General features: G+C 34.6%; 5 protein-coding genes and 2 long non-coding RNA genes across 8 annotated transcripts; 4 read left to right on the forward strand and 3 right to left on the reverse strand.

The window, feature by feature from the left end:
- Positions 1-7,619: 7,619 nt before the first annotated feature.
- Positions 7,620-10,717, forward strand: LOC106407941. The gene is given in 8 exon segments (XM_013848784.3): positions 7,620-7,645; positions 7,848-7,930; positions 7,933-8,139; positions 8,229-8,351; positions 8,459-9,986; positions 10,062-10,177; positions 10,244-10,362; positions 10,516-10,717. Coding segments are annotated over 8 exon segments (2,325 nt in total). The 3' UTR covers positions 10,639-10,717.
- Positions 10,718-23,850: 13,133 nt separating this feature from the next.
- On the forward strand, positions 23,851-26,727 carry LOC111207560. Its single transcript, XR_002659820.2, has 2 exons — positions 23,851-25,601; positions 25,729-26,727. It is a non-coding gene; the product is annotated as an uncharacterized LOC111207560 (long non-coding RNA).
- A 223-nt stretch (positions 26,728-26,950) lies between these two features.
- Positions 26,951-31,005, reverse strand: LOC106407720 (transcription factor bHLH92). Of its 2 annotated transcripts, none has more exons than XM_013848593.3 (3): positions 30,587-31,005; positions 29,851-30,138; positions 26,951-27,224 (listed from the first exon to the last, which is right to left on the reverse strand). In XM_013848593.3, exons 1-3 carry the CDS (start codon positions 30,938-30,940, stop codon positions 27,126-27,128), a joined length of 741 nt encoding a protein of 246 aa, XP_013704047.1. In that variant the 5' UTR covers positions 30,941-31,005; the 3' UTR covers positions 26,951-27,125. The 2 variants fall into 2 exon arrangements, with proteins under 2 accessions (XP_013704047.1, XP_048618505.1); XM_048762548.1 differs by lacking the exon at positions 26,951-27,224 and adding an exon at positions 27,252-29,671.
- A 7,955-nt stretch (positions 31,006-38,960) lies between these two features.
- LOC106411116 (protein transport protein SEC23) lies at positions 38,961-41,908 on the reverse strand. Its single transcript, XM_013851806.3, has 2 exons — positions 41,179-41,908; positions 38,961-40,791 (listed from the first exon to the last, which is right to left on the reverse strand). The coding sequence occupies exons 1-2, from the start codon at positions 41,770-41,772 to the stop codon at positions 39,127-39,129; spliced, it is 2,259 nt and encodes a 752-aa protein (XP_013707260.2). The 5' UTR covers positions 41,773-41,908; the 3' UTR covers positions 38,961-39,126.
- A 4,214-nt stretch (positions 41,909-46,122) lies between these two features.
- BNAC07G17270D lies at positions 46,123-47,870 on the forward strand. The gene is made up of 7 exons (XM_013847979.3): positions 46,123-46,307; positions 46,383-46,504; positions 46,573-46,711; positions 46,790-46,848; positions 46,945-47,113; positions 47,243-47,353; positions 47,520-47,870. The coding sequence occupies exons 1-7, from the start codon at positions 46,247-46,249 to the stop codon at positions 47,552-47,554; spliced, it is 696 nt and encodes a 231-aa protein (XP_013703433.1). The 5' UTR covers positions 46,123-46,246; the 3' UTR covers positions 47,555-47,870.
- Positions 47,871-50,601: 2,731 nt separating this feature from the next.
- LOC125589890 lies at positions 50,602-53,230 on the forward strand. Its single transcript, XR_007326077.1, has 2 exons — positions 50,602-50,663; positions 51,581-53,230. It is a non-coding gene; the product is annotated as an uncharacterized LOC125589890 (long non-coding RNA).
- A 1,806-nt stretch (positions 53,231-55,036) lies between these two features.
- Positions 55,037-57,491, reverse strand: LOC106411274 (rRNA-processing protein EFG1). Its single transcript, XM_013852002.3, has 8 exons — positions 57,209-57,491; positions 56,791-56,920; positions 56,592-56,719; positions 56,303-56,441; positions 56,084-56,198; positions 55,957-56,011; positions 55,438-55,782; positions 55,037-55,313 (listed from the first exon to the last, which is right to left on the reverse strand). Exons 1-8 carry the CDS (start codon positions 57,362-57,364, stop codon positions 55,308-55,310), a joined length of 1,074 nt encoding a protein of 357 aa, XP_013707456.1. The 5' UTR covers positions 57,365-57,491; the 3' UTR covers positions 55,037-55,307.
- Between the last annotated feature and the right edge of the window lie 14,598 nt (positions 57,492-72,089).

Genomic DNA, 72,089 nt, shown 5'->3' on the forward strand with positions numbered 1-72,089 from the left:
GGTGGAAAATTAATTAAGCTGACGCTGCGATTATTTTCGCGAAGATTTCCAGTGTCGTTTGTGACGTTGTTAAAAGTAGCGACAGTTAGATAGTCGCTGCGATTATCTTTGATAGACAAGAGCACCGGCGGTGGTGTTGCTCTCCAGATCCCTGAACAAAAAAATGGTTATACATTTGATCACAAACCGCTGACGCAGCGTCTTGTAAAAGAACAGAGCTATTATAAAAAAAACTTGAAATACCCTGAAATATATTATGTAGCAATCAAACCTAGGTCTAGGTCTGGTTGACCAATGTGACGACAAAACTACTTGAGCCACCACTTTTCTTTATATTTAGAATGCAAATACTTTTTATATACATATATATACATAAATGATGAAAAACTAATCCCTGATTAATTTTTGATTAATCTCTGATTTTTTGTTAACTCACTAATTTCCAAACAAGGGATCTATTGAATTGTTTATGAGAAAGAAAAACTGGCCAAACAAAGTTGTTTTTTAAGGACTGGAAGCATGAGCTTCAATGGCTTCTATCCAAGGCTGGGCCCTGCATATTTTTGGCGAATAGTTCATAATTCATACTTTAGACGAAAGCTTTATGTGTAATTTTTTCTACTTTTTATTTTCGTGGAGTAGGGGAATTAAATGCACATATCAAAAGTATGTTTGTAGGTTTCTATTCTATTAAAACTGAAGTACAAAATAATATTTACTTATTTTAAAGTGATTTGTTACATCTTCTTCGTTCGTTTTAACTAATTTTAACCATTTCATTTGTTTTCTTTTCTAAATAATTTTAAATCGTTTATTACAGAAGTACAAAACAAAACTTACTTATTTTTAAGTGTTTTATTACATCTTTTACATTCTTTTTTCACTCTCCTAAACTACTTTATTAATTGTTTTTATCACAATAGTCCGGCGCCATTTATTTTACGTGTTAACCGTAATAATTTCACAAGTTTAAATGAAATTGTTGTATTAGTGATAAGAATCCAAACCAGTTAACAAAGAATTTTGTATTTGTTTTCATAATCAGTTAGACATTGGAATTTAAGTACACGTTGGTATACATATTGTTTTTTTCAGTATCGAATTTGTTGAATTTTAAAATTAAACTATATTCAGTATTATAAATTTACGGATAGGGTTCGAATCGGATTCTTCCGAATCCGGGTAGGATCGTTGGAACCTAAAAATATCTAAATACTCTATATATATGTTTAAAAATGTCACTAGACCATTTATAAAAATGTAAAATACCAACTTTGTGCAGACGCGCGGATAGAAGTCTAGTATGTAGTTAAGAGAGTTAATCTTCAAAATTCACATAACAAAAGGATGCTTAACTGTGGATATAATTTGAGAAACAATATTTGCAAAACATTTTGGGGGTTGTTTGTTTCACCATCTGTCATCTCTATACATCAGATCAATTTATATGATCCATCTAGATAATCCATCCAAATTTCATGAGACTGTTTGTTTGTCCATCCAAATATTTCATCTAGATGAATCATCTAAATGGATCTTATGTTTGTTTCTTTATCTTTATTTCCATCCAGATGAGTTTAGTAAACAAATTACTAAAATACAAATACAATTGTTTTGATTTAATCATATGTTTGATGTTAATTTAAACTATATTAAGTTTTATTATTTAGTCTAAAATATATTTACACTGAAATTATTTTAAAATTAGCATTTTGACATTCATAAATTATTACTACATATAAATTTATAAATTTTTATTTTGATTTGTATTAAAAGTTTACTACAATAATAACTTCTAATAGACAAAAGGTTTGATAAACATATACATAAAAAACTTTAAAGTTTCTATCTAAAAAGAGTATTAAAAATAAACTGATTATAATATTCAAATAAATATATCTAAAACTAGTTTTACATTTTTTTGGATAACACGATTTTTGTTTTTGACGGAAATTGCGATTTATGTTTTTGGTCAGTAAAACATGATTTCCGGTGACGGGTGGAAAACACGATATCCAGTTTCGGCGGGAAACCACAACTTTCGATTCTAACGGAAAAATGTGATTTTTTTTTTTGGCGGGAAAATGAGATTTTCCAGTTTTGACAGCAAATGAAATTTTTGGTTTTAACAGAAAACACAATTTTGATTTTGGAGGGAAAATCAATTTTCTAGTTTTGGGAGGAAAACAAGATTTTTCGGGATTGGCGGGAAAATGAGATTATTTTGGTTTTGGCGGGTAAACAAGATTTCTGATTTTGGTGGGAAAATATGATTTTCGGTTTTTGCGGAAAAACGAAATTTTTGGTTTTGGCGAGAAAATGAAATTTTTGGTTTTTTGCGGGAAAACACGTTTTTGGTTTTTGTGGGAAGGAGATTTTCCGGTTTTGGCGGAAAAACAAGATTTTCCAGTTTTGGTGGAAAAATATGTTTTGCGGTTTTGGAGGAAAAATGTGTTTTTGCTGTGTTGACGGGAAAATTCGTTTTTGGCGGCAAAGTGTATTTTGTGATTTTGATGGAAAATTGCATTTTTGGCAAGAAAATGTATTTTTTGCGGGAAAATGCATTTTGACGGGAAAATGCATTTTTTACGTTTTGGCGGGAAAAAGTGTTTTTGGCGGGAAAGTGGTTTTTTGCCATTTTGGTCGAAAAACATGTTGGAAAATGTGTTTTACGTTTTTGCTGGGAAAATGTTTTTTTTGCAGTTTTAACGAAAAAATGCGTTTTTGGCGAACAATGCATTTTGGAGTTTTGGCGAGAAAATGCATTTTGGAGTTTTGGCGAGAAAATGCATTTTTATATTTTCGGCGGGAAAATGCGTTTTTGTGTTGGTGGGAAAATGCGTTTATGCTGTTTTGGTGGGAAAATGTGGGTTTTGCGGTCTTGCCGGAAAAGTGTGTTTTTGCTATTTTGGCGGGAATGAATTTTTACGATTTTGGCGGGAAAATGTGTTTTTGTGGTTTTGATGGGAAAATGCGTTTTTGTTGTTTTGTCATTTTTCTTGAGTGACAAAATTATATTTAGGTTTGTTATTTGTAAATTATATTAGAGGTATAAGAGACATTATACTATTTTAACAGAACAATCTCCATCCAAATGCTTAAATTTGAATCAGCCAGCTGATTTTTAAAATGTAGCCTAAATTTTGAAAACTCATCCAGATGATCCTTCTAGATGACTTGTACTTTTAATGCTAAACAAACAAAATTCTCATATACATCCAGATGACTCATATGGATGGTGAAACAAACGTACCCTTGTTAAAAATCAAGATGAAACTAGTCCGCAGCATCTTTATGCTTACTCAATTCTTTGTTTCATGTTCAAGACATGCATATTGCGTCAATATTAATTTTCTAGAAATGATAAATATTACAAAATTTATTCAAATAACAATTTGAAACATATTTAAACGTAAATTTTCTCCAAGTCATTGCTTGAAAACTAAAAGCACCTGAGAAGATATGTCATCTTATGTGGCAGCTGATAACAGAACATGTGGTTGTAACGAGAAATCTGAACCGCCATAATATGAGATGCGATAATTATTGCCCAAAATGTGGGGAACCAGAAGAAACTATTACTCATGTCATATTTGAATGCCCTCCAGCTCTGCAAGTATGGTCCCTATCAACAACACCATCTAACCCTGACATTTTTCTGTTGCCAAGTATTTATGCCAATATGGATTACCTCTTCTGGAAAAAGAATAACATTGTTGAACCGAAACTAGATTATCTGGTATATCTGGAATGCTCGGAATGGTAAACTCTTTAGGAGAATTGACAGAGATCCTTTGGAGCTAGTCCGATATGCAGAAAATGAATGCCAAGCCTGGTTTAATGCCAATGAGATGGTCACTCCTGCATAGTAGCGAGGAACTTCAGGTCATAAGCTTGGATAATATTTGCATGGTGGATGGTTCATGAACTTCCACGGCAGAGTTCCACGGCAGAGTTCAGTGGTTGTCGCTGGGTTTGGAAGGATAGTTTTCGAAAGATTCAGCTCATGGGAACGCGAAACTTAAGGAGGTGAGAGTATGCTACAACATTCGTCATGTCAGCGCTTTGGAACAGATTGCAAGGATCTGATCTCGATGTTAAAGGAGCTTTAATTTTGGCTAAGTTTTGCAACAGAATTGGAGGCTATAAAGCACTGCATATATGTTTTCCAGACTTCAAGATATCTCATATCGCAAGGGCACATAATGGAATTTTAGATTTTTTAGCTAAGAGTGCAAGATCTTTCCATAGAGAGCTTTGTTACATTGATTATTTTATTCATGTCTGGTACCTAGACCACCTCAAGTTTGAATAATAGAATAGCCGTTGATTGTTAAAAAAATGCAAATTTTAAAACTTTTTAAAATATTAGACTAGTCATCTAAAATTGTAATTTTAAATCTACCATTAGTGGATATTTGTTAGACCATGCATTTAGTATAATTAATGATTTTGAGTATGTATTTAGCTAAAAATACAAAGATCAAATCCCTATTTTTGGAGATTGCAGAAAAATTAAAAAAAAAATACTAACAATTTTATCAAAAAATAATATTTTTTTCTCAAATTCAAGATTGCCTTCACTCCTTAACATGAATTGAACTCCTTTAAATAAGTTTCAACAAAACGAGAGAACAGAGCTCGAGAAAATAAAAGTATGAACATTATAACCTAACTGTTGGAGATGGATTGCATCTAACGGACAAGGTTCATCGAGAAAATATAATTGGGTCCAAATAAGTGAGGCAGCAATAGCTTACGCCGACTTAGAGACAAAAATAGAAACAAAATAAGTATATAAAGAGAAAAACGAAGATTGAAAAACACATTTACAAACACACACTTCTCCGCACAAGAGATAATGTTTATTATTTTCCTCTTTTTCTTGTTGAGCTGATCATCTATTCAATTAAACATGTCTTTTCACTTATAATTTGTTTCTTGATTAATCAATAAACGTCTTTAACTCATCTTCTAATTTGTGTACACAACCAGTATGTACTGAACTCAAATTCAACAACATAATTTGACACTGTTTGTGGGGAACTAGAAATTAACGCCAAGAAAGATTATGACTGGAGGTAATTTTATTGGATGAGTTCGAGATGAATACAAGGGGTGCTTGATAAAAATGGAAATTATATGTAATGAGAGTATAGTTTAGCTTTGAAGAATTCGGATCCCTTGTCTTTGGCCCTTCCTTCTTCATTTTATAGATCTTTCCGGTGGATCATGGTGGCGTGATCACCGGAGTATATTAGACGCTTTGATGATGGCTTTTAATACTTTTTATTCCTTTACGTTTTGCATTGACTCTTCCATGCTCGTCGTGTTTGACTTTTTGAACCGGGGGTGGGCTTTGACTTTAGTGGGCCTATATATGTCTTCTTCTTGGATCTCAATGGTGACTGATTTTAGGAAGGTAAAAGCACCTTAGTGGGGCTATGTCTTCTTCTCCAAGCCTTTACTTGGAAGGTAAAAGCACCTCAGAAGATATATTATCTTATATGGAAAATGATAAGAGGACAAGTGGTTGTAACGAGAAATCTGAATCGTCGGAATATGAGATACGAAAACTATTGCTCGAGATGTGAGGAACCAAAAGAAATTGTTATTCATGCCATATTCGAATGTCTTCCAGCTTTGCAAGTATGGTCTCCATCAACAAAACCATATAGTCCTAACATCTTTTCGCTACCGAGTATTTATGCCAATATGAATTACCTCTTCTAGAGGAAGAATATCATTGTTGAACAAGAACTCGATAGAGATCCTTACACATGGATAATCTGGAAGGCTCAGAATGATAAACTATTTAGGGGGATACACAAGGATCCCTTGGAGCTAGTCCGATATGCGGAAAGTGAATGCCAGGCTTGGTTTAATGCAAATGAGATGGTACCACTCAACCCACATGAGCATAGTAGTGAGGAATCCCAAGTCATAAGTTTGGATAATCTCTGTATGGTGGATGGTTCATGGACTTCCACAACACAATTCAATGGTTGTGGTTGGTTTTGGAAGGATATTATGGGAAAATCCAATTTATGGGGACGCGAAACTTAAGAAGGCGAGAGACTGCTTTACACTCGGAAGTGGAAGCCCTGCGATGGGAAATGGAGAGCATGCTACAACATTTTTCATGTCAGAGTTTTGGGACAGATTGCAATGATCAAATTGCGATGATAAATGAACCTCAAGATTGGCCATGTTTTGCAACAGAATTAGAGACAATACAGACGATGCATATATGTTTTCTGGAGTTTAAGAGATCTCATATTCCAAGAGCACAAAATAAAATTTCGGACTCTTTAACTAAGATTGTAGGATCTTTTCATAAGGAACTTTGTTACATTAGTTGTTCTATTCCGGTTTGGTTACCTACACCACTTTAAGTTTGAGTAATAATATAGCCGTTCGCTGTAAAAAGAAAAATTCAATCATAAAGTTTAATCAAAAATAGATTGGAATTACACCAAAAAAAAATAGATTAGCCAAACTAGCCCAAAAATAGAAATCTGATATAGAAAGTTTTAGATAGATATATAGTGGAAAATGAGATACAAAAACATGAAAGACAGAATTGAATTCTACAAAAATAAGTAGACCGATATGTCCATATATATTTGTTTCTTAAAAATGAATGGACATAAACTACGTACGACACTACATGAGTTATACAAATATACGAGCGATAACAATGACAAAAAAAAAAGAAAAAAAAAATACTAAACATGTGGCCTTTATACCTCTTGGGCGTATAGCTTACGTAAGATTAATATATGCATGTATACGTCAATGTTATACTATACAAAACTGGAGCTTTTAAGGGAATTTACATATATATATCATTTTTCTTTTTCTTCTTCTTCATATAGAAGAGTAAAACTCAAAGCCGCCATACAATTACAAAAGTAGACCAGAACTCGACAGCGGAAGAGGACATCACCGTGCCTTTTTTGTTTATCGAACAAATTATATATGTCCATATTTCTCATATTTTTCTGATTTAAGCCTATAAAACGACATAAATAATATTCTTTTACTACATTTTGTTTCATAGGCCAAAAATCAGAAAAATTGAACTTTTTTTTTTTTAAGTTTGGAAGAGTGAAATGTATGGAGAAGAAAGTGGACACGTGGCGGCCTGGGGGCCTTGTAATGACATGAAAAAGCAAGTTTCAAATCACATCGTTAGGCCCATAGCCGCTTGGCGCTGTCGTCTTCGTCTTCGTCTTCTTCGTCTTCTCTCTCTCTCTCTCTCTCTTCCACTTCCTTTCATTTGTTACTCCTTTTGTTAGTGGAGAATTCTCTGGAAGTAGAATATATCGATTCTTCGTTGGAGGTAACTCGAGCTCGATGGTATAATAATTCTCTGACGTTTTATTCCTTTGATAATTGTTCCTGGGTTTTGAAGAAGTCTATTTCTCTGGATTTCTAGGTCTATGGTTTCAGTTATTGAAATATTGCTTTGTAATTTATTTGCTTGATTCCCCATGTGTATCTTTGCGACTCGATGGAGGTAACTCGAGCTCGATTCAGCTCCTTTGGGAACAGTAGTTAATATTTGTTCTTATATCGACGATGCATAATAATATATTTAATATTTAAAATCTAATATGAGGTCCATATCCATTGTCATGCGGTAATTTTTAATTTTAATACAAGTTTAAGATGCCGACAATCTTTATTTTCTTCTATCCATCTCCACATATCTCTCTTTCCTTATCTTCTTCCCTACTCTTTCTTCTCCGTAGATCTGTCAAAGAGAGGATATCAACGGCATAAAGTGACATCTTCACGAACGAGCTTGTTCGAGGATCATCACGGGTTTCGTATGTGTGAAGTGAAAATGCTGAAGCGAGGAAGAAGTTTGCTTCCGTGGATGCTTTATCAGAGTTAGTGTGGTCTCCTCGTAACGGTCTTAGAATGTGCTGATTTTTAGTTTCACGGGTAAAAAAGCGAAACTACCCTCTCCTAGCGTCTTTGATGATATAGCACTAACCAACAACAACAACATGGAGTCTCATTCCAAAAGCAATAGTATCCAACACCAAGAAGAAGAAGCTGGTTACTGTGTAGATAGAACTGATGACCAAGTCAACCAAGCGTGTAGCGAAAAGAACAGACCATTGCCAGGTTGCTCAATGATCATTTTCGCGTGTTTGTGGAATTGTCTTTTAATATGAGACTCCATGTTGTTGTGTTTTTTTTTTTTTTTTTGGCAGGGATTGGTGGTTCTGTTGAGAATACCAAACCTGAAAGAGAAGAGATGGGTGAGGATAAGGTTGAAACCAATGATGATTCTGAAGAAGCAGAGACAAGAGTAGGAGCTTCCAAAAGATCTTTAGGTGAAAATGAATAAATAAAGTTCATTGTCTTCTTAATTAGTTTCCATTATTACGTGTTTATTGTTATTTTTTTTTTTAATTTATGGATATGTCTCAACGTCGAGTAGATAGTCCAAGAGGAGAAACGGAAGCTTTGTTGGCAAATGAAGAGTTGAGATTGGAAAGAGCTGGATCTCAAGAGGAACCAACTAACCTTGGGGACAATAGAGCTGACCGTGTAGAAGCAACGGATGAGAACGACCTCCCAAGTCCTGCTAGTAAGGCATGTGAGCGTCTTGCCAAAGCAAAAGGGAAAGAAAAAGCTTTATACGATGGAAACTTTAATGATGATGAGAGTTTTGGGAGTGTAGAAAGTTGCAACAGTGCTGGTTTGGTCTCAAGGGGAAGAAAGAAAAGAGCAGGGTTCGAGGAGCAGGGGCTGATCCTCGGAAGCAAACGCCTCAAAACTCTTAGCCAAGAATGTTTGGAGTCAACTTCGAAGCTCAAGCACGATAGTTCCTTTATGAATTGGATATCAAACATGACTAAAGGAATCTGGAAAGGTAATGAAGAAGACAATTCTCCTCTTGTACCTCTTACCACCACCACATCAGATGCTAATGGTCAAGTCAATGCCATCGTTGATCAGCCAGAAATGAGCGGATGCAGAAACACCGGTTTCCAGTCTTTTTTCCAGTCTATATATTGTCAGAAGAAAAGTGACCAAGACGCTGTCGAGGTGGGCAATGCTAATGTAGCTTCTTTACAGGAACTTCCTGAACGATGCCTCATCACTAGAGGAGATCACGTGTCTTCATCTGGCAATGGGGTTGCTCCAGTGTCCGAACCCGACATTTCATCTGGAAAAGTTGGAATTAACCAGACAAGTGAAACGTTCTCTTCAGAGAAGAAACAGGACGACAAAGAGACAAACATCTCTTTGTTGCCTCTTAGTAAGTCCAAGCAGAGTGAAAAGCAAAAGACCTGCTGTGAAGGAGATGAAAAAGATGTTCAATGTTTAACCAACAAGAACTCTGGTCTCCAGAGTTTGTGGATAAGCCGGTTTTCTTCTAAAAGTTCTCTCCCTCAGAAACAAGATCTCCGTGAGAGAATCATCACTAAGGAGGCCAATGATTCATCCTCAGATGCGGTTAAAATCGGTGATCCACCGCAGAACAACGCTATTCTTCCCATAGTATCTTCACTGAGAGTAGAGTCTTCGGAAGCAATGGCTTCTTTGTTTGCAAGAAGATTAGAAGCAATGAAACACATGCTGCCTACATGTTCTTTAGCTGAGAACACAGAGGGAAGAGATGGGATTCTAATCTGTTTCTACTGCGGTAAAAAGGGTCATTGGTTACAGGAATGTTTGGAAGTAACTGACACTGAGCTCAGAGATCTAGTCCGGAACATAAGTGCTCGGAACGGAAGAGAAGAAGCTTCAACTCTATGCATTAGATGTTTTCAGCTAAGTCACTGGGCTGCAACATGCCCAAATGCTCCACCGTACAGTTCAGCACCTGAAGATAGATCGGTGAAGCACTATTTAGCTTCTACCTCCGGGCCGAAACTGCCTTTCAGAGGTTTCACAGACGTGCCAAAGGCGGTCTTTGAAGCTGTTCAAGTGCTTCGGCTAACCCGCACAGACGTTCTCAAGTAAGCTTCAAGTTCATAAAGAATGTTTCTCCTGTCGCATTGTGATAATACTTTCGAGTATCGTTTTGATTTCAGATGGATAAACAGTAAGAAGTCTGTATCGGGTCTTGAAGGGTTCTTCTTGCGGCTAAGGCTCGGGAAATGGGCAGAAGGGCTTGGGGGAACCGGGTATCACGTAGCCCGTATAGAAGGTATTACCAGAATCACGTCGTACTCAATTGTGACTCATTGTTGGTTCTAACTACATACATATCCAGGTGCTACAGAGGGACAAAGCTCAAAGGAACATCCAGTGAACAGCTCAGTCTCGGTCAAAGTTGGAGGGATGACTTGCTTTGTTGAATCTCAGTTTATCTCAAACCACGACTTTGTTGAGGTTAATTATTCACAGTTGTTTGTTAGTCATAAGAATGTTAATTTTTTTTTTCTATTTTTAGTCAGACGATGGTGTGAATAGTTTAATTTGTTGTGTCTGTATGATTTATAGAGTTTTCATTTCTGAATATTTGGTATTCGCTTACCTGAGCAGGAGGAGTTGCTGGCATGGTGGCGGAGCGCTGCAAAACGTGCCGGAAAAAGTGGAGTTGACGATACCCTGATGGCAGAGGAACTTAGTCGGAAAATTCAGCAGAGAAAGATGTTAGGCTTTTAGATATTTGTTAAACAGATAATACAGTACTTGTTTTGGGGAAAACCTGTGTATTTATTTATTTAAATAGGTTTTACATCTATCTATACGTTTATCTTTTGGGTTGGTGGAGGAATGTGAGAGTATAACCTTTCGGCCGACAGCGACCAGGACGCATTAAGCATCTGGCACAAATCATGAAATAAATATAGTTCTCGTTTCGGCTGTTTTGTTCGAGTCGTCTATGTATTCCAAACCTATTTTCCGTTTTGGGACGATTAATATGTAAATTTTTTTTGTTTTTTAAAGTAGTTCTCGTTGATGGTAACGGAACCATACGTGAATTCCCTATTGATGAAAAATCTCGCCTTCTAACCGAGACAGGAAGACTGCCCTGCATTTAGGACCAGTTCAACATTGGGTTGTAAAAAAAATTCAAATCATTTTAAAAAAGTGATTGATGAATGAGTATTTACGGTGTACACACAAAGTTTATGTCTTATTTAGGTAAATACCCATTTGGAGTTTTCAACAATTTCTTCAAAATTTGTTGGACGATTATACCCCTACATCTTTTTACACCGGTTAATATGAAGATATTGTAAGGAAATCTTCTTTTTTTGATAATTCAAAACAACACGAAACTTCTGATGCCTGACAAATTGATATTTTTTAATAATTTAAATATTTATCCCTCTGATTGATGAAACAATCAAAGACTCTGTCATTTTGTGTTCCTTTCAATACCTGTAAAGTTTTTGGTACTTTATAATGTTTAACTTGTATCAACATTATCTTATTGTTGACGTTTGACCCGGATTCTTATTTCAAAAGGCCACATTTTCGTTAAAACTGTCCCGTGAAGAAGTGTAGCGAAAAATATTTAAAGTGATTAATGTTGAATTCATTGTTAAACATAATGTTATAGGTGCATATACATATATTTTTATTAAAATATAGATGATGATGAGGAATTTTTGTATAGATTTTACTGGTGAAAATAACGATCAACCCCACAACTCATAAAGAAATTTGATCATATAATATGATGATACAACAGAAAAACATCAAATGATTTGATATTTTAATTTATTTGAAAACATATAAATATTTGTTCTTAGTTTGACACCTCTTTGGAATTAATCCTTGAGGTTTATTGTCAGACGTCTAACTTTTATTATTGATAGCTAATACTATGTTTAGCTAGGCTCTCAAGGTTTTCTCCAGATAATAATATTTTTAAGAAACATTCTCCATACTTTTCTAGAGCACTTCACTCTTATCTAATTACAGAGCTAATTTTCATCTGTTGTAATCTACAAATGCTAAAAACAACTTTTAATATATTTAACATGCTAATGAAAAGGTTAATAGGCTACGATATTTTTATTGTCGGCTATTAATATAATTAGTGTGTCCAATAATACTTTTATCCGTCCATTCCTAAAATTAGCACGTTAATTTCCTGAAAATTCTCTTAGCAATTTTCGTAATCAATATATTGTCCAAAAACCACATATTCTAGCTGGATAAATATTTAAGTGTCTGAAAACTCTCGTTCTCATATATCACCCCAAATCCATAATCAGTCTCGCCACAAACCTATCACTCATCTCATAACCTGAAAAAGTTTTGCAAGCAAAACAACATCTCTTAGGCATACCATTGCGATGTCGTCCATATATTTCACCTTTAACTACACATTTTATTTTGATTCCAAATACACTTTTTCTCCGTTTTTATTTCAACAGAAATGAGTATTAAATGTTAAAAGAAGAGAATTATAACCGCAGCTACACGAAACGGAGGTGTCCAAGCTCGTTCCTTCACCCGTCGCCGTCAAGACCAAGCGTACTCCGGAGTTCCCGCGGCCACATACACCGGCTTCCGAAGAAGATCCGACTCCAAACCCTCGCTGCCGCCACTGCTCAAAACACTGCTGTCTCAAAGTCCAAACCACCACGAACTAACACTACAAGAAAACGGCGACATACTGAGGAAAAAAATCGTCGGTATGTCGTCGGAATAACGTTATTCCGACATACCGACGAAACAAGTCCTCAGAAATAACTCCTCGGAAATTCATTTTTCCTCGGAAGTCCCTCGGAATTTTCCGACGGAATTTTCCGACGGAATTCCGAGGAAACAAATTTCCGAGGAAATTCCGAGGACCACCAGTTCGTCGAAAAGCTCCTCGAAATATACCGAGGGAGAACTTCGTCGGGATATTTCGATGGACTTTCCGATGGTCCAATTCTCGGAAGTTCCGATTCCGACGAAATATTCCTCGGAATTTTCATCGGAAAATTCCGAGGAACGGGTCCCTCGGAAATTCCGAGGAACGGGGTCCCTCGGAATATTCCGAGGAACATGTCCCTCGGAACATTCCGAGGAACGGAGTCCCTCGGTATATTCCGAGGAACGGAGTCCCTCGGTATATTCCGAGGAAGATGTCCCTCGGTATATTCCGAAGGTTCAATTCCTCGGAATGTAAAAAATATTATTTAAAAAAAAAAAAAAAATTTGAAATTTAAATTCGAAAATATAAAATTAAAATTAAAATTGAAATCATATTAATTAATATTCAAAGTTTCACAAATAAAAATAAAACATTCCGAGTTTTTGGAAAAAAAAAAAAACTACGGGTCTGGCACGTCCGGGAACACCTCGTTCGGGTACATTCTCTGCATCATCTCCATCATTTGCTGGTTCAGCCTCCTCTGTGCCTCATAGCCCACCTGTTGAGCCGCCATCTGAGTCTCCAACAAAGATATGCGATCATCATTGTCCTTCAACTGAGCCGTAAGTACTTCTGGATCAACAAAGGGCGGTGGTGCAGAAGAAGAAGGAACCGACCGGGTGCGACGACCCAAACCGACCAAACGTCCCTTCTTCTTTGGAACCGACTGAAATAGAAAATAGCCAAATTTACAAATTTAAATCAAGAAATAAATAAATTGAACTTTAAAAAAAAAGAACTTACGGATTCAACCATTTCGTTGATTCGAAACCAGGATAAGTTGGTCGAAGCCGTCGAAGCGTCATCCTCGGTTTGAAGCTGAGACACTTCGTCTTGCACCTGAGTTTGGACCAGGCTGACCACTTCCCTCACAAGACCGTCATCAATCTGGCCGGTCTTCTTGTTGGTATACGCCCATTTCATTTGGGCGAGATCATCAACCGGCTCGCCATCATTTTCTTTCGCCTTGAAAAAAAACATAAATTGAAGAAACATTAGAAATTAGAAGAAATGGACAAAAAATAAAATTTCAAAACTTAAATAATTGAAGAAAAAGCGGCTGAACTTACCATGCGATCTCCCAGAGAGGCAATAGATTGAGCACCCAAGTTATGCTTGAAGACGCCCTTTCCTTTACGGTCGCTCCTGCGGTTGGTGGAGTTGGTGGAAGAAGTTTCCTTCGTCTCTTCCTTATCCCAATGCACACACAACTCCGTCCAGACCGTGTTGTTTATCGACTTTGAGACCTTTTAATTAAAAAAAGAAAATAGTTTGATAAATTAAAAAATACTTTAATAAATTAAAAAATTGTTTAATAAATTAACTCGAACCTTATTGATTTCCCACTTCTTCTTCCACTCGTGGATCTGCTTCCCGTAGTTGTCCATAACTTTACGGACGAAGTGGTGATAGATAAAGAGTGTCTCATAGGAATTCCAGGTGAATTCTTGCTGGAAAAAAAAACACAATTAGTAGAAAATTTATATTAAAGATTAAAAATATAAGTAAAAAATTAGAATACTTACCGCAAACTGCCGAAACCACAGATGCTGCTTGTCGGTAGGGAAGTCAGTGAAAGTCGGATGTCCCTTGTCGAGGGCCGAGTACATCATACGGTTGATCCATGCGCTGATCTCATTTCTGGATCGGTTGAACCTAATAAAAAGAACAAAAGCTTAATAATGAATCAAATTTTAATGAAAAAAAAAATGTTTAATTACCATGTTTGACCCCGTCCATGTGGATACGGAGTGAGATAGGGAAGATGGTCACGACCGGGCTGTCGAACCAACACTCATCACGCCCGCAACACTCATCACGCCCGGAGGACCCGGAGGAGCAGGAGCGGGTGCAGCAGCGGGAGCGAGAGGAGCAGGAGCGGGTGCAGCAGAGGGAGATGTATGGTAGGAGCTGTGGGGCGAAGGGGAATCCTGAAAATGGCTGGAATCCCGAGACTGGCTCCCCGTACCACCACGACCACGACGCTGTCGAGGCCGGGTCTGATCATCATGCGACCTGTAAATTATATAAAAAATATTTAATAAATATAGAAATACATAAATTAAAATTTTTTTTAAAAAAACAAATCCCAAACAATATTTTTTAATCACAAAAAAATTTTTATAGACACTAAAAATGTTTAATATATATATAAAAATAGTTCTAATAAATAAAAAATTGTTTTAATAAATAAAAAATAGTTTAATAATTACAAAAAATAGTTTTAATAATATTAAAAATGTTTAATAAATATAGAAATTTATATAATATAAATATAAAAAAATTATTTTTTTTTTAAATCCCAAATAAAAGTTTTTAATCACAAAATTTTTTTATAGACATTAAAAATGTTTAATAAATATATAAAAATAGTTCTAATAAACAAGAAATGGTTTTAATAAATAAAAAATAGTTTAATAATTACAAAATATAGTTTTAATAATATTAAAAATGTTTAATAAATATAGAAATTTATATAATATAAATATAAAAATTTTTTTTTTTTTTTAAATCCCAAATAATAGTTTTTAATCACAAAAAAAGTTTTAAAGATATTAAAAATGTTTTGTAAAATCCAAAAACTCGAATTTATATACAAAAAACGTTTTGTAAAATCCAAAAAAAATGAATTTATATACAAAAATCGTTTTGTAAAATATAAAAATCGAATTTATACACAAAAATCAAATTTATAAATACAAAAAAAATCAAAAATTTATAAAAATATTCTTAATCAATTCAACAGAACAAATTATTCAACCAAATCACAATCCTAACCAATCACCCTAACAAAAATCTATCAAATCTACACAAAAACCTAACAAATAGAATCTAAGAGAGTGAGATAGGGTCCTTACATGATTTTTGTAAGAGAAAGGGGAGATCGCCGGAGAAGAGGTCGGAGAGGAAAGGTAAATCGCCGGAGAAGAGGGAGAGGAGGCGCAGAGGAAGAAGAGAGAAATGGAGAAGAAGAAGCGGCTCGTGGTTATAAAACCTAGGGTCCGACGGATACTATCCGTCGGAATTCCAATTTCAATTTTCGCGAAATATTTGCCTGGTTAAATGAAAATATTCCGAGGAAATTCGACGGATACTTAAATATCCCTCGGAATTCCGTCAGAATATTCTGAGGGAATTCCGAGGAACTAGTGTTTGGGGTTTCAAAACATCAATTTTTTTTTGCCGTATTTCATTTCTTATACAATTGTAATGCATACCATTGAGGATTCTTTGTATAGATGATCATAAACCATGAAATAACAAATTTCAAAACGAATTGAAAGTATTCCCTTCACCTTATAGTTAAAGTGTATAAGTGTTTCTCTTACGTTGTGGGGATTTCGTTCATACAATCGGAAAAGTGTTTATTATAGGGTAAGGAACAAATGTTTGACTTCATAATCAGTTTAAGACACTTAATAAGGGTAATATAAGTGTTATTCAAACCGCAAAACGTTGTTTTCGGTTTAAAAACCCTATTTCCTCGGAATTTCCTTGGAATATTCCGAGGAAATTCCGAGGAAACCCTTATCTTCCTCGGAATTCCGTCGGAATATGCCGAGGGAATTCCGAGGAACTAGTGTTTGGAGTTTCAAAACATCAATTTTTTTTTGCCGTATTTCATTTCTTAAACAATTGTAATGCATACCATTGAGGATTCTTTGTATAGGTGATCATAAACCATGAAATAACAAATTTCAAAACGAATTGAAAGTATTCCCTTTACCGTTCATTAAAGTGTATAAGTGTTTCTCTTACGTTGTGGGGATTTCGTTCATACAATCGGAAAAGTGTTCATTATAGGGTAAGGAACAAATGTTTGACTTCATAATCAGTCTAAGACACTTAATAAGGGTTATATAAGTGTTATTCAAACCGTAAAACGTTGTTTTCGGTTTAAAAACCCTATTTCCTCGGAATTTCCTCGGAATATTCCGAGGAAATTCCGAGGAAACCCTTATCTTCCTCGTAATTCCGTCGGAATATTCCGAGGGAATTCCGAGGAACTAGTGTTAGGGGTTCCAAAACATCAATTTTTTTGCCGTATTTCATTTCTTATACAATTGTAATGCATACCATTGAGGATTCTTTGTATAGATGATCATAAACCATGAAATAACAAATTTCAAAACGAATTGAAAGTATTCCCTTTACCGTTCATTAAAGTGTATAAGTGTTTCTCTTACGTTGTGGGGATTTCGTTCATAAAATCGGAAAAGTGTTTATTATAGGGTAATGAACAAATGTTTGACTTCATAATCGGTTTAAAAACACTATTTCCTCAGAATTTCCTCGGAATATTCCGAGGAAATTCCGAGGAACTAGTGTTTGGGGTTCCAAAACATCAATTTTTTTGCCGTATTTCATTTCTTATACAATTGTAAGGCATACCATTGGGGATTCTTTGTATGGATGATCATAAACCATGAAATAACAAATTTCAAAACGAATTGAAAGTATTCCATTTACCGTTCATTAAAGTGTATAAGTGTTTCTCTTACGTTGTGGGGATTTCGTTCATACAATCGGAAAAGTGTTTATTATAGGGTAAGGAACAAATGTTTGACTTCATAATCAGTCTAAGACACTTAATAAGGGTTATATAAGTGTTATTCAAACCGCAAAACGTTGTTTTCGGTTTAAAAACTCTATTTCCTCGGATATCCGTCGGAATATTCCGAGGGAATTCCGAGGAACTAGTGTTTGGGGTTTCAAAACATCAATTTTTTTGCCGTATTTCATTTCTTAAACAATTGTAATGCATACCATTGAGGATTCTTTGTATAGATGATCATAAACCATGAAATAACAAATTTCAAAACGAATTGAAAGTATTCCCTTCACCTTATAGTTAAAGTGTATAAGTGTTTCTCTTACGTTGTGGGGATTTCGTTCATACAATCGGAAAAGTGTTTATTATAGGGTAAGGAACAAATGTTTGACTCCATAATCAGTCTAAGACACTTAATAAGGGTTACATAAGTGTTATTCAAACCGCAAAACGTTGTTTTTGGTTTAAAACCCCTATTTCCTCGGAATTTCCTCGGAATATTCTGAGGAAATTCCGAGGAAACTCTTATCTTCCTCGGAATTCCGTCGGAATATTCCAAAAAAAAAAAAAAAAAAGTCGATTCTAGTCTGTTTCCGAGTCATCATCACCAGATGAATCTGAATCTGGATCTTGGTGGAACTCTCCAATCACTGGTTCATCCTCTACGTGAAAGACGGCTTCCTCTCCGAAGTCGGTTAAATCGACTACAAGGCCAACTCCAGCTAAATCTTCTGATGCACTTAAGTTGTCGGATGTGCTTGGTTGTAGTGGGTCTTCCAGCTCAGAACTTCCCTGAACTTGGCCTCTCGGGTTGAGTCTTGTAACAGTAACCCATGGATCATCTCTGTTCCTTATCCGGGGGTACTTGATATAACAAACCTGTAACATTTAAAAAATTATTAGTAAAATTATAAATTAATACACATGATGATGAATCATTCTAAATAATTAACATTTAATTACCTGATCGGCCTGAGAAGCAAGAATGAAAGGATCATAATATTGCAGTTTTCGCCTCGAATTTACTGATGTAACACCAAATGCATTTGTTCTCACACCTCGATCTAGAGTGTTGTCGTGCCAATCACAATAGAAAACAGTACAGCGCAATCCAACCATGCCCAAATACTTGATTTCCAAAATCTCATGTATGTGTATGTAGTATACATCATCTCTTGATGCAGAACAAACGCCAGCATCATAAGTCGTACTCGAACGTCTCCTCTTCTGAGTTGTGAATGCATATCCTCGAGTACAAAATCTCGGATATGACTTCACAACAAATTTTGGTCCAACGACCATCTCGCGTATCCAGTCATCAAATGTTTCACCTCTGGCCAAACCAGCAGACACCTATATATCAATAAATGTGAATTAGTATAAATATGTGATAAATGATATTATAATTTGTTCAAAGCACTCACATAAGTAAACATTCATCCAGAAAATTCTTTCTGCTTCATTTCTTCTAGTTCGTCATCTGTGGCGTATCTATATTCGAACCTCTTTTCTGCCATGAAAATCCTGTACATATGATGACAATAATGTAATTAATCAAAATTTAAATTTCAACTTGTTAAAATAAAAATTTGTAAGCTTATTTATTTACCTCTCATATTGAAGAACATCTTCGCAGTTGGTGAGCAAATATGTTTGCAAATTACTGCGCTCCTGCTCAGTAAGTCGACGGTCCTTTGGTTTTCCGCTAAGTCGTCCAACGTCTGTGAAAATGTCTGGAACCGTAACATGATATGTTGCCCGTTCGCCTCTATCATCATGCCGAGCAGGTCTTCTGTTTTTGGTCTGAACTTCTGCTGGAAAGTAGTACTCGGCAAAGTTTGAAGTTTCTTCATTGGTCATCTATGCGACTATAGAACCTTCCACCCTACTTAAAATTTTCACCATCTTCTTCAAATGGAACATATACCGCTCATACAGATACATCCATCTATACTGCACAGGACCACCAAGTTCCAATTCTCTTGCCAGGTGAATAACAAGATGCTCCATAACATCAAAAAATGAGGGAGGAAATATCTTCTCAAGGTTGCACTGAATCACGGCTATGTTAGTCTTCAAATTGTCAATACCTTCAAGAGTCACTGATCTCGTGCATAAATCACGGAAGAAACCACTTATCCCTGCAATTGCTTCATGAACATTTCGTGGTAATTGTTCCTTGAAGGCAAACGGAAGGAGGCGCTGCATCATTACATGGCAATCGTGGCTTTTCAAGCCAATAAACTTTCCTTCCTTTCTATCGATACAGTTACGCAAATTAGATGTGTAACCGTCTGGAAATTCCACATCGTTTGAAATCCAATCAAAGAACGCATCTTTTCCCTCTGCATCAAGTCGGTATATGGGAAAAGGAGCCCTACCATTCTCATCAACATGAAGTTCTGAACAAGCACATATATCGACTAAATCCAGTCTTGACTTCAAATTATCCTTTGTTTTACCTTGAACATTAAGGATCGTGTTCATGAGATTGTCAAAAAAGTTCTTCTCAATATGCATGACATCTAAATTATGCCTTAGCAGATGATCCTCCCAGTATGGCAGATCCCAGAAAATACTTTTCTCTCCAACAGCATCTACCGGAAAACACTCATGTCCACCGACGTCTGGCGTCCTTTCTGCACCAAAATCTCTTGGTTGTGTCTTCAAATCTTTCCCACAAATTTCCAGAGGTGGACTGTCAAACACCCTTTTGTTCTTCGTAAACAAATTCCTACTCCTACGATATGGATGATCAGGTGGTAGGAATCTCCTGTGACAGTCAAACCAACACGTTTTCCTTCCGTGTTTTAGTTGGAAAGCATCAGTGTTATCTTGACAATATGGAAATGATAGCTTTCCATGCGTTGTCCATCCAGATAACATACCATATGCTGGAAAATCACTTATTGTCCACATTTGAAAGTTTTCTTTACACGAAACATCGTATGTTTCAGCACCTTGAGCCCATAGTTGTTGCAACTCATATATTAGTGGCTGAAGAAACACATCAAGTGATCTCTTAGGATGCTCTGGTCTGGGAACGAGAATCGAGAGAAACAAAAACTCTCGTCGCAAGCACAAGTTTGGGGGTAGGTTGTATGGTGTAAGAATGATTGGCCATAGAGAATACTGTCTTCCACTCTTGCCAAACGGGCTGAAACCATCAGTACATAATCCAAGGTAGACATTTCTTCTCTCATACGCAAACTCTAGATACTTTGATTGGAAATGCTTCCACACTTTTGCATCTGAAGGATGTCTGATCTCACCATCTGTTGAGTGCTCCGCATGCCATCTCATTGGTTGCGCTGTGCGTTCAGACAGATACAACCTCTGCAACCTTTCCGTCAAAGGCAAATACCACATCCTTTTATATGGCACTGGAACTCTTCCACTCATATCTTTATAACGAGGCTTTCCACAAAATTTGCATGTAACCCGCTGTTCATCCGCCCTCCAATAAATCATGCAGTTGTCGCTGCATACATCTATTACCTGATACGATAAACCAAGACCAGCTACGAGTTTCTGAACCTCGTAGTATGAACCAGCAGCTACATTATCCTCGGGTAGAATACCTTTTACAAAATCAGCAATCGCATCCACACAGTCTTCAGCCAAATTATAATCTGTTTTAATGTCCATCAATCTTGTAGCAGATGATAAAGCTGAATGACCATCTCTGCAACCTTCGTACAATGGTTTCTTTCCAGCATCCAACATATCATAAAATCTCCTAGCTTGTGCATTGGGTAAATCTTCCCCTCTAAAATGATCATTTACCATCTCCTCAGTACTTACACCATAATCTACATCCGTTCTAATTGGTTCTTCTAATCTAACCGCTGGCTGAGGTTCGCTAGTACTACCATGTTCATAATCAGTTTCCCCATGATGATACCAAATTTTGTAACTTAGTGTAAACCCACTCAAATATAGATGAGTCCAAACATCCCACTCTTTAATAACCTTTCTATTTTTACAATTAGAGCAAGGACATCTTAACATACCTGTTTTTGCTTCCGGTTGTCGGTGAACTAACCCCATGAATTCGGTTATACCTCGTTGGTATTCTTCCGTAAGCAATCTCGTGTTCGGATCCAAATGAGGTTGATCGATCCAAGAACGAAAATAATTTGAAGAAGACATGTTTTTTATGAATCAAATTCGTGTGTAAATAGAGTAAGAGGGAGGATGAAGATATGGAGTGAATGAAGAGGAAGAGGAGTGCTTGTATTTATAGTTGAAATCCTGCCGACAGACCGAGGAAATTCCGACGGAATTCTAACGCCAACGGCTAGTTCGTCGGAATTTCCTCGGAATTTTTAAAATCCCCAAACGGCTCTCCAACGGCTATAATATATTCATCGGTTTTTTCCGAGGAATACATTTTCCTCAGTATTCCGTCGGAATATTCCGACGGATTGATATTTCCTCGGAATTCCGTCGGTATATTCCGAGGAAATTCCGAGGAAACAAAATTTTGGGTTTCCTCGGAATATCCTCGGAAATTCTTCGGGAAATTCCAAAGATTTCATTTTCCGTCGGAATGTCCTTCAGAATACCGCTGTTTTCTTGTAGTGTAACCCTCACTCATGTATGAGGGAACCACCATCCCTTTTAACACATCCACCGACACCGAGATCAAATTTCATCGGTGACTAACACACTGTTTTGGATCCTCCCCGCCGTACTCGAAACAGAGATTGCATGCCTTTTTACCGACGAGCCACCAAAACTTGAAGCTTTCATAGGGTCTCCACACCACATACCCTCCGAGTCTTAGAGATTAAAGATAATGTTCTTCCAACACACCGGATCTACACCATTCCGTCAAGTTGCACGAGATTCCGGGATGGTGAAGGTCACCGCGAGCTCCGGCGAGAGCACCGCAACACTCGGCGCCTCTAAACCATGCCAAAAAAAATATGAGTTTTTGAGAGAGATAGGCAAAGAGCGTGAGTTACCAACGCCACTCAAAGGGTTTTTTTGAAGCTAGAAAATTAAAAAAGAGACATTTCTCATATCTACTAAAATCTTTAGGGAAATCTTACTAATATCTTTTACTGACATACACCTAACCTAGACCTAAACACAAACGAAAGCCAACTTGCCTATGAGGTTAAACTCGTCATTTTGCCTATCTGATTTTCACTGTTCGGCCCAATGTTTTACTGTAGTAGGTAGTTAGCTAATATTCAACTTCTTCTTGTATTTTGGGCTAATTCACTCTTGATAAAATTTGTTCAAGGAAAATATTATTATAGGTTTTGTAACAAAAACAACAATTTCTATTTTAATTTAGTATAAACTTTTTTTTTTGAACAACTAATTTAGTATAAACTAGGTGTGAGTCCGCACCACTTGTGCGGACTAATATATATACCCAATAAAATTTTAAATTAACATTATTTTTTTATTTAAATTATTAAATTATATATAAATTATTAATTAATATCATAAATTATATAATTATAATATCCATATTAGCAAATGATTTATTAATTTTTTTGTTTCATCTTTTTATTTAAAAGGTGTATATTTTGAATCAATATATTTTCTATTAATAACCCAACTATCATTTGTCAATTTGGATTTGAAATCAATCACTTCTTTCAGTTGTTGATTGAAAAGAATATTAGTAGCACTGAAAACATTATAGAAACATTGATCACCGGCCCCCCTAGATGCTTTCGGCGGGCTCCCCGGCGGACTATGTCCAGATTTCCGGTGGACGGTCATTAGGCGTTAGTCGGATCTCTCTCGGAGGCATCCGGATACTAGAGTCATCAAAAATAAAAAATAAAAATTAAAAAGATGTATTGCTGATGTAGTATAATCACAAATATATATGTATGAAGATAAAAAAGTTTAATTTTACTAAACTAAATATAAATTAAACTTAACTATGATATTATCTCTGTTTATTATTCCAAATATATATATATATATATATATATATAATGATGAATTATCATCTAAATCATTAAAATCGTTTCTTAAAAATCATGAATAAGCTGGCAAATCATCAAAATCACTTCACGAATAATATAGTAGTATTATTAAATTAGATATCAATTATAAATTAATATATAAATTATATAATTTCACTATCCATATCGGCAATTGATTTATTAAATTTTGGTTTTTTGTTTCATCTTTTTATTTAAAGGGTGTATACTTTGAATCAAAATATTTTTAGTAATAACCAGCTATCATTTTTCAATTTGGATTTGAAATCAATCACTTCTTTCATTTGTGGATTGAAAAAAAAATATTAGTAGCACTGAAGGCATTATAAAACCATTCAAAACACATAAAACATAAACAAAATAACAATACCTAATAAACATCATACATTAGCAACAATTTAGACTTTAAATAATATGACAAAAATAAAATAATAAATTACAAAAAATGTATTGCTGATATAGTATAATGACAAATATATATGTATTAAGATAAAATCAGTTTAAGTTTATCTCTAAAAATTGTTAATATTTATTTATTATTCCAAATATATATAATGATAAATCATCATCAAAAACATTAAATTGTTTATTAAAAATAATGAATCAGTCTAAAATCATGGATAATGATCGAAATCACTTCTCAAATAATAGTATAGATTAGATTTCAACCATTTTACCTTTTATCATATTTTTAATTGGTTTGAAACATATCAACTTATGTTAAGATTTGACTTATGCCTTCTTCTTTTTTTCTTTTTTCTTTTTTTTTTATACTTTGAATCTATTTAGCTTCGATTCAGTTTTAGATACATGTAGTTAATGCAAGCAACCAATCAAAGAACACACTAGAATTGTTTACCATGACTTCGTTGATCTACACTTCAAGGAAGAGAACAAAAGTCTTATACTTTCACTGAATACATTTAATCGATATACCTATCGTATTAAAAATGATTTTTCTTCTCTACTACATGTATAAAGAGTACAAATAACTGGATCTCAACCGCTGAAACCTACAGAAAGATTAAGATGATGATCATGACTTCTCCACGTATCACCGATCACACACCAAAAAATAGTCACCACGAGCTCTTGGTGTCGCTGAGAGCAATCAAGTAAAATGATCATCTTGATTCTATCTATCTCTTTTCTTATTTTTTATCGTCTCTCTCACTTTACTTTATTGCTTTCTCTCTTTTGTGAAATTTAGCTTCTTTCGACTCTTAGGATTCATCAGTGGCTACGTCAGAGAAACCGTCATGAACTGCGTTAGGATTTGGTGATTGAAATCAAACAAGATTGAGTAACTTAAACCAAGACAATGACGTCATGTTAGGAAAATGAAATGTCACATTTATGGAGATATGGAAGTCGGCAGGATCGTGGAAATATTACTTTCATGGAGTTATGGAAGTTGCAAGTATTTTGGAATATTTCCTAATAGGTTCATGGAAAGGGGCGAATGCCCTAATCCGACTAGGTTAACCTAATAGACTCCTACTATATAAGAGGAGCTCGTGTGTACTCTTTCTCCTTTGTCCAAGAAAAGACCTAGCTTGGTTTGTGAGCTTTGGTTGTGAGAGAAAGAGATGTTCTATATTCTTTGTACTTGAGATTATAGTGGATTGCCTCTTGCCAGGCCCCAGTGGACGTAAACCATTCTAGGTGAACCACTGGGTAAACAATTTCTTGTGTCCATCTTCTATCTTTTCCGCATTCTTCTTCCTATCTCTATTATTCTACAAACTCAACTTTCTTACTTACGTCGTCGAGTTCGTCAGAGAGTGTATCAGCACGTTTGTGTGTTTGATTCTTGTTCTTGAGTCAAACAGTTTCGTCGTTGTGGTTTTAACATCGACGAAGAATACGTTGACTCGTTGACTGTAGTTGATCGTTATAACAACCTTTGGGCATTACTTCAAATCCATTCTCGGCCTACCAATGTGTATCAATATTTTGCCACTCAGTGACATCCCAAATAGCTGCTACACCAAAATGGCCATACTTAAAAATCTCAACCTTTTTTGCCTTTAGTGTCTCCGAGTTCTCCGCCATTCAAACAACAAACACTCTTCTTGTCTGAAAGTGAAAGCTTTTGGTCCTTTGCCAACAAATCCATTTTTACCATCAGCCATTGCTCATAAAAATTTAGAGTCGCTGAAGCCTCATACTCCTACTTTTTTCCCGGTTCACCTCCCATCGATTTCAACCCGGAACAAATGTAAGTTCTTTTCTCCAATATCTTTAAACCCACAAATCTCTGAAAGTTAACTACTCCACTGAATCTGATTCTAAACTAAATAGACTTCGATCTGACTGAACCGAAACTTTTCCTTCTCTGATTTCAGAAACCAGCTCTTGAATAAATTCAGGACCATCAAGATCTTCCATCAATCACCATGTAAGTCATAATCTCTTTCATGTACTTTTTTGTCGTTTAAGTCCTTTGAACTCCCAACTAATCTCGAAAGTTTTGTTTTTGCATGATCACTTTATGAGATGACCCAAACGACAAAGTCCTCTTGGAGTCTCTCCAGTACAAACAAGTAGTGAATTTGAGTATCATGAGATACTTCTTGAACGCATTTGCAAGTAAACATTTCATCCACATATCTGTTGGATTCAGGGTATTGTAAATCTTCACAATCTTGACTAGGCCTTTATCTATAATGTCTCGAATGAAATGAAACTTGGTAGCTACATGTTTAGTCCTAACATGATGAACTAAGTTTTTAGCAAGCAAATAGAACTTTGTGAATCACACTGTAGTCTGAATTTTTTTGAATTAAACCCCAATTCAATACAAAAATCTATTCACCATAACCGTTACTTGTAGCATTTGATTAAACCATGTACTCAGTCTCTGTGGTGGACAATGCTACCACATGCTATAATGTTTATCTCCAAGTTCTTCAAAGGTAACAAAGGTTTCCCAGGAATACACCACACCTGCAGATACACTTGCTGCGTAGGGGAGCAATCCTAAAGACCGCCATATTCAAACATTTAAAAATCTGTAAAATAATCACAAAATTTATTATTATAAAATAAAAATACATCCGCGCGAGTCTAGTCTTATTATTTTTACTGAGTTCTTAAGTTTTCTTACAAGTTTTTAGTTTTTTTTTTTTTTTGGTAATCAAACATTTGATTTTTCAATATACGTTTTTCAGATCATTCATTATCATGGCCAGTCCATGACGTAAGCAGAAGAAGCGGCTGTTTAGGGGTTGAACCCACCATTTTCAAGGATGATTTCTCCCAGAAAATTGGTTTTCATATATTTTAACCTTTCCCCTCTGTAGACATTTTTGTTTGATTAGGATGAAACAATCTAAGAGATGCCATGAATGAGACTGACCACGGTCGATATATTATTAAGTTGGAGAATAACATAATAGTTAAAAGGGTATTAACTAAACTGTGCCCGAAGCATTATTGACCGTAACGTTAATATACTATTAAGTTGGAGAATAACATAATAGTTAAGATACCTATATTTTGTATACAATTATTAACATTTCAATTACATAATAGATGGCCATATACTTATTTCATTTTGTGGAAAAAGAAAGTAAATGGATGGCCCACTGTTTCAGACTGATTCATATAGTAGAGACAAAACATACAGGTATTGACCCTATATGCTTACGTGTTTTGTCAACAAAGCAGTGCCAATTTTTAGTGATCTACCAAATTAAGAAGAACGAGAATGAATAAAAGAAAGTCAAAACAAAAGAAGTCACTAGTCTCTGAGAAACGAAGCTTCTGGGAGAAAAAGGAGTTTCCATTCAGTTTCCTGGAGTCTTTTCTGTACTCTTTTTTCCACCTCTTCTCCTCTTATCTGCCAAAAAATGTTTTAATTTTAATTTAATCTATAACTAATTTCGTCATACAAACAAATATTTTTACTAATGATGTATCTATGTATTGTCTACATTAAAACAATTTAACTTATACAAAAGAACTGCATCGTAAAAATGGTCATGAGACACACAAAAACTTAATAATTTTTTTTTACATTAAAGACTAACAAAAAATCATCTAATATATATGAACGTCATTGTGGCTTATAAATATAACTAAATTTAGAGAGTATATTCTAAATAATGAACGTCATTGTGGCTTATAAATATAACTAAATTTGTGCAGTTATATTATTATTTCATCAACTAAAGAAAGAAAAATTAAAAATAAATTGTATTAACCAGTAAATTTTGACTCAAAATCGTTTTTAAAAAGAGTTAGATGATTCATTATATTCTACATTATGTGGTATTGTTAACAATGGTAAAGTTACTGAAAACAAAAATATCCTCTTCACATGATTTAGATTGGAAGTTATAAAAAATGTTCGTCAAGAGAAGCATAAAACCTGAAAATATAAACTAACAAAATAATTGTTTAACACTATACTTATTAATTAATTATCCCAATATTATGAAAAATATTTTTATATATTAAATTATTTATAAATAATAATACTATTGAAACTAATAACTCGCTAAAAAACCATAGCAAACATATAAAAGATAAATACTAAGATAGAATTGATATCATAGATGAGTTTTCTGTATTAGCACTTACATATTATTATAATAAAAATGGTAAATTTACTAAAAACAAAAATACCCTCTTCACATGATTTAGATTGGAAGTTATAAAAATGTTCGTCAAGAGAAGCATAAAACTTGAAAAAATAAACTGAGAAAATAATTTTTTAATACTATACTTATTAATTAATTATCCCAATATTATGACAAATATTTTTATATATTAAATTAGTTATAAATAATAATACTATTGAAACTAATAACTTGCTAAAAAATCATAGCGACCATATAAAAGATAAATACTAAGATAGAATTGATGTCATAGATGAATTTTCTGTATTAGCACTTACATATTATTATAATATAAGATAGACTACAATAAATATCATCTAATATTATCTATGCTATTTTTATTGTTTAATTATAATATAAGATAAATGACCTTACTTATCCAGAAACAAAATGATTTTAAAAATTGGCTAAAGAAGAATAATCATAATTATGTCCTAACTCACATTCTAATATAATAGCATAGATATTAACACAAACTTGATTGTCCTAAGTCACAGACTCACATGTGTTAATATTACGATATTATCTTCTTCTTTTTTGTAAAATATTACGATTGTCTTAGGTCACATTCTAGACATTCAATTCAATAGCAAGACTAGATTATGACCCGTTCTTATATTTTTTGTTTTATATTTTTTTAGAAATTTAATTTTATATTTATATTTTTAGTCATATTTATATTTTTCTTTGTATAATATTTTTCTTAAATGATTAATAAAGTTTTTTAATAATTGTATTAAAATAGTTAGACCACACCTATATCAATAGGTATTGTTTCTGGTTTAATAGAATAGATAATTTAAACGGCTGGTTCAATTGTTCTATTTTAAATATTTGACCGGTTCTTTTTCTGATTGTATTTGAATGAACCCGACATGTATTACAATAGGAATAAAATGGTTTGGGTAATAGTTAATTCACATTTGGTTCTAATATAATATTTAGAATTCTATCTTAACTATTACTCTTATTTATTATTTATTTTATAAAATTTTAAATAACAATATATATTACTCAAACTAATGATTTAGCTAAAAATTCTTCAGAATATGAGAAATAAATAAAATAACCATTATAACTATTAAAAATCTCACAAATAATCAAAGTAACCTAAAATTATACAGAACATGACAAATAAGCTTATAAAACTAATAAAAACATGATAAATAAATGAAATAACTTAAAATTATGGAGAACATGAAAAACAAGTCAAATCACTTTTCAAATAATAGTATTGATAGATATATTCACAAATAGATTTTGGATTTATAACAACTTGGCTTATAGTGTATACTATTATTTGGTTTAAAGGTCAAATATGTTATAAACAAATTATCAGAGCAAACTATAATAATATATTACATCAATAATGTAATCAAATGGGCAAGAAAGAAAGTGATGATGACTAATCTTATCAAATCCGTAGTAAGGGATTTATAAAGTAAGCTTGAATTTAATGTCAATAAAATGTTTCTGAATAAGAAAGATAAAAAAAATATTAATTAATTTGGATGATTTTAAGTATTTAACTATACAGTAGAAAAATGTATTTTATTTAAAAACTTACAAATAGGTTGGATCCATGGATATGATTCTGTTTAAATAAGAGAGATTTTTTGGTTTCTATATGTTTTTTCTTTACTAAAGGTTATCGCTTGGATATGTTCTGTAAACATAAAACCCCAAAACTATTAAAGACCATTAGTTGGATCCAATAAAATACCAAAGGCAAAATATAGATATCGGAAGATAGAATGACATCCCACCTAGGAATGTTTAAGCTCGTGCACAGATCTTAATCAAGAAAAAAAATATTCCAGAAAAAATTGAGTGGAATATATATACCTGAGTCTCGATGTTCATGGTCGCTGAGAACTCGTGTGGAGAGAAATTGGCTTGGACCGCGTTGAGATTTGTCCCCATTGATTTAAGACACTGAAGAACTTCTACAACTGAATCGATCCCCGACAAAGGTTCTTGTACATTAAACCTAACCTTTGTTCCATTCATTCCATCATGCTCCCGTGCTGATTTTGCCTCCAACACATTCTTTTGTCTCTCTAGTTCTTTCTTTAATCCTTCTAATTTCCTAATCTGATCAACGGCCTTTTCAACAATCGAATTTTTATCACTCTGAATCAAGCAAAAATATAAGTAATATTAGAATAATTATACATTTGAAAAAAAAATTATGTATTTGAAACATTTATAATAACTTTCTGAAACAAACTATTTTTTTAAAGAATATTGGTTAGATTCATGCAACTTTTAAAATTTTATTATATATAATTAGTATTTCTTCCATTTCACTTTAATTGTCATTTTAGATTTGGATACATAGATTAAAAAAATATATAATTTTGTATATTTACTAAAAATTATCATTAACAACACACATACCCACATATCAACTACTAGAAAAATATAATGGAATATAAAATCAATAAATTTTGTATTGAAATTATAAAACTACAATTATTTTGAAAAAAATATTTTAGTTTACAATAACATTTAAACTGAAACGGATGAAACCATAATTTTTTTTTAAGTTAATACACAACAAGTCAACAAAATAGTGCACCTTAGTGGCAGGTAATAGAGATTGGAGAGCAAAGTAACTCTGTTTTTGTTTCTCTCTTCTCGTTCTCTCTTTCATCATATGTCGCCGGCTTCTCTCCTTCTCCGGCACTGCTACAATTTTCTTCTCCTCCCAATTCTTTCTCAGAAGATTCACCATTCTCCTCTTCACGTTCACCGTCGATGAAGACGATACCATCCTCTGTTCATGGTCCCTCACGTATGACCTGAAGGCGCTTCTGTTTGGTACACCTACGGTTTTGTCACCGTCACCATCGCCGGAGACGTCACCGGCGATCATATCCCAGAAATTTTCTCCTTCTTCTTGGAAAACAGAATCTAGAGAGAAAAAATCCATCTCTCTCGCTATCGCTACGTTAAGGATCTTGAGTTGTGAATTGATGGTGTGTGTGTCTCGTTTGTCTCGTGTGTGTTTTATATATATGTTAGATTTTAAACACGTGGGGTAATGATTTAACAAACGTGAGAACCATATTCAGCACGTGGTCAACGAAAATTTTCTCACTTTCTTGTTTATATTAATGACGTATGTAGAAGGATTATAGACACGGTCACCTGCTTAGGAAACAATGAAAAAACAACATTTTAAAAAATTATGTGTCACAATTAGCTTTGAGCACTATTATTATTTTTAATAGAACAATTAATAATTTAAGAGATCATTTAATAAAAAAAAGTTGGATGTTGGATGTTTCAAACTATGTTGTATGGAATATATTCATTAAATTTGTTAGGCGTATTATCTATAGTGAAGTTCCTATAAATAAACATTCCATAAAACGTAGTTTGAAAGACCCAATACCCAACATTCAATTTGTATTTTTCTTATTTATCGAATGGTCTCTTAAATCATTCCTTGTTCTACGTAGAATACATAACTGATTCATTTCTTACTGTCTCATTCATTGTTGGAGAATTCGCCAAACATAACTTATAATATTCATTTGAAATACAAAAGTATACCTCGTATGGAATCCAAATGCAAAACTAATTTAAATGTATAGCAAAATTACTATACACCTTTATGACCAAACAAAAAATCAGAAAATTATTTTACGATTTTATCATTTAAAAGTCTATTTTTAATAGATAAAAGTCTGCACGGTGTAAACCTCCTAAGAAGTTTGCTATGTATACTTATTTTGAAGTCTATATCATAATTTGATCTCATAATTTTATTTGAAAAATGTATAAAAATAATTTGTGTGAAATTTCTTATAAGTCATCAATATAAGGTATATAAATTTAAATTTAATATAACTAAACAATTTAAAAGAATATATATGGACTTGGTAACCATTTCCTAGAAAATGTTTATGGTTTAACAACAAAAAGCTCTAACATATGATGTCTTTTAGGGTTAGATTTTAGATTTAGATTTTTTTGTTTTATTGACTTAAATTTACATATTAATATGGGGTAGATTATATTTTGTATATTTGATACCATAATTGAGACCTTTTGATTATCAAAGAAACGTTTAAGCTTTGAGATTCATGGTTTAGGAAATATGAGACTTACAATAAAGACTACTTCATTTTAGATGTCTTTAGATTACAAAAAATCATTATTTTAAATTAAATTTAGTTTTTATGAATACAAATGTAAAATTATATATTGTAACTATTAAACAATAAAGAAAGAAAACTAGTAAATCTTATATTAAAATTATTAAACCAATAAAGAACAAAAAAAAGTTGTAGACTTACAAGAAGACTACCGATAGCAATTTTACTTAACCAAATTTTACCAAGTTAATTTTAACCAAACCGAATTTAAGCAAAATTTTTTTAACCTAACCAGAAAGTTACCCAACATATAAATACAATTGTTATGATATTTGGTAAAAAAAACTTAGCCCACGCCGTTTATCTTGTGTGATATTCAGGGCGATCTCAGAAGAATCCTAGTCCATGCCGTTTCTGCCGCTCAAACACCGTCTGCTCCGCCTCCCATATATCTTCTCTCCGGTAAGGTAACCGTCTTCGATTTCGTGTCCGTCGGCCTTTATGGGTAATTTCTTTGTTCGATTTCTCAGTATAAAAAGTAACCCTTACCTTTTTTTTTGTTTCATATCTGACCCGGCGAATGAACGGTGCTTCTACTCTCACCGACGAATGAACGGACCGAGGTTGAATGTGGAGATGATCAAGCCGGCTTGGTTTTAGACGATGGAGGAGAATTGGCCAGAACCGGACAGATCTTGAACCTCTATTGGACCGGCTGGATCTTCAATCTTTAACTCAGCCATCTCTTGAATCAGCAACTGTTTGAGGCCGGTCTGATCTTGATCGAGCATCTCTTAGACAGCCTTAGTGAAACCGTCTCTTATGACCCGCGAGCATGATCTAGTCGTAGGACCATTGCGGGCTAGAGGAACCTCGGCTTGTGTGACTACAACATAAGGAATACGTTAACTCCACCATCTCAATTTTCTTGTCCAAATCATATCGTTTTGTGTCATTTCAAGAAATTCACCATGTGTACAACCATCATGCACAAAGAACATTCTCCCTCCTTTTCGATTATCGACCACAAACTCCCACAAAGAGTCTTTCACCATCCATTCTCCGTATACAACAGGTATATGAACCATTCTCTGCAAAAAAAAATACGGTATACAAAACTAGCGAAAAAATATTTCTTGTTCGATAAAATTACATAAGTAGACTTTCAAAAAGTCTACATTTATTAGCTAACAACATTGTCAAACCAAAAAAAATTGATAGTTCCATAATTATAACAAATTATCTTTTGAAAATTATTCAAGATCATTAGAATTAACTAACACACACTGTGCAATAATAAAATAGTGAAAAACCTTAATGAATAGTACATAAATTCACTTTTCATAGAATTTTCTACGTAGACTCTGTATTTAGTCAACACGATAGTAGACGTTCTTTTCAATCTACCTGTGTAGACAGTCATAGACGTATACTCTAAGGGTTAGTTTTTGCAATTAATACAACATTTTATGTATTTGAAAAAAATATATGATTTTATACGAGTAGACTTTATATGCAGTCTACACTTTAAAAAATGTTAGTTTTGCAGTTGACCCGAATTAACCCAGTATTTACTATCAATAGTAGATTTCATATGTAGTTTACATTTTTAATTTTTTTGAAAGATGTTAGTTTTGCAATTGACCAAGTTTGACATTCTATGAGTAGATTTCAATGAAAGTCTACGTAAGTGTAGACTTTATCTGAAGACTACTCTCAAATCCGACTGGTTAGTTTTGTGTGTTGACCAAAATAGATTAGTAGATTGCATATGAAGTCTGCACTTTAATTGATTTTTCTGTCAATTTTTTAAAATTTTAGTCAAACACAAAACTGACATATTTTTGTGGAGTAGACTTCATACGAAGTCTACTAAAATTGGCAAAGTTTTGGTCAAATGCAAAACTAACTTCTGCTGAAGTTTACTATGAAACGTCAAAAGTTTGGTCAAATGCAAAACTAACTTTTTTTACGTAGACTTCTTCATAAGTTTACCAATTTTTTTTTTCAAAGGTAAAAAGACGAATACTGCTAGGGAAGTCTGCGATGCAGAAAATATAAGTTTCGTCAATTACAAAACTAACATGTGCGTAAACAAGCATACCGCATTGTAAGTTTGCACATATGTGTAGTCATACAAAACAGACTACTATCGTGACACATATCTGAAAAGGGACGAACACCATGTAAATAGTTACTTTTTTCAGTGTAAAGCTTGTTTCGAACATTTTCCACAGTCTAAACTCTGAATATGAGCAAAACAGCAGCTTTGACGCTTTTTCAGTGAAGAATCACGAAAATATGAAATTTGTGTTTATGAAAATGAAAGTTATGAGAGTTTTTAGATGAAAGTGGAGAGAAAATGAGAGGAAATGAAAGTTGTTAGCGTAGAATTCGAAAAAAAAAGTAGATAGAAATTGAATTCTTCAGCTTTAAGAACTAAGAAATGGTTGTTCATGGTGGTTGAAAAAAATTGATGATAGCAGCATTGTTGTAAATAAGTAGAAATGTTTATGGTGTTTGGTTTTTTTTTTCATTTTAGAAAAATAAAATAAAATTAAATTATAATGATATTGTTGTAAATATTTAAAAAAAAACTAAGGAAAATATGAAAAGATCATGGTTGAATAATATTGATTAAAAATATAATTAGTTTTAAGTTTGAGTTGAAATTTTGAGTCATTATTTAAAATTCTCTTCATTGTTCTACATAGAATGCGACCTCTAGCAAGGAGAAATTACCAAAAATATCATATTCCTAATACTACTTTTCATGTTTATCTTAACCATTTTTATCATCATTTTTAAAAGGTAAAAAGACACTTATAACCCTAGTGTTCACTAATATAAACTTAGGGTTTAGAGTTGAGTGGAGTAATGTTTTGGAATGTCAAATTTAGGATTATAATGAATAAATAAATACTTAATAAATTTTTTTTAAAATTTTAAAATTATGAAAAATATTTTCAAGAAGAATATTCGAATTTCAAAAACAAAATTTTTTTTTTTTGAAATATTTGAAAATATTTGAAAAATATTATAAAAGAATATTTTTTTTGAAAAAATTGAAAAATATTATGAAAACTTTGAAAAATATTTGAATAATAATATTTTCAAAAAGAATATGTTTATAAAATTTGAAAAATATTTTATAAAAAAGTTCAAATTTCAAAACCTATAATTCGAAAACTATAAAAACAAATTTATTTTTTGTTTTTATTATTATTTTTTATTTATTTAAATAATTATTTATTATATATATAAAGCAATGGTATAAGAATTTTTTGCCACTTAATGAACAATGTATTTATAAAAATTTAGTGAAAGTAAACATGAATAACAGTATTAAAAAAAAGAATAATGGTACCAGAAATGTAGTAAACATGAAAATTCTCTTCTAGCAAGATCTATAAATAAAATAAAACTGTTAAGTTAACAAAAAGCATGCCGTTTTATGCAGTGTTCGTTGCTATACATATTTTTCATCATCACTAGATTTTTTTTGTTTTCTGTGCCATCTGCTGATGTAGTTATTTCTTGTATTATTGTAAGAGTCTTTGATATTTTCTTTTGACGTGTCCTTACTTTTGAATGGGTAGGAAATTTCTTTGTGTGAACGAGTTGACTGTAAATCCGATTCCTTTATTTCAGATGAAGCTATATTTTATCTAGTCACGACCAACTTTGATTCTAGAAAAGTATCAAAGGTTTGTTTTAGCCAACACTATATATAAATTAATACTCACGAGATAATTTCAAACAAAGTTCACCCATCAAACTAGCTAGTTGGACGTCTTGTGGTGGAAATGGTTCATCTGTCCTTCTAAATGCTGTTTGAATGGTCAACCCCTAGGCCCTAGCCCCAACAGATCATGGATGTAACCGTGCGAACACTTATGACTAACATAAACGCGGTTAGAATAAAGCACGCAACATTTTAAATTACACTAACAAAATACTATTGTTACATAGCAATTTTTTTAATAAAAACATCAAAAGATAAAATATTCATTCTAAAGTTATAAATATAAAATTTGGTTTTTTCAAATTAATAATCAAAATTTCCAATGTTTCCAATGTTTTTTCAATGCACAAATTAACCAATATTACTTAATCTTTTCTGTATTTTAATTTTTATAAGTAACAATTTTATTGTCTATTATTATTTGGTTATTTTACTGTTAAAACTACCAGAATATCATTAGATAGGTACTTATTAGACCATTATAACCATAACAATCAACATCTATGATTCTCTTCATCTAGTCTATATTAAGCTTACCCAAATTACTGATATTTACCATATATATATATATATATATATAATATATACATTCTATTATGTAGGATTAAAGCAATATACAGTAGAACTTCTATAAATTAATACTCGATAAATTAATAATTTCTATAAATTAATAAATTTCGTCGGTCCCAATTTTGCCGGTTCAAAATTTGAGACAAATCGATAAATAATAAGATAATAATATTTTAGAAAATTATGTGTAAATATAAGGTCCCATTAAAATTATAAATTAATAATTTATATGTATATAAGTAAGAATCTATCATTATATTGTTTGTTTTATATTCACAATAGAATTATCTTTATTTTTCTTGACACTTAATATATATTTGATGAGATTGAATAATATTATATCTAAAATCACATTTAAGTTCTATGCAATATATATTATATACACCAAATAATATAATAAAATTAACATAATTGTCAAATTTCAAAAAATAACAATTAATGTATATACACTAAAATCAAATATTTTTCTTATCTTAGAATAAATATATCTTAAAATAATAAATCTAAATAAAGAAACTTTTGTAAATTAATATCTCTATAAATTAATAAAATTTCAAAATCCCAACATTATTAATTTATAGAGGTTCTACTGTAATTAATAAAAGATGATTTAATCAAAATAATAACTAATGAAAGATGCCCTGATGTCATATTAAAAACTAAGAAAAGATGCCTTTTTAATTTTCTTAAAAACTGCTGCCCTAAGCAAAAGTTTCATTTTTTTTCAATGGAAGCACGGCTCTGGTTAATCACAAGAACCGGCAAAATCTTAAGAAACCAGCAAAAAGGAGCTTGCAAGCAAGCGTTCTATTCAATTTAAGGTGTATATTCAGTCTGAAATTTGGAAGTATTTTAAATTTAATAAATTTTGGTTAATTTTGGATGAGTTAGAAAATTTTTAATGTTTTGTCATGGTGTTATCCTCTTTTGGAGAAGTGTTTCAGGTTTTCAGTTGTGTGAGTTTTGGATTTGCTTAGAATAAATAGTTTCTTGTCCCTAGTGGCTTGAGTTGTGAGTATTTGCGAGAATACATGTAATGTTTTTTGTCTACCTATCACAATGTCATGTAGTTTAAATTTGTCTCTCCTTCTAACGCCAAACCTCCTTCTAACGCCAAACTGTTAGAGTAAATTTGTGCAAGTGACAGCTCTACAGAATGATAAGAAGAATGATACAATATGTCATAGTGCTTTCTCCTGCTTCAGTTGTTAATAAACCACGAGACCATTCCCATATGAGTATTAGCCAATATATGTCGTTAATGTCTTGATAGCAGTAGGGGAGATCGATCGTAAGGTAGGAGGTGCCTTACGATAGTGTTGACTGCATGGTCTTCCTGCTCTAGTTTATGATTTTGCTTCCAAAGTGTCTTCTGGGCACTATGGCGTGTCACAATGAAAGATGTTTGAATTTATTGTTGCATCTTTCGGTAGGGATTGCCTCTTTACCCTTCAATGGGGGATCAAGTCATCAGTAGTTCATATTATTGATGGCGTGTACCCTAGATAGACACATGGTCTAGTGAGCATGTGTCCATATAGTTGATAGGAGTCATTTGGTCTAGAGGGCACGTTTGCTGGAACATATGGTAGACTAGTTGATATACTTCATGAGAATGGAGTGTTCTTACGATGGGCAGGAGATCGGGGCCTGAGCCAGTAAGTAGACATGTCGATGTGCTACAGTGAGCATATATCTTGGTATAGTTAGATTAATCACAGAGATATGCATGTCATTGGCAGGTCGATGAAGATGGAATTCTAGATAAATTCATGCTTTGGAGCTGTCTAATTGATGTGTTTTGTAGATGAACGAATTCTCTTCGATTCTTTAGGGTTAGGAACTCCATATTTATAATAGAGGTTGCGTCTCTTTCTTAAAATTAAGAAATTTCAATAATATTCTCTGTTTTTTTTTTTTTTTTTTTTTTTTTTTTGGAATAAAATGTTAAATTCGATTCAAAAGAAAATATACTTTTTTTACCGCAAAGCTACTTTGTTTCTAACATTTTTAACGACAAAAGAATAGGAAAAACTATGTCCCCACTGCTACGATCCAATCTTGAAACGCCATGTCCAGTCTCTTGTCCCGAGCTCGAATGGAGGTAGTTCTGTTCTTGACTTTCCTGTCAATTACCCGAAACAGAGTCTCATGTGGTCGTGGTTTCTTTTTAAATTGCTTCACAAGAACAAGTCATGAAAAAGTGGCAATTGCTGTAAAAAAGTGTATTTTTTTAATCAAATTTAACATTTCCTTTTTAAAAGTCATGAATCATGACTCATGATGTCTTGAATATAACGATGTATTCTGGTATTAAATCTTGTAGTATTTCAATGTTAAGTGTGATCTCAGCTTGTTCACAACAGAGAGACATCTTGTGCAGAAAGAGGAATCATGGTGTCTTCGAAAAAGATTACCTTAAACGACTCTGTTTATGATGGACACTTCATTACTCTTTGTGTTCTCTAGTTTTGGTCTTTTGGTATTGTTTTGAGCTTGTCATTAAACCAAAGATTAAAGATCTATCTGATCCGTGACATTAAACTGAGAAGCTTTGACTAGAACGTAAAGAACTTTTAATGTTTTGACAAATACTGAATCAGTAAGCCATGTTAAATTGTTTCACAATATCAAAACCCTTTTCTATATAACAGATCTGATCAAAACCGAATAACCAGTTTGCTGATTGACAATTTTTCTTCATTTTCGGACCGCCAGAGATTGCAGATCAGCTAGGAAATCTTCAAGACACAAGTCATCAGTGAGAACAACATCTGAACCACCGGTATGATCTGTTTTCTGAGTAACCGAAGGATTGAGTTTAGCAAGAAGAAACCGAGCTTGGCTACCATGCTGGTCACACCTTACGATCCTCGGCATTGGAATCCGATCACTCACCAACTGCACCACATCCATCTCCGGTGCTTCTAAAAGATTCCGGAACGTCTCGTGGTTCGAGTCTTTGTGATACTCTTGTTTCCGCCACTGCGCTATTTTCAAACCGTGGTGGATCACAACGTAGAAGTAAGAATCGAACAGCAAAATCGCGTCAGGTGTCACTGATCGGATATCGAGAAGCACAGGAACCGGTGGTCCGTCGAATGAATACCGGAGAAGCGTTGGTTGAATCATGATGATTGAGTTAACCACTCCTTCTCGGTTTAACATTAACCGGAAGAAACCAGTTTCATCCGGGGAGTTGTTGAAGACGTCAAGAAACTGTGATCTTCTCAAGTAGAACATGAACTGTGGGTAAAGAGAGAAGTTTGGAGTCAACCTGAAAGAAGATGGATCTTCTTGGATGTAATCTCCAAACCGTGAAGCGAACCGGATCAAACTATCATCTAACCATCTAATAACGTCTCTAGCATAACACTCTTCAGCTCGGTTTATCGCAAGGCGAGCCATTACCGAAACAGCTGTTTCTTGATCAAAACCAGATGAAATTTCGGGTGATTTCCCAGCCACCCATCTTCTAGCAACTGTTGTAACCCTTTTCTTCACTCCTCCATTGCCATACCGATATCGAGTAATGAACTGAATGAAGAACGCTGAACCAGGTTTGGGTTTTCGGTTCTGTTCGTTGCTTACTTGGAAGAAGAAGGAAACACATGTCTTATTAGTGGCAGTGCTCGTTTTCCATGTATACGTTCCGCCTTCACCGATCTCTGTGTCACTCACTATATCATTCTTCCTTCTAAGCGACACAACCGGACCAAGCGCCCCACAGATTTTGATATCTTTAGTTGTCACAACTTCTAAAGTAACGTCAAAGCACATATTCAAGTTCCCATCTCCGTCGCGGCTGAATATATGTCTGAGGCATTTTTTGAATTGGTCGGACTCAAATGTCTCTCCAAGTAAGAGAAACCCACCAGACATTTCCACCGCGTACCTCAGTTCTGCAGCTCCAACCTGGTCAAGTGAGCAAGCGAACAAATCGAGAGCAGCAGAGGAATCACAAAGCCTCTTTGCTATTCTTTTGTAAAACTTGCATGATCTATCAAAGTAAGGCACTTGAGCAGTGATAATATCTCTGTGGGTTCTGATTGAATGGTTTAGATCTGAGCTCACGACAATACCCGGGCCTCTTGTTGCAGGACCTGATGTGAAAACCATAATCCGAGCGCCTGTGGTTACAGAACACCCTTGGAGCAGTCCCAATGCTGTTGAGATCGCAGTACCGGTTGACCTATGAGGCCGATGACCTGGTTTAACATCAACCAATGGAGCAATTTCTTCAAAAGCAGACGTTAAGTTAAACTCACACTCCTCCAACGGAAGCAGGAAACTCTGCTTCCGAATCGCTGACATCTTTCCATGACGAAGCTGCTTTGAATATCCAAGCCCCAGAAATTGTTGTATCTGATGAAATGTTTGCAATGGAAAAACAAAAAAAAAAGTATGTCAAATTCAACACTGCTAAAGAAGAAAATAATAACACAGTAAGAAGCTTTACACGGAAAAGCAAGAAAGCTAGCATCAAATTAAATATTTACACGGTCAAATTCAGCACTGCTAAAGATGAAACAATCCATTTACAAGAATCAATAAAAATGAAACAACAAGATGACTAAAAAGAGTACTTGTTTCAAGCAAACAACTACTTATCAACAATTCAACACACTTCAAATTATCAAGACGAGAACACAAACATCTCACACTTGTAATCCTTCTATTGTATCTGATCAAATCAAATCCCACCATTTGTGCTAGCATCAAATGAGAGTCCCAAAGAGAGGGGTTGTTTACCTGCTCAGGAGGAAGCTCACGCTCGCCGTGGAAAACAACAACCTTGGAGCATTCAGAGAAGCCCAAATCGTAAACCCTAACCATGGAATCAAAAGTAATCAAACCCACCAATGAACTCTCCGGCAACTGCTCAATCACCAGCAGAAGCTCGCTTCTCAGAGCACGTAACTCCTCCTCCGCCATAGACGCATCAACCACGAACACGAACGCAGGCCCAAGCTCGCCGTCGCTAACACCACCAGACGCGCTCGACGGGGAGTACTCGACGGCGCTGTAGGTGGGGAAAAGCTCGGCGGGGAGATTGGTTTCGGTGATGCCGGCGTAAGATCGAGGGAAAGGGTTTTTGTGGAAGCAGAAGGGACAAGCCCAGATTCGAGATTTGTAATCAACACGAGCGTAAGGGTTCAACACTGCGGCGCATCGAGAGCAGGTCAAGGGATCGTAAGAGATCGTGGGGAGCTCGGAGAAGTGCATCAGTGGAGTGTACATGATGCTTAGAGGCACAACGAGCGATTCGCTATCGGATTTTGTGGTTGGCCATGAGTTCCACGACCACCGTAAACCCTCGATCGCTTCCAGCTCTAAGAAATCCATAGCTAGATCTAACGAGAGTTCGATCGGAGTTTCTAGAAGCTCTCTACTGCCGGCAAAGAATCAAACCCATCAATCAATCACCCTTGGAGTTTACGCTTTCAGAGAAGGTTGAATTTTAGTTATTTTTAAATTATCAGTAACTGGACTTTCGTGAAAGCATTAAAATACGAGAACCATTAAGGCAGTTAATGGGCTTTACCGTTTAAACCCAATAAATTTCAATTAGCGCAAATATTTTTAATCACAAAAAAAATGTGACAAGACAAAAAATAAATTCAAAAATATACAAAAGAGAATTTGAAATTTGCCCATATACATTGCCTTACAAATAGCACTGCACATAGCAAGTTCTCTCCACTGACACACTGAACATAGAGATGTCAATAAGGACCGCAACCAACGGGCCAAGCTCAAGTAGGCTCGCAAGTGGACGAGCCTGGACACATAAATAGATGTACAAAAAATGTGGGTTAGCGTATATGCGGTCCAAATGCATTTAGGTTAGCGGGTTTATCCGCAAAATAAAAAAAAAAAACATATTTGGTTTCACGTCCCTGCTACTCCAATATTTATTTCATTGTTGCTCCATAGTTCGCGGTTTGGAGCTTATCTGAATCTTATTCATGTTTCCGTTACCGGTGTTTTTTACAAGATTTGGATTGTCCTATCATGTAAGCTACACCACCAAATCTACAATTTTGTGTTATTTTGGTGGAACTATCACATGAGTGTTTGTATTCGAAATGTTTCTGTAGCGGGGATTGTAAATTTGCAATACTAGATTTTATTTAATTTCTTATTCCTAGTGTATGATGATAATGAAAAATATGAATTTTCAAAATCAAGAAGAATTAAGATCCTTGTGAAGAATTACTTAATTTTCTAATGCTCTTGTGAATGAGTTTTTTTGCACTTTCGCTTTCGTTGATTTTTAAATTAAACTGGAATCTAGTTAGAGTTCCCTCTTTCATATACTTACGAATTGTCTGATTTTTTTTAAGTGTGATGTTGGAAAAACAAACTCTTTTGTGATTTGGTCCTTGTTTAGTTCAATAACTATCATACAACAAAGAGGGTGGTTTTATTTAATATTATTTATTACTACTCATAGTTTGAAATTAAAATGTGCTAAGACTGCAATCTGATTTCATAGATCTTGGTCAAGAATTATATAGAAGATATCAGTTTTTCTGCAAATGAACTTACAGCTGCAGGTTTCAAGGCTTTTAATGGCGCATACCATAAGTCAGCAAGACTGATAACCTCTTTGGTAGATAATAATGTAAACGCATCAAAAACTATATCTTTACATACTAGCTTGAAGCCATATAAATTGAAGTGAAATTGGAACTAGACAAAAGCTAGCAGAATTATCTCTTTGCAGATTATGTTACAAACCTTAATTTCAATTTTGATGTTTCAGACTGGCCAACCTTGCGGTTTCAATAATGATCCTATTGGGCTTTTGAGAATTTGCAATTGTAACCGTCTTACCCTGTGGTAAGTTCCCCTCCCCCCCATCGAAGTTGAAGCTGAAGGAAACAATTTCAGAGAAATCTTACAGGCCCACCTTATTTGGAAAAGGCAAAATTGTTACCGTCTCAACAGTAATCAAGATATTCAGGAAAAATACAGTCAAAGAGAAAGAGATCCGCCTGAAATTCGCTTGTCTGGCTATATTATCTTCAGTTCTCCTCCTGACCAAACTGAGAATGAAGATATCCAAAGAACACGCTGAGTCAATTGAGGATTCCAATTCTTTGCATATACTTTGGGGAAGATTTGCCTACGACATGCTAATGAGTAGTATCAAGGAAAGAAACGAGATCTCGCTATCCCAAAAAACTATCGCGGTTAGAACTATGCAGTTGCTCGGACACTGGTAATGGTTAAAGCAGTACCTTCATTGACCGAAGTCGTTCATGAGACTTGCTCATCATCTGAATTAGACAGTGATGATGACCCCGAAGATGTCAACGAGAAAGCTTCCAAAAAACATACCCTAAGCCTGGTGCATGCTCGTAATGTCAACAAGTAACCAACTGTTTGAACAGCAAAACAAGTCTTAGATTATTTATCTATATTTATAATGATAGTTTTGATCACACTAGTTTACCACCGGATATCTTTCCTAATAACCATTTATACATATAATCTGGATAACAATAAGCCTATGGATGCCGTAGTACACATATCCGATTATTTTATATGTAACCTCCGTTTTAATTGTATGAATATTGCTTTAGTGTAGGTTTATGTTAATAGATTGTTCATATTGTAAAGATATGTTTAGTTCCTGTAAAGATAGTAAAGAATTATTCGGTCATGAAATACGTTATATGAGGACAAAATTGTATTAGATATGATATGTTTTTTCCACAAACTTACTTGTAAGATATAGTTCATCTTCTTCTTGTAGGTATTAGAACAAATAAATCATATATTCCCATATTTTTAAGGTATACTTGATTTAGGATTGATATATCTTTGACATCCCGAGTTTGATATGGTTGATTTTGCAGATGCATAATATTTATCACATCCGCTTAAATCTTAGCCGCAAATCGAATATGTTTTCACAACTGGTGGAACTACAATTTCATGGCGTTTCCAGAAATGATCTTTTGTTGAGTTTTTTTTCAAATCATGGAGAAAGTATTGCATTTCACGAAATATGTCGAGAATGTGTATGTGGCTTAGATCAATGATTTATCATATACAAAAAAATAAGAGGTGTAGTTACCAATAAAAAGCCAACAAAAGTATTTGAAGATAATTTAGTATCAAAAATGACAAAACAAAGTATATTCCTACAAAAAATTATTTCCTAAATAAGATAACTTAAGAAAAATCAAGAAATGCACTTCCAGTATATTTGTTCATATGATAACCCATCTTATCTATTTTCCCACTATAACATTTCGAAAACACATCCAAAATATCGGAATGCATTATTTTCGTGCTTTATGAAGGAGATAATTATGTCCAACATTTTTACGATGACATTACTTCACTGTATGTTATGATAGTTTTTATCTTATTTAGTTTTAATGATAAATTTGTTAACGAATAATACAAACAGTTAAGAAAAGAGATGTTTTGACAATTCTTATTTACTAAATATGATAATTCTTATCTTATAAATTAAATTATCACCAATAAATAATAAATTAAATGGAATAATTTGAAAATTACTCTATAAATAGTTTAAAATTTGAAAAATACACCTTCTTTTCTATTTTTAGAAAACTACGCTTTGTTAAATTTGAAAAGACATTTTTATCCAAATTAGATATTTAAGTAACTAAAACATAAATTCGAAACTAATAATAATATACTATAATAATTTAGATTTAAGATAAAGTTTTGTTTGAAATAAATATATAATTTTAATATCTAAATTTTAAATAAAAAGGAATTATAAAATAAATATATTATAATTTATTTTTTTATTTTTTTGGGTACAAGTCATTCTATGACAAGTAAGTTCTACCTAAATGTGAGAGAGAGCACAAAAGAGATTTGGTATTGATGTCGATGATGTGCAACGTACGTGTTGCTAAATATTAAGAATGTCCATCAGGTTTCTTTGGCTATATCTATTCTTCACCGGAGCATTGAAGTGTACGACGGTATTATGATGCTCTTTAGTAATGACGAGATAACTAAATAACGAGATAACAGAGCTTGTGAAAGCCATGCAATTATGATTCCTCATCTTATCAAATCATTGGCTTTTCCAACTGATCAAAATTAACAAAGCTCTAAATGAGAGGAATAATAAACTATAAAACTAGAGAAAAATGGTTTGCAAAAAAGAAGAAGAAGAAGAAGAAATGATGTCTCACTTGTTTTCTCTCTTTTTTCTCAAAAATAAAAATATAAGATATTGTGTAGATATTATTAATATTTCTTTTTTCAAAACAATCTTATTTTTGTTAAAACTGTTAATTTTAATATTAAATAATTTATGATGATAAAAATTGATAGTGATATTCAGTATGGATAATTTAGTAAATTCAGATATACAGAAGTGTATTTTTCAAAAAACTTAAATAATGGTATAATTTCAAATTAAAAACTCATATAAGTGTATTTCTCCAAAATTTCCCTAAATTAAATATAAATAAGTATATTTCAAAACAATATATATATATATTTGTAATCATAAAAATGCTAGAATTTTAACCTTAAACTTTAACTCCTAAAATATAAATTTTTAATCATACAAATTTAATTTTAGTAGAATATATTTCTTTATATAATTTAATGAATGTTATTTGATAATGTTTTTTTATTGTTTAAATAATTGTCTTAGTGCTAGAATATATATCTTTTACATATCGTGAAATGGACTTTATTGCCCAAGCCCAATAACTTATAGTTGGGCCTTTTAAGGAGAAGATTTCTCCTTCACCGAAGACGGCGAGAGGAACAGAGGAGAAACCGAGGATCAGACGCCGGAAAAGGAACGATGCTGGGACTCTCTTACGGTGAGATTCTAGTTATCATCGGCGCAACAGCTGCTGTTGTAGGTTAGTCTCTTGTAAAAAAAATTCGATCTTCATCGTTAATCGAATGGGGAAATAGAGATGATTCGATTTTCGCAGGGCCAAAGGATCTTCCGATAATTGCAAGAGCAGGAGGAAGATTGTTCGGACGAGCGATTGGTTACATCCAAATGGCTCGTGGCCACATAGACGGTGTCATGAAACAACCTCAAATGCAGCAGGTTCCTTCCTTTTCAATTCAACACTGGTCTGTGTGATCTTTACTTAACTCTCAATATAACTTGTTTAGATTTCGAAAGAAGTTCAAGATTTGCGAGCACAAGTTGATGCTATTAGTCATGGCGCAAGTTTCTCTCTTTTTAACTCCAATCCTTTGACTCGAAGAGTGGACAACCAATCTCCAGAACCTTCTAATACAACCACCACTGGTATAAACCCAACTAGCCACTTTAACTTAGCCTGCTTGTTTGTTCTGCTTGATCCTTATCTGGTTCTGTCGTGTCTAGGGAATGTTACATCTCTTAATGTTGAGGAAAGACCCAAGGTTTCAGATCATTGGACAAAGGTTTTTTTTTTTCATTTTTGTATGTTATTATTCTTTCTTGAACCATCTGTCTTCTCATTTTTTTTATGTAACGCTACTTTTTTGTGTCTATAAAAGGCTCAAGAGTTTAGTGGTTCGTCATCGGCTTCAGTTAATCTGCACGCCCAAGCAACAGCATTTGAACGTTTATCTGAGTCTGTCAGTGGCAAAACTCACACTCTAAGTAGTGATTCACCTGTTCTTCCAGTTTCTGCTGAGATGGCAAAGTTGCTCCCTCATCGCAAAGGTAAGAAGATTTCTTCACTCTTCATTATGTCACCCAATGAAACTTGCTCCCTCTACCGTTCTTTGCCTTGGTTTGAGTAAACAAAAAGAAAAAGACTAACGCTTTGATCCTAAATTCATTTGGTTGTAGAGAGTGCAAAAGGATCTGATTTAATGCTGGAGGCAGTTCTTGAAGCTGAGGTGGCACACAAAGCCAAACACTTTTTTGCACAAGCCGAAAAGGAAACTCCAGCTTTAAAAGGTGAGTCAATATCTCTTTGTCGATCTACTCTTACCAAAGCGAAGAACTTATGTTTTTTACTCAAAATGCATGCTATCATATCTTAAACCGTGGGGGCACGGTTGACTTTTGAGGCTGACATACTTGTCGTGTAAACACCTCTCTTTAATCCTGTGACTTTTTTCAGGGAAGTTTGTTGTTGAAGAGAAAGGAGAAACTTGAAGTCAAGTTTTGTGGATCATCGATCAACAAGTCACAAGTCTTTGTTCGTACTTGTAGCGTGAGAATAGTGGGCTTTTTACTAACTGGGCCGGAGTCTTGAAATCTGTTTCTGCTCCGGCAACAAGTGAGTTAAACCTGGCCTAGATAAGTTCAGTAATTGATCTTGTAATTTTGGTAAACGATCTCGATTCCTGTAATTCATTCTGCGGCTTTGTAGGTTTGTAGGAATATGAATAAATGTGTGTATTTTAGTTCTCAGCCGGTTATGTATTAACTTCTACTTACAAGCTTAAAAAGGGGGAATTTTCTATTGCCATTGGCATTGTGCAAAAGTATTCTTTAATTTGAGCATTTTTTTCCATGTAAACAAAAAGACAAGTACTGTTATATTGGATACATAGTGTATGTTGTATAATAGCTAACTAGAGTTTGATCAGTACTTCGAAAGAACAAAGTTTGATATAAAATAGTGTTTTTAATTTTTGGTACATTATTATATTATAAAATCGAAAGAAATATTTTCTAGTTATAATTATATAATTTATCAGTTAGTTTATTCGTAATTTTATATGTTTTTATGTTACAACGTCAAAATAATATTTTGTTAATAAATTCTGAGAGTTGATTTGGTCGACTGTCCCTTCATATGGTCTTTTTGAATGACCTGAATGCTTTTGGAAAGACTGTGTGGGGCGGCGCGTGTGCTTTAACGGCGGATCCAGAAATTTTTTTTAGGGGTTCATAAAATGACAAAAGGTGTCAATAAAGATTTAAACCTTGGTTTTGGGGGTGTCATAACAGAGAATATTGCTATTTTGCTACTTATTTTTTAGTAAATCTTTTACAATTTTGTTTATTTATTAGTTTAAGGGGTGTCATGTGATCCCCCCCCAAACGTTTAATGGATACGCCTATGGCTTTTAGACAAACGGCAGACGTTCATATGGTGATTTTCCTTCCTCGAGAAGAGAAGAAATCTATTGATATAACCATTCCGTCTAGACAAAAAGATCAAAATAATACAAAGAAAAATGTTTTCCGTTGAGATCTTGAAAACACTAAATTTTTAGATAATGTTTTAATTTATCTTTTTTAACATCTGGGAAACATAACACAAGGTTAGGAGATATAAAAACAGGACCATAGCCTAAGAAAAATAAAACAAAAAAGTACGACAATGATAATAACAGGACCATAGCCTAAGAAAAATAAAACAAAAAAGTACGACAATGATAATAAATATCCTAAGAGAAAGATCGATTAGTGGTCTTCGTTTGACTCTTTAGCATAAGCCTCTCATGTAACCAAGCCGGCCTCACATAGCTATATAAGACTGAAAACATCGATCCCTCAGTGCACTCTTCGCTATGTCTCTAGCAAGCTGATTACACTTTACTTTATCCAACTTAGATTGAATTGAGTTGAGTTTTGATAAAAAAAAAGATTGAATTGAGTTAAAGTTTTTGTGTAATATCATTATCTGTTCCAGAAGGCATCTATATCTTAGGCAATGCATCAGATTAGAGATTGCCTCCATCAACTCATGGTGGTCCGAAGCAATTACTAAGTCCGAGAATTGTAAGTCTTTGACACTTTGCAATACCCAAATAATAGCTCGAAGCTCTGCAATCAACCTGTTCTGGGAACAACTAAAGGCTTCCCGAACATGAAAGCGTACATTCCCAACGTGGCCCCTTCAACGCCAGGCCGCACAACAATGCAAGTTTCCATTCCTCCAGTTTGTGTGCATATTACACTTTAGAGATCCCATAACCAGAGGTGTCTAGTGTTCCTTCAATTATGAGTTCCATGCCTAATAGCTGATCCATCAGTGCTCTATTCACTTTATACCAAAGCATAGCATCCTCCTTTTCTGATTTTACTGTTTCTTGATGCACTGATACGCTTGATCTCTGCTGGTGGAAAAAAATTCTTCTAAACGATCCACTTTCCATTGAGCATCATTATCAATGAGGAAATCAACCTTGAGATTGACATCAAAAGGTGATTTGTTTACACACTGGTATACGAGGATGTGATGTAATGACCCACCTCCACTATCCCCACTATCTCCACCATCTCCACCATCCCCACCATTCCCACCATCTCCACCATCCCCAACTTCTTTAAAGAGAAAGAGAGAGAGGGAGAGAGAGAGAGAGAGAAAGAGAGAGAAAGCTCACCTGAGCTCGTCGCCGGAGCAACCGTGTGCCGTGATCACGTTCAGCTTGCCACCACCGATAAACGCCCTAGGTAACCGCCGAAAACCGCATTTCTTAAGCTCATTTTCGTTTCCGTTTAGTAAATCACCCATAACTTCCTAACCATTGATCATCTCGTACATCCAAGGCCATCATCGTGTTCCTCTCGTCGAGACGAAGCCGTAGACACCAACCACGCCTCAAACGGAGCCCGGACGAAGCCGCACGCGCCTCCCGAAGATTCGCCTCGGCGCGCGCGTGAAACACACGCACCACCGCCTTCCGCCGGAGCCACCGCGAGTTCCGGCCACGCGCCGCCGTCTCCGACCAACGTTCGCCGGAGCTGCCGTGACCGACCACCGTCCATCCGCCGCCGAGAAGCCGCCGCCGTGTCGCCGCCTCGCCGCCGCGTCGCCGCCTCGCCGCCGTCGCCGCCGTGTCGCCGCCTCGCCGCCGCGTCGCCGCCTCGCCGCCGTCGCCGCCGTGTCGCCGCCTCGCCGCCGCGTCGCCGCCTCGCCGCCGTCGCCGCCGTTGATTTTCCGGTAAGCCGCCGGGGACCGACACCGGTGACTCGCCGGTGACTCGCCAACTCGGCCGAGTCAACCCGGTGAGTCAACTCGGTGACTCGGTCAACCTGTGGTTTGACCGGTTTAAATCGATTTCGATTCGGTTAGGTTAAACCGGTCGGATAAAATCAATTGGAAATCGGTTAGGGAAAACCGGATTAATTAATTAATTAATTAATTAATTAATTAAATAATTAATCTTTGACCAGCGGGTTGACTTTTCCGTAAATACCCGTTTTAAAACCGTTCGAAAGGCGTTCTGACTCGAAATTTCGATCTGATTTCAGATTTGGAGTCCATTTGAGCAGCTGGAGTTCATAGATATCTCTTATTATTGCTAAGGTGAGGGTCTATTCCCGAACTCCTCTTATTCGGCTTAGGACCTCGAATAAGTATAATTTATTTTTAATGTGTGAAATCGAGTCTGTCATTGCTTGTTTAGTTTTAGGTTCTTTGCATAAACCGGAACTAGGGGGTTAGAGGATTCAACATTGATTGTTTCACTTAATGTAAATTCTTAGCTAGGATTGTTTCTGTTTGGAGACGGATACAGAGTTGGACTGCTGTATGCCGGATTGTATGGAGGTCACGGCCAACTTTAGTCGACCGGTTGAGCTGTAGACTGGAAGTGTCGATAAATCTTCTACGGGCGTGTGTTACCAAGCACTTTTTCGGTGTGTGTATGAACCGAGCACCTTTTCGGTAGTGTTTTGGCCTGTTAGTGGGCGGCGAGTGCGCACCTCGCTAGGACCATTGTTTGTTGCTTGAGTACTTTAGGTACTGTGTTTGACATGCATTAGAATTAAATTATATTTATTTGGAGTGCTATGTCCGGGTCCATGGACTTCGGGGTAGCATCACATACCTCGCTGAGCGATTCCCCTGTCGCTCACCCCTCATTCTTTCCCCTTTTAGGTGAGACCAATGAGCAGGAGTGATTATCGGACCGGTGCTATTGGGCTTTTGGGCTTCTATCGCTTTTACCGCTTTTATCTTTATCGGGCCTTTAGGCCTTTGGACTTTTATCGTCTATGTTATTCCTATTTCAGACTTTCGGTTTATATCGTATTTTATATTTCGGATGTTATCGATGATGGGCTTTTAGGCCTTTTGTTATCGTATTGACTTTTATATTATATGAAGATTATTATTATTTGAGTTGTATTATTATTTTATTTCCGCTTTTATCAATTTATTATATTTTGAAAGTGGCGGGTGTTACATGTGAGTCCATAATTCAGCTGTATGTCCATACGTAGGTCGATGTCCCACTACCAATCAACTTGATGAGTCTAGAAGAGAGCAGATCTCTGCCGAATAAGATGCTCCTCTAAGCATAAGATGGCCGAAAACCTTTTCCCCAATAAAAGAATGTCAAGTTTGCAAAGTGTCTTCCTTTGAATACATGAGCAAGGAGACTGTCAGGCTCATTTAAAATCCTCCATGCTTGCTTTGCACGTAAGGCTTGGTTGAAATCTTTTATAACTCTAACAAGCTAATACTTTTGAGACCTGGAGGAGGAGCATAGTAAGCATCTTCTTAGTTTCTTCCAACAAATAAAACAAACCAGAATCACTATCACAATAAAAACGAATCCTCCGATAGTTTTCCCAGCCACCAATCATGTTGATAACTCATAAGATGGAGTTCGAGGAGATCCTCTTACGCCGCCCCTTAAGAGATTCGGCGGTGGACCTGAGACTGAAGGTAAAGGCTTTCGAGTAGGGATCCAGGAGGAGTAATAGCTGCAGGAGGAGAGGGCTGAGGAGCAGGAGGAGGAGGACATGTGAGATTAGTGGTCGGCTGCTGAGGAAGAGTGTAGAGAAAAAATGTGTTTTTTTTAATTGCTGAGAAGAAGAAAGGTATAATTGGAATCTTATGTTCTCATTTGCATTGAAGAAATGAACAAAGTATCTCAGTAGCAAAATGTGTCTTATTGTGATATTATAAAGATGAAAAGTGACCTCAGACGTAATTGTAAATTCAAGTCGTAAATAAAATTAGAAGCTTCGCCTTAGAATGAGGAAGGGAAAATAAGAATTCTCGGGGCTGCAACGACGGTGACAAAACATTGTTTCTCCGTTGAATTTTTTACATCAAGAGGCACTTTATCACTTTTCAATTACATCCAAGACCTGCACTTGCAAGACACTTTCTTATAGTACCTACAGAGAGAATTGACAGATTTACCCTTAAAGAGAAGAAAAAGAAGTCTTTCTTAGGTTAGAGGAAATAGAAAGTGTGTTTTTTTATTATTATTTAGTTCACTTCTTAATAATTTGTTTTTGTTTATTTTTAAATGAAAAATACATATAACAATTTTTGTTGATATAATAAATTATATATTTTTATTCTCTATGATTTGATATCCACTTTGATATGTTTTTTTGTTACATTTTAAAATTTATACTTGTACATGTATCCAATGATTGTGTTATGGATGAGTGATATGTGGATGTTTGAAAGAAGTAAATGATTACATGTAGAATATAAGCATAGAGGGCACATGTGGATGGGTGTGGAAAGATAAGCGTGGATAGGTAAACATGGACGGCTATTTGTGGACGAGTAAAATTATGATTAAAATTCAAAATTCAGTATACATATCTCATGGTGGAGGACTGTGACGAGCTCGAACCACCGCATCTTCACCGAGCTCATCCACGAAGATGTTGAGCTCGAAATCCATGGCGTGACTCACCGGGAAGAGGAGTTGATTCGTTTTGACCGGGGGTTTAAGAGGAGGAGCTGGCTCGTTTTAACTTTTTGGTTTGTTTAGCTTTGTTTTCATCACTCAAGCTTTTTTTTCCATGGACATGTACGTGGCCGTCATTGGTTTGAAATTATTAATTTGTTCATCCTTGAGATTGTAGACACATTGGCATCCATATTGATATCTTGTGTATTTACATAGTTTCAGCAATCATTTTAGTTCTCAATTTGTCCATTTAGATGCATTTAGAGTAGATTTAGGTGCATTGCATATACATTTGTCTCTATTAGGTGATGGAGATGCTATTTGGTGAGTTTGGAACCTTTGGAGATGATTTAGAGACAAGAAAGGTGATTTTGGTTCATAAGATGAGTTCCCAACTGTCCCAGCGGCCAAATGCAGCGGCCAAGACAAGCCGCTGGAGAAATCCACTACTCCTTGCCCGATATCTGGAAGATGCAGCGGCCAAACGACAAGAAACATGCCGCTGGAGTGTGCAGCGGCCTTCTGCAGCGGCCAAATGACATGTCAAAAACCAGCTACGACACTTAGAAAAATCTGCACTTCTGTTTTTACCAACTTTTTACCCAAATTATCTTGGGTCAACCCTTGCTTGTTGGGTCGACCCAGCTCGTTTTTAGGCCACTATAAATACTTTTTAGACCTTATCTTAGGACTTATCTTGTTTTTTATCTAATCAAAAAGCCACTTTTGGGTGAAAGATCTAATCTTGATCATAATTTCTTATCTTTGCTTCATTACTTTGACCATTAATCATGTTTAGATTTGGATCAACTAATGATCTAGTGTCTACCATGATTATGAGTGAGTAGTCATCTTTGGATTCATGGGTTAGGATGATTTAGGATGATTAAGTGATGATCTAGAATGTTTAGAGTAGATTAATGTGTTTCCTTGCTTGATTGAGTGATCTTAATGCTAAGCTTAAGTTGGCCATTCTGGTTTAGAACTCTAGACATTTCATTGCGGGTGTTCGATGAAATGTCTGAGCCAACTCATCAAGCTCTTAGCTTACCCTACCAAAGGGATTTGATGTTAAGGGAGTTAGGAAAGTTGAATGATCTATCCTTAATGATTGCTTGATTGACACAAACCAAATGAATTTGATGTTTGATCATGAGAGTAAATGAGTTTTTATCTTGAAAGAGAACTTGCTTAGAATTGATATCTAGACTTAGGGGAATGTGTTGATTGAAACCTTTCCATTTTAGATTTAATCTTAGTCATCTGAAATCAAAATCCTATGCGCATGATTCCTCCTTATTCCAATTGATTGAAAGTTGATGTTTAGTTGCTTTAGAAACCTGTTAGATTGATTGAAACCACTCATCTTATTGATTGCATTTAGCTTAATTGAAAACCTGAATTCTCTTTGACTCAAAACTCTTAGAAATGGATTGACATCTTAATTACTATGATGATTTGATTATTGGACCCTTGAAAAGTCTATTTCACATATTGTAGTCTTTCAATATGTTACTTTTTTTGTTATCTATGTTTAGTGTTTGTGAACAATTTTGTTCTTAATAACATTTGATGCGTGGACGGACGATGCGTGGACGGGTGATGCGTGGACGGATCGGGATAAATGTAAAGATTCCAGAAACTTCTTCAAAGCAAGCTCCAAAATAGCTGAGCTTAAGGATACAACCCTAACAACAATGTTTATCTGTGGACTGGGACTAGAAAATTTTGATTATGTTGTGGATATAGACGCTAACATATCCACAAACAAATAACAAGAGAGATCTCTTAAATTTGTGGATAGAGAATTGAATCTTAATGTGGTGGATAGAGCAAATTGTCTATTGCTGGCCTATAACAAAGTGTCTCACATGTAAAAAGTGGCTATAAATATGAGAAAAAGTCAAAAAGTGACCTAGAGAGTAATCAAATCTTCTCCGTTTCAAAGACAAGAAGTGTGTGCAATTGATCTTTGACTTGAACAACACGCCTATCCATAGACTCGGGGTTTCAAAACTTGCAAACATCAAAACTGATAAAATTGATTCGAGAGTTTTCTAGCTTTGGGAGCAAACAAAGCTCTGTTTTCACAGCGATCCGAAAGGGAGTTGTTTAATTATACCCAATAGTTTTTTTAGGGTTTCCATTTAAAAAGACAAAAGCAACAAGACACCTAACTATCTGCATTCCATGACAACACCAAATCTATATAATGCATTAGATCCCATCAAAGAGACCGCAGCAGCAAGTACTAATCAAGCGTGTGTTTGGAGAAGCTGAGAACCCGATCACTCCTGCAAAAACAGCAAAAAAGAGAAGAATCAACCTTTATGTTAACAATAAAAACAGATCTTTGATGAGATGGTTTTGTTATTCAAAGAATATTTCCTCCTACAAACTAGGCTCTCATAAACTGACCTGTTGCTTCTTCTTCTTTGGCCGCCTCTTCCTCTTGGGTTTATGAGCATCAGAATTGGAGCTCAAGTTGCTACTCTGACTGCTATATGAAGTTGCAGCAGCATCCCTAGCATTATATGAAGTTGAGGCAGCAGCCCTGGCACCATATGAAGTTGCGGTAGCAGCCCTGGCATTATATGAAGTTGCGGGAGCAGCCCTGGCATTATATGAAGACTCACTTCTTCTGTTTGAAGTGTTTCTTGAGGATGATGGCATCTCATTCTTCTGCATAGACGAATTCTTCCTAGAATTTGAACCAAACCTTGCTTGTGGTGGTGGCATTAAAGCCCTAGCTGAGTTTTGTTTCTACAAGATTCCAAAAACATTCCAAATTAGTAAATCAGAGTATGTCACAGAAACCATAGCTTTGGTAATAAGTAGCATCCACATTCATAAGTCTCCCTTATTCTTCTACCATACAGCATCCACGAGGATTCAGATTTTTTAAAAACTAAATAATACAAAGAAAACTAATCATACCTGGTTCCTTTCATCACTAGACATGCCAGATGTTGGTCTACTGGAAGCAGCTTCCCTGAGAAATTGCATATTATGGTCAGAAATTAGAAGAGTTGAAGTCTAAAAGAAAGTATTCTACTAGGCCTACTTTGTGCTTTTATCGGTCAATTCATCATCTGCGTCTGCTTCATCGTTTGAGCTCCCTTTATCAAAGAAATCATCATCACTAAGGTCCAGAAGACCATCATCTTCACTCCCTGTCTCTGTTTTTCCACAGCGGTAACATCACAAGGTTAACATTTATCAGCTATACCTAATATTTCCAGGAAAAAGGAAACAAATAAGCTTCTCTGCATATCATGTTTACCTTCCAACTCTTTCCCACTAGCAGCAGCAACAATAATATTGGCTTTGATCTGCTTCCGCATCTTACTTCTTTTCTCAACCACTTCTGAGTCCTCAGCACCAGTAAACAGAGATACATACTTCTCATTTTTGGGGAAGAACTGCAATTGTACATACAAGTAAGTACACATTTTCAAACTAAGCTCTATAATTTATTACTAAAAGAAACTCATCAGAGAATAACTAAATAAACCAGTGTGAAAAGGTGTTCAAAAAAAAAAAAAACCAGTGTGAAGAAGAAGTTGATTTACCCTAACATATTCAAGATCTTCCTTGAGTTTACTGAGTTGTTCAGCTATATCTGCATCTCCCACATGAGCAGATGAAGTACGTTGTAGCTTCTCAAGACGCCTAATGCTCCTTTCAATCTTTCTCCGCTCTAATTCAAGACAAATAAAGGTTGTAACTTTTGCAGGCACAACAGGAAGACAACAATTTAATGGCTCTTACCAAAGAACCTAATCTTTCTGTTCCTGAGGAATATTTTACGTTCAACAGCAAGACGTGTATGGTCATCTTGCTGCTTCTTCAGATACTCCAACTTCTGTTTAAGAGTCTCTTTTACTTCAGCAGGCAAATCCTACAGACAATTGATCCACGTACTTAGTATCAATAACATTCCTTTCTCCATCACCACACACATGGCATGTTCATAGATGATTAAATTCTCTATAAGAATACAACCCAAAAGGCCCAGAAACATAACTACAATAACCTTTAGCTCTACATCAAAAATACACACGCGAAGCTGATTGAATCGCCAAGTTACTGTATCATACTAGAAAAAGGCTCGAAATTTAACAGAAGTTCAACCACAAACCATAATTTGAGAAAACCCTTAAGCAGAGAGAGAGAGAAAGGAGCTGACTTTACGAAGAAAGCGTTCGACGGAACGCATCTGGTTCTTGAGAGAGACGATCTTAGGTTTCTTCTCCACGCGCAACCCTTTCGACCTTCGACTGCTGCTTCCCGCCGCTTGATTCGGTTCTGAAACCCTTCTCTTGGCATAGCCTCCGTGCGCCATGGCCGCAACGATTTACGAAATATTTCAAGGCGAAAGAGTAAGTAAGGGACACACGAGGAGACGGACGCAAAATATTAGGGCTGCTGTTTTCTCTCTCTCTCTCTCTCTCTTTGTTCGGCGTTGGCGTCTTAGTCTCTTGAAGCGGAAGCCTTAAACGCTGCGTTTTGTGCGATAAACCTGACCCGAAAACAGCTGGTGGCCGGGTCCTACATGTCACTCGCTGAATTAACTATTTTCAAGCTACCAGGGGATTGTTAGGAAATGGCAGCGGATGTCTTGGACAACTTTTTTTTTTTTTTTTTTAGAAAATTCGAAAAATGAGACACTTTTAAATTTTGTTTGTCACAATAAGATTTTTCATACTTTTAGTAATTTTGGACATGTTTTACCCTTCTTTAATGGAAAAAATAGTAAATTAAATTTTAAAAATGTAAAAAAATATGAAAACCGTTGGAAACATAAGTATGACAATATATATGTTTAAACTTTTTTTTAAAAAAATTGGAATCATATTTTATTTTATCTTCTAGCTACAGTTAGAATACTCATTCTGGTAATCTACCTAGTTTATATGTCCGATTCTAAGTTTTAAATATAGATATATCAAGGGTATATACCGTAAACTAACTTTTCTTGTGTATTCTAGCAAAGATAGAATCGGTTACGTTATAATCAAGAAAGATGTCTTCGGTCTACCTACAGCTTGATAATGATATATAGCCACAACTCAATGATATAGGTTGGTTATATTATCTGACATAACTTGTTATGCATTTTACCTTAAATGACGCCTACAGGAAGAATACATTTATCACCTACTATACGGTGTTCTGCTTAGGTAGTGTACATATTCTAGGCAAATCTTGAAAATATGGAAACTTCCATATTCGGTTAAAGAAGTTTCCTAAATCTAAACTAAATCTAAACTAAATCTACCCTAAATCTCTCAAAATATATTTGAGAATATTTTTTCCAAGTTCTTCTCCTCCTCCTCCTCCCACGATCTTTTTCTCTTCGTTTGTGTTTCTCTCTTCTTCATCCACAAAGTCATCTCTTCTCTCTATCAATACAACATGGTTCTAATCTATGTTAAATATGGTGAATGGGTGTCTAGTTGCAGTGAAGAGTCGAGTTTCGTGGTAGACAAAGCAAGGCGTGGTCGAATGGTAACATTAGAAACTACTACTCCATTGGAGAAGCTCAAGAGGATCGTGTGTGAGGATTATGGGGTGGACCATAATGTTCTTAATACCGAGTTCAGATTGTGAATCAAAGAGGGAATCCTCCAATTATTATCACCAATGATTGGCAAGCATCTAATTTTGTGGCGTATGCAAAGAGGATTCATCTACTACTTTGTGTGTCACGTTCTCTGGTTTGGGTGTAAATCAAAAAGAACGAGTCAATATCGATTTGAATAAGGAGCCGTGTGATTCGAGTAATGTTGAGGATGAAGAAGTTCCTGAGATAAATCGAGCAGATTTTGTGAAGCCGTCAAAGGAGTCTTATGATAGAAGGAAGGATCATGTCGCTGCGGATGGTTCCGGTGATGTTGGGTTAAGGAGTGAAAACAATGAAGACAGTGAAAAAGATGGTCGAGCTTGGAGAGGAGATTTCGTTAAGAAGGATCAAATTTTCAGAAGTAAAGGGGTTCTGAAGGCCACAATGGAAATTTTGGCGATGAAGAATAATTTCGATTACACTGTTTTCAAATCCACGAGAAAATGGTGGTATATTCGATGTAAGGATGCATTGTGCAACTGGACTGTGTGTGCAGAAGGTATAGATGGGTCTACATATTTCATGATCAACCAGTGCGAGGGAAAACATTCATGTGCTCCTTCAAAGAAAAGGAAATTCGGAAAAACAGCATCGGTAAGAACAATTGGGACTCTGATACAACATCGATTTGATGATGCAAACGATGGCCCAAAAGCAAATGACATCATTCAATTTATGAGATTGGAGCATAGTTGTGAGATTACTTATTGGCACGCTTGGGAAGCTTGTGAGTTTGCTATTGCAGCTACTAGAGGTATACCAGATCGCAGTTATGCTAAAATACCAGCATATTTGCATATGATTAAAGAAGCTAATCCTGGTATGCATACTCACTATGAAACTAATGAGAAGAGAAGATTCATGTATATATTTATGTCATTTGGGCAATCAGTTAGAGGATTCTACAAACTCCTTAAGAGAGATACGAGTATTGCACTCAAACCCGGTTACTGCGTGGAATTCTTGTAATGAAAATCGAAGTGGTCTCCTCGTAAAGACGAACCAAAGCTCGTGCAATTTGTAAGTCACCAGCTCCCTACACAAGAAGCTATGTACCACTCTCGCGGAGAACCTAAGACCATTCTTATGCAGCTTAAAAATCTGAGAAAAAACAGGATCTTTCTTCATAACTTCCAACTCCTTTGGCATCCACTCAGTGAACTTTCGCATAATGTAGTCAATCCTGCAGTTGTTATTGATCTGAGTCACTTGGGGCTCCTAGCCCTCCTTAAAAATCCTCTTTAGTAACTCCAGAGACATATCTAAAAGCGCAGAAAAACTTGTTAGTTCAACAGGTTAAAGTATCGATATCAAAACACAAATAATAAGAGCAAGACGAATGCTTTTTACATTTACATTCTCCTTATCCAAGAATATGTATTCCACCTAGTTCTAATTTCCGAAAGAACAACAATTTGTTCAATTGATCAATCAACAACAATCAATCTACCCATGGTCTATATTACAATCGGACAACATCTACTCTACTTGAAAACATACACAATCGGACATCAACTAGTATAAGATTTCAAGAACCAAACTTCCCCCTTTCCAAAAACCTAAGTCGATATTTTACAACTACAAATCTAAAACATTAACATGCAAACACTTAATCGTGATGTATAAGATGTTTAATCAACCCGTGAATCGAATTTACCTTAAGAAATATGAAAAATCGATTTTTTAAAAATCTATGTAAAAGGGAAGAACAACTCGATTTCGTTTTAGATGAGAATCAATAGAAGTAATCGAATACCTTGTGTGAAGAACTGAGACGAAAATGGAAGAACACTTCGTAATTCGATTTGACCCGTCCGACAAAGAGGAAGAACACTTAGATTTCGTTGTATCTTCAGTGAAATCGAAGAGGAGGATGACGTAGACAAGATTCGAAACTACGGGTAGATGAAACTCCGACGAAGAGCAATGCTTCTCTCCGTTGAACCCTAAATCGCCATGGAAAGGGCTTTCTTCTACGGCGGAGAAGAGAAGGAGAAAAAGAAACTAGGGTATCGGCCACCCCTTTTCCCTTTTTGTTTTTTTTTTAAGTTTTGTTATTTTTATTTAACTTTTAATATTTATCCATTTAAAATCAATTACGAAAATTACAATATATAATTTTAATTCAACTTAATTGATAAATTAAGGGTAGTTTGGTATTTACAGGAACAAAAATCATATTTTCCTAAAAAATCTTCTACAAATCTTATTGTGACAAATCCAAGTTCAAAGTGTTTTTTTTCCCAATTTTCTCCTTTTTTTTCCTAAAATATTTATGTAAAGCAATCATATTAAGGTTACAAAAAAATCTACATCCAAAAAGATAGAAAAAAAATTGCGTTAGCATTCAAAATGAAAATTTCTACTTATTTTATATTCAGGGCTTATTTTCTATAAATATATATATATAACACCAACCAATCAATTTCTAGAGTATAATACTCTCTCATTTTCATAAAGAATATCACTTTGACATTTTTAATAAAGATTAATAAAATGATTGAAATGTAATCTTATTAATTACACATATTCAAAAAAATAATATTTGAGATAAATAAAATTATTTACAAAATCAATGTGTTTGTAATTAATATTAAGCTCAAAATTACATTAAAGTTCTAAAATGACACTCGTTGTGTAATAAAAAAAGTTAAAATGACAAATTGCAAAATAATTATATTTTTATATATTTTGTAAAATAATTATATTTTGTAATTTATTATCAAAATTTTTATCTTTATTTGTTAGAAATTACGCTTTATAAACTGTAAGAAAAAAATGGTATAATGTTCTACCCATCAGTTTTAAAAATCATTTCACTAAATTAATGAATAGACTTCAAAATTAATTTTAAATATTTTATACTGTAAATTTTAATTTAATAAAAATACACAACGGTTATTATAAAAATATATTTTATTTTTTAAAGACACAAAATGATTTAATTGTTTTTGTATTCCATCTGTGACTTTCGGATATATATATACACATATATTTATTTCTTTTCTTAAAACCCAAAATGATTATATTAAATATAAATACTTTAGTAATGTGTATGTCTTTTCCACTTTAATAAAAAAAATTGTATTCAATCCGTGATTTTTCGCATTTTGTAGGACAATCTAATCGTTATCTATTATTTATGTCAATCTAATGTTTGTTTGGAGTCCAAAAATTTTAACCACTCAATTTCTTATAAATGGAAATTCATTTTCCTATAGATTTACCAGAAACAAAATCTCATCTTACTAAAAAAAATCAATGAATCCTTCAAAATATCTTTTTGATATTGAAGTTTAGAAAAATCAATGTGAGATTGAATAGAGGATATCATATACCGGTTTGGAGAGTATCAAAAAAAGTTGAGGAAGAGTATGCATCTCGTAGCAAAAGAAAACATTTCAATAAAGATCATGTAGCATCGATTCAAATGCTTATTGATGACTAATTTCTCAATCAACCTATATATGATGAAGCAGTGTTTCATCGGTGATTCTGGATGCAAAAACGTGTTTTTCTTCGGATCGTTGGGGACCCCTATCAAGAAGTGACGACTAGTTCAACCAATGAGTTGACGCAACAAATAAAGAACGTATATCTTCATTAGCAAAATTTACTATTGTCATGTGAATGTTAGCGTGTGGTAATGTTGCTGATGTGATCGACGAATATATCAAAATATGAGGTACTAAAACATTGGAGTTCTTTCGATGATTATGTAAAGGAATCATACAGTTGTATGAGCAAGTATATCTCAGAGCTCCAACTCAAGATGACTTGCAAATAATTATGCATGTTAGTGAATTGTGGGGGTTTCCCGAGATGATCGAAAATATTGATTGCATGCATTGGCAAGGAAATTTTTTTCCAACGGCATAGGAATGTCAGTTTACTTAGGGAGATAACAGAACCATTGATATACTTGAAGCAGTTGCATCTAATAATATATCGATTTGGCATGCATTTTCGGATGTTCGGGCACATTAGACGATATAAACGTTTTAGATCGTTTCCCAGTGTTTGATGATGTTAAGCAAGGAAATATTGCAAGAGTGAACTTTTTGTGAACCAACGTCCATATGACATGGCATACTATCTAGCTGATAGTATCTATCCTTCTTATTCAAGTTTTAACAAATCAATTTGACTTCCTCAAGGTGAACCAGACAAGTTATTTGCAAAATATCAAGAAAAATGTCAGAAGTAAATCAAACGTGCATTTGGAGTGTTACGTGATCGATTAAAAATCATTCATGAACAACTCGCATGTGGGACAGATCCAGTTTGGCTATCATCATGAGGTCATATATCACATTACGTAATGTGATAGTTAAAGGTGAACAAGATACATATGCCCAGCATTTCTCGATTATGATTAATCTGAGGCGAGTGGTTCTAGTACACCACAACAATTCTCAACTGAGGTATTACCAGAATTTTCAAATCATGAGTGTGCTATATCTGAATTACTTGATTTAAATAAATGTAGTATAACTGTTGAAATATATTTTAGGGTATAGAGTATGTAGTCGCAGAATAGTCGCTAATTAGCGACTACATGTTGCCGACCACAGTAAGTAGTCGCACATTAGCGACTATTTTGCGACTAAAATGCGTTAGTCGCAATTCCGCCGCAATATTTTGATACTGCATAATCAGTCGCAACATGCAGTCGGTAATTTGATATTTTCTTGTAGTGACAACTACCATAGGATTGGATTTCTAGTTAGCTATTCTAGAAACAAGAATAAAGATCAATTCTAGTGAAGGAATCTATGAATAATCATAGGAATCAATGATTATCAGTTTGACGTAAAGCACATGAAATTCCTAAATCTAACAAAGTGATTATTCAGACATGATAGATCAAAAAATAATCATAAATGAATAAACTTCATAGATAAATCCACATGATTTCCAAGAAGACTCCCGAAGGATTTCTTCTCTTCTTTCATAATCTCAAAACAAAACTTAAAAGAAAGCATATCCATCAACAATGGCATCGCTCGACACTATTCATAAGTTTTGACAGCTTTCTCTCGCGCGTCAAATGGGCTGGAAGTAATTTGAGTCTACCGATATGCTTCAACACAATGCACCGAGCAGTGAAGAGTAAACTGAGCAGAGAAGAATAAACTGAAGATGATGGGAACCAATATCTGCTCATGATTCCCTGAACAGAGCTAGCGACGGAGTGTCTTCTTACGCGCTTCAAGCTTTGTGAGACAAGCAGTCTTAATTCATGACAAAAACCGGATAAAACACTTTGGAACTCGCTTCTCATAGCTATAGGCCTTGTATCCTCTATAGAATATTTTACTCGCTTTTCATCGCTTGTATCATCATGTTTCGATCTATTCGCAGGAATTGGCGTGGATCAAAATTTTAATAAGTTTGTGGATCAAAATCTTAATCCACTTTATAAGTTTTAGAGTCAAAAGGTTACAAATGTGACAAGTTAGAATCCATAAAAAAATTATTTAATATTTATCAACTTTTGAAATTCCTACTAATTCCCTCTCTTAATGATAATGAAAGTTTTTAGAGTTATAAAGCATGTCTGGTAGCTAAGCGGTATATATAAAAAAAAGTTTTGATTACAATGAAACATTTTTCCAAGTGGTTAAGATTGCTATTGTACAGTTTTTTATGAAGATTTTAGCATCTAAGAAATGTTTTTCAATCAATTAGAATTTCTAGTTTGTTTCTCAATGGTGTTATTGAATAGGAAATTTATATAATTTATTTGAAAGATGTTGTACAAGGAATGAGAACTTTATCAAAGAATGATATTTATTGGTTAAAATATGAATTAGTGGGCGTAAGCAAGACTCTCGGCAATAGTTTTAAAACTTTTCTGAAACACTCATACTTTTGGGTTCCTATAAAACTCATAAAGATCGCATTTTTTTTTCTTCGGACATGATAACTTTTTTTGCAGTAGCACTAGTTGAGTTGTAGCAATAACATTACCAAATGATCTTAAGTCATATTTCAAATTATGTGATAATTGTCATTTAAAGTATTTCCTAGGATTAAAAAATGGCTCATACTTCTGATATTACGTGTATACGCACACCAATTAACCTAATGTGCACACTACCACAATCGAATGGTATGTCGATGTAGCACTTTAGGATCGAATCCACAGAGACCAATGATTACACTTTATTTCTATAGGATCAATATCAAGTTAAAACAATATGGGGGTTTTAAAGTTGATTTCGTAACAAGCAAGTAAGAGATTGATTTAAGGTTTTTCAGATGATTAAGAATGCTAGCCTAGGGTGGTTTGATCGGGTGTTAAACAAGTGTGAGCCAAACAATTATTCAAGTTCAATTAAGAGTAAGTCCAGAACTCGGATCACTCAGGTTGAATCAACCCACTCTCGTGGTATTGATTCCTTTGCAAGTCGGTCTTGATGCCTAAACTCTCGTTTGGATCAAGACGCGCTAGCAAGCTTTAGAGATCAAGTCCGATATGTTCACAATACACCCTAATATCTACTCTCGCTGACTATGGATGCAATGCTCATTCATAACAGATCTAGCAACCTATTACACGGTTAATGAACATGTTAAACCTAGGATCTAACATTAAGCGGCCAGTTTAATGCAAGCATTAGGAATAGTTATGAATGAAGACAATCAAGGGATTCACTTATCTATGTTTAACTCACGGATCTAACACCCTAACACCCTAGACTAAGCAAGAGGATTACTCAGCCATGGACAGAGAAATCACAGAGATAACAGATGAAGAAAACATGTCTGAATTAATAATAAAAAGCAAAGAGGGTTTAGAAATCTTCTCCAAAGGATGTAGAGATTCTTCTCCCTTAACAAGAGTACAAGTTTTCTCTCTCCAAAATCTCTCTAAAAAGTCACGTAGAATGTCTAGAATAATAAAAAAATATATATTGCAGGTCTCTGGCGCTGCAGGAGAAAAAGGGGGAAGCCCTAGGTAAAATCCCGAAATATTTGGAAACTTACTTAAAAATCTCTGCCGCTGGAGCAGACACTCGGGTTGCTCCGTCAGACTGCTCTGCGTGAAAAACTCCAAATTGCACTATTTTTCTCTTCTTTTCCTCCAACTGGTTTATCTCTCATCCAATGTAACTCCAGACCTGTAATGACTCAAAAAGGACTAGGAAGACTCGATAAATATTTGAAAACCAATGAGAAAACATATATACAAGATGCCAAAAACACCATATATCAACTTCTAAAGGCGTTTATATATAGCATAAGAAATATGCAATTGGTAATGGATAATTTTACTTTGATTCATCATATCTTGCGTTGAATGTTTTACTGATGTAGATTAAGTTGTTTGTTTTGATATTAGATGTTCTACATGATCTAATACGTTTGTTGATGATTTGATGATTTCTTATTGCATAAAGAAGCAACCGTTTATTTCTTGATCATATGTTGAGGTTGAATATTGAGGTTTAAATTTTGCTTTTCGTGGAATGATGTGGTTGAGTATTCGTTTGAAAGAGATGCGAGTGGAATCATGAACTCTTTCGGATTTTTTCTTTGATAGTATAGTTGCAATCTACACTTCCATAAATTATGATTTTTATAAAAAAAATATTGTACATTAATTTAATTGTTATAATGTTTGGGAGAAGTTGGATCAAGCTCTGCTTAAATCTCTACATTAAGAATATATGACCATGTGGTTGACATTATAATCAAACCATTTTTTTTCATCAACTGAAAACAGACTCTATGAAGACTCTACGAACCAAACTAGTAACTTTACATCCATATGAACAACAAAAAGCATTTGCTTCCTGACACTTCGTGCCAGACAGTCCGCCTTTGTATTCAACGTTCAGGAGATATAATGATCTCTAAGCGACTAAAACTTCCTTGAAGAATCTTGATGCCATCCAAATAGTCCACAAAGGCTGGTCATTCCTCTGGTGCAGAAACCATCTTCACGAATTGAATACAATCCGTCGCAAAAGTAACATGGTATTTACGTAAGTTCCTCAAACTTTCCATTGCCCATATGAGGGCTTCCATCTTCGAATGTAACGGCGAAAGACTGGGTCTTGTATTCCTTGCTCCCATTAGTCCTTCAAAACCTTGTAGTGTACTGTACCAGCCATGTCCCGAAAACTTCCCTTGATCTTTCCATGACCCATCCGTAAAACACCAGCGATCCGAAACTGAGAGTAAGCTAAACTCGTCTATCTGTCGCAATTGAGTGGTTCCATTTTTGACTGGGGCCTGAGCCTCTGCCCAAAGTAAAGATTCAGTCTCTGCCAATTTCAGAGTATCCCTCGGATCAACATCAATATTACTGAAAACTTTATTATTTCGACCCTTCCAAATGTACTATAAAATTCATGCAAATTTTTGAGCGTCCATATACGGGGACGCCCTCCACTATAGATAACCCATGTTGGTGAACAGCGCCTGAGAAAGAAAAGTTTCTGGATTTAATGGGATCTTAGAGAGGACCCAAACCTGGACCACCGGAGGGCATTCAAAGAAGACATGATAATTGATTCCTCGCTGGCTCTACATCTTGCACACAGAACATCACCTTGCATATCCCTGGTCCGCAAATTTTTCTTTACTGATATACAGCCCGATACTAATTGCCAGAGAAAATGTTTTAATTTTGGTGGACAGTGAATCTTCCAAGAATAATCTTTTAAAGGGGTGACTGTGGGTCCATACGTCGGCATCAATTTTTTTGTCTGCGTATACCCGTTCCTGATTTTACTGTATATTTCTCATTAGTGGTAAAATGCCAACCACCTTGATCAACCAGCCGATGCATACTTAATGGTATGCTTTCTATGATCATCGCATCCTCCGGTTCCACCAGTCACTAAATTACCTGAGAATTCCATGTGCGTGATGTTGAATTGATGAGAAAATCCACATTGAGATTTGGGTAGAGATTTTGTTGGTTACTGTTTGTTGGTCTTAGGAGAGTGGTTGGGAACCGAGGATCATTCCATACTGATATAGATGATCCTCATCCCACCCTTTTGATTAGTCATTTGCTAACCAGATATCTAGCATATACAATATTACGCTATTCGTAGGACAAAGAGTATGAACGGATTGGTTCCATGGGTGAAGTATTTCTGAAATACCATCCTTTCAAAACACGAGAAAATAAACAGTTAGGTTTCTCGATCAAACGCCAAAGTTTTTTCTCTAACATGGCCGTATGGAAATCTGAAAGATCCTTGAACCCTAAACCTCCTTCATTTTTACCGATGCAGAGTTTGTCCAGGATTTCCAATGCATACCTCTTGCATTTCCCCCAGAACGCCACCAAAAACATGCCAATGCACTTGTTAGTTTTGAGATAATTGCCTTTGGAATTCGATAGCAAAACATGACATGGTTTGGTAGAGCAATAGCCACTGATTTAAGCACCACCTCTTTCCCACCCTTAGAAAAAAACTTTAAACGTCCAACCATTAACTCTAGTGTTTAGACGTTCCTGAACAAAACTAAAAATTTGGGTCTTTCATCCACCCAAACTTTCGGGCAGACCCAAATATGATCACATTCTTCCTATATTCTGAATACCTAATATGTCTCGAAGCTCCTGCCATATTGTTTCCTCAGTCTTAAAACCAAATTGAATTGAGGACTTTACTGGCCAGACACTGCTTCATATTCTAGCATAATCAAACCATTGTTTGTTAGTTTGAACATTTTAAGTCCAGTATGAACATTCCAAATATCTTTATGAAATCTTATATATTAATATAGAAGTCATGACTTCTTTTATGTGTGATTTTTTAATTTAGACCATCTTTTGAAAATTTGATTAAATGTATTTTATTAAGATTAATAATATATAGAATCTTTGAACTACTTTAATTACAATATCTTTGATATCTTTTCATTTTAAATAAAAAATTATGTTTTAAAAATTCTAACATATCTGTTTAAAAGATCTTAACAAGATCTTAATTTTCAAAATTATATGTAAATATTTTAACTAATTTTGTAATTAGTTTTGAAATATTTTCATTTTAAATATAAATATTATATATATATATATATATATATATTATTAAAATTCTAATAAATCTGTTGAAAACTATTGTAACAATATCTTAAGTTTCAAAAAGTTTATGTAAATATTTTCACTAATTTTGAAATTAACAATGAACTATTATTATGCATTAATATATATTCAGTTATCATCCATAAAATGAAAAATAAAATTCTTATCATATTTTATCTATTTTGTAATAATAATAAATCATGTTAAAATAAAATTATTATATTGAACTAAATATGATAAAACTATATTAAATTTATAAATTTTATTTTCATAAATATAAAATACTTATCTTAAAAATATAATACAATGATAGAACGTCTTAACATTTGCAAATTATATAACACATGTATAAAAATTGACATATCTTAGATTTTTGTATATACAATAATATATTATCTAAAATTAATAACGTAAAAAACTATTGTTCAAAGGAAATCCAACTTTGAAGGGCGGTGGGACAGAATTAAGCATAAATTTAATACAAAATAATTTTCCAATATATTGTTTCATGCATATATTAATTTGTTTAATAATTACATGCAAATAAAATAAAATAAATATATCATAAGAAGTGACAAATACATGTGACAGTTTTATATAATTGATTAATTACAACATGTAAACTATAAAAGTATTGTGTTTGAAAAAAATTATATAAACATTTAAATATATAATTATCGTTAAAAATGTCTACCACTAATGATCTAAAATAAATATCTATGTATATAAAACTGAAAAGAAACATTCGCGCGGTTGCGCGGATCAAGGTCTAGTTTTTTATTAAAATTGATTATCTTATGATTAATTTGGTTGGATTTAGTGTTTCGGTTTATCTTTATCTGCTTGTTTACATAATTACATTGTATATATTTTATAGTATTGTTCAATATATACTTCTTAATTAGAAAATATGTTCGTTTTCAAGAAACTCTTCTCTCAAGATTTCTATGCTAATAGAATCGATTGTTCTTAGCTTTGATAAAGGAGAAAGAATGGTGATCGTTGAAGTAATAATGGTCATTTTTGTTATAAAAAGAACTGGTATTTTATTGTATCGCAGGAATTTAAATAAGGGCGAAATTTTATACCCGTAGAATTTCTAACACTGATATAGAAAGAGAGAATTTCTTATTATAGAGAGAGAAGAGATTGAGGTTGAGAGATGCGTAATACAACGAACGTAAATGTTCGTATATATAGAAAGAAATTCACTGTGCAAATAGTGCAGCGGGCCCCACATCTTTAATAATTTTCAACGTTTTCGGCTGGCTGCTGGCTTTCTTAGCTGTCTTTCATAACACTCCCCCTTGGGGACCGGTGTCACTATCCACTCTCGCTTAACGTCTTTGTTGCCTCGTTAAAAACCTTTCCAGGAAAACCCAATGGAAAAAACCATAGTAAGGTAAAAAGAGTACAACCACGTAAGCTCCCCCTCGAATAAGCAGTCATATATCTTTCTGATGGCGCATTCCAATGTTGTGGATGTGTTTTCTGAATACCGAGGTAGGGAGTGATTTTGTGAAGAGGTCGGCTGCATTGTCGCATGATCGAACATATCTTACTTCAATCTCTTTATTCTTCTCGAGCTCTTTAGTGTATGAGAAGAACTTCGGAGGTATATGTTTGGTTCTATCGCTTTTGATATATCCTTCCTTCGTTTGAGCAACACATGCCGCGTTATCTTCATATAGAATAGTTGGCTCCGCATTTCCGTCAATCCCACCGCTTGAACAGATGTGTCGGCTTATTGATCTTAGCCATACACATTCTCTACTTGCTTCATGGAGTGCAATGATCTCAGCGTGATTTGAAGAAGTAGCAACAAGTGTCTGCTTCTGAGAACGCCAAGATATGGCGGTGCCTCCAATTGTAAAAACATATCCTGTCTGGGATCGAGCTTTGTGTGGATATGACAAATAACCTGCATCTGCAAAACCAATCATTTGACCTTTTGAACTTTTAGGATAAAACAAGTCTAAATCAGTTGTTCCTTGAAGGTAACGAAAGACATGTTTAATTCCATTCCAATGTCTTCGCGTAGGAGACGAACTGAATCTCGCTAAAAGATTAACGGCAAAAGATATGTCAGGTCGAGTACAATTTGCAAGATACATAAGAGCTCCAATTGCACTTAAGTATGGAGTTTCAGGACCAAGTATTTCTTCATTTTCCTCAGATGGTCGAAACGGATCATTTTCAACATTAAGTGATCTAACGACCATCGGGGTGCTAAGAGGAGTTGCTTTATCCATGTTAAAGCGTTTCAATACTCGTTTGGTATATGTAGACTGGTGTACAAATATACCCTTTTGAGAATGCTCAATTTGTAATCCTAGACAATATTTTGTCTGCCCGAGATCTTTCATCTCAAATTCTCCTTTCAGATAGTTTGATGCCTTTTGGATTTCGTTTTGAGTTCCAATAATATTAAGATCATCAACGTACACCGCGATTATCACAAATCCGGATGTTGTTTTCTTTATGAAAACACAAGGACATATAGGATCATTTGTGTATCCTTCTTTTGTTAAGTGTTCACTGAGACGATTATACCACATTCGTCCAGATTGTTTTAACCCATATAATGATCTTTGCAATTTTATTGCACATAACTCTTTACGTTTGGAACTTAACGTTTCTGGCATTTTAAATCCATCTGGGATTCTCATATAGATATCAGTATCTAATGATCCATATAAATATGCCGTAACGACATCCATGAGACGCATTTCTAAATTTTCATTGGCCGCTAGGCTCATCAGGAATCTAAATGTGATTGCGTCCATGACAGGAGAATAAGTTTCCTCATAATCAATTCCTGGCCTTTGAGAGAAACCTTGGGCTACGAGACGAGCTTTGTATCTTGTAATCTCGTTTTTCTCATTTCTTTTTCGGACAAACACCCATTTGTACCCAACTGGTTTTACATCTTTGGGTGTGAGCACAATAGGTCCGAATACATTTCGTTTGTTAAGCGAATCTAATTCGACTTGAATTGCATCTTTCCATTTTATCCAGTCATGTCTCTTTTGACATTCATATACAGACTTTGGTTCTGGATCTTCGTTTTCTTCATTTATTTCCTTTGCTAAAAGGTATGAGAAAACGTCATCAATATCATCCATCTCATTTCGTTTCCATATCTTTCCATTATGGATGTAATTGATAGAAATCTCATGATTTCCTTCAGATTCAAGATGCTTTATATTGTCATTAGATTCACAATTTTCTTCGTCCAAAATATTTTCTGTTATTTTGGGAGTATCATGCTTTTCACATTCCTTACGTTTTCTAGGAAGTTTATCCTTTGAACCAATAGGTCTACCGCGCTTTAAACGTGTTCCTGATTCACGTGTATCAACTGCCGTTCCACCATTTTGTGGTATT

The sequence above is a fragment of the Brassica napus genome, chromosome C7, assembly GCF_020379485.1.
Source record: "Brassica napus cultivar Da-Ae chromosome C7, Da-Ae, whole genome shotgun sequence".
Classification (NCBI taxonomy): Eukaryota; Viridiplantae; Streptophyta; class Magnoliopsida; order Brassicales; family Brassicaceae; genus Brassica; species Brassica napus.

Bases quoted from the DNA above. Each gene is read 5' to 3' on its own strand.
- LOC106411274 (XM_013852002.3), bottom strand. From the start codon at position 57,364: ATGGCGCACGGAGGCTATGCCAAGAGAAGGGTTTCAGAACCGAATCAA. The intron at 56,442-56,591 runs GTAAATCAACTT...GTACAATTGCAG, and splicing joins AAGATCTTGAATATGTTAGG to TTCTTCCCCAAAAATGAGAA. The intron at 56,199-56,302 runs GTAAACATGATA...GTGGAAAAACAG, and splicing joins TAGTGGGAAAGAGTTGGAAG to AGACAGGGAGTGAAGATGAT.
- BNAC07G17270D (XM_013847979.3), top strand. From the start codon at position 46,247: ATGCTGGGACTCTCTTACGGTGAGATTCTAGTTATCATCGGCGCAACA. The intron at 46,308-46,382 runs GTTAGTCTCTTG...CGATTTTCGCAG, and splicing joins CGCAACAGCTGCTGTTGTAG to GGCCAAAGGATCTTCCGATA. The intron at 47,114-47,242 runs GTAAGAAGATTT...ATTTGGTTGTAG, and splicing joins GTTGCTCCCTCATCGCAAAG to AGAGTGCAAAAGGATCTGAT.
- LOC106407720 (XM_013848593.3), bottom strand. From the start codon at position 30,940: ATGGATTTTTTCTCTCTAGATTCTGTTTTCCAAGAAGAAGGAGAAAAT. The intron at 30,139-30,586 runs GTGCACTATTTT...TGCTTGATTCAG, and splicing joins CTCTATTACCTGCCACTAAG to AGTGATAAAAATTCGATTGT. The intron at 27,225-29,850 runs GTATATATATTC...ATTTTTTGGCAG, and splicing joins CCATGAACATCGAGACTCAG to ATAAGAGGAGAAGAGGTGGA.
- LOC106411116 (XM_013851806.3), bottom strand. From the start codon at position 41,772: ATGGATTTCTTAGAGCTGGAAGCGATCGAGGGTTTACGGTGGTCGTGG. The intron at 40,792-41,178 runs GTAAACAACCCC...ACATTTCATCAG, and splicing joins GTGAGCTTCCTCCTGAGCAG to ATACAACAATTTCTGGGGCT.